The following is a 72,089-nucleotide window of genomic DNA, read 5'->3' as shown; positions in this document are numbered from 1 at the left end:
CATTTATGAATTTTTAATAATTTTAGATTTTTATATGTTTATAAAGACGGTGTAGGAATTCATGGTGTCCAAATACACAATGTAAAGACCGGACACAATTTGTGCAATCAATTAGGATGATTTTTGGGTTTTTTTTTTTATTAAGGATGTTTTTGTTTTTTGACACCAAGAGTTTTCCTTACTTGCAATTTTGTTTCCTTTTTGACACTTTCTTTGGGATGTCCAAAAAATCATTTGAAGATCGGACGCAATAAGCACTTTTCTAATGCAAAATTAAATCTTAGATGTGAAATGAATTAGGGGAAAAAGTCAAAGCATTGTAAATATCTTAGATTACACAGCACCACAAAAAAGTCGTCTGACCCAGAAGCGAGACAAATGTACCCTTATGTTTTTGGGGTCGCTGAAACCGAATATGACCTCAGAATTGCTTCATCAGGTCAGGTTTTATTTCTAACCTTAAAATAAGGGCTCAAATTTACTGAATTCAAGGTGATCCACTAAAAAATTGTTTTTTCCCCAGAAACGAGAACAATGTACCCTTATGTTTTCGGGGTCGCTGAAATCCAATATGACCTCAGAATTTCTTTATCAGGTCAGAATTTTTTTCTTACCTTAAAATAAAAAACTACCCCTTCGAAGGTCATAAAAAAATTGAAAATAGTCATATCCGATCTGAATTGTCTGTACTTGCGACTAATGTGATTAGAATTTTGAAAACATTCATTTTTAACAAGTTATGGTTGTTCATTAAACAAAAAACTTAGTTTAAAAAATAAAATTTTTTTTCTTGCAATACTTTCGGATCGAAAGCTTCGATGGATTTCTGTGATTTAGTGATTCTGTGCATCCATGGACCCTAACCTTTAAAATATACTGGTAGGTTTTTCAAAAATTTTATTTATTATTATTTTATTGAAAAAATTCAAGATAGCGCATCCAATATGGCGGCCAATTTTTGTTAAATTGTTAAATTTTCACGAAAATTGTTACTAGAGGGTTTTTGTTCGCTAATTAAGAACATGTGATCAGAATTTTTAAATTCCAGATAACAGATCCAATATGGCTGCCAAACTTTTCAAATATTTTTGGACGCCATATAGGATCCGCTATCTTGAATTTTGATATTTTTATAACATATTCGTAATCAGCGACCCAAAAAATCCGCTGTTAAAATTTTCATGAAAAATAAACAATTAAAAAAATTTTGGCCGCCATATTGGATCCGCAATCTTGAATTTTGAAAATCTAATGCCATGTTCGAAATCAGCACCCTAAAAAACTCTTTGGTATAAATTTTCATTGAAATAGAAATCAACTAGTTGTCGCTCAAAAAAATACAATTTTTATTAAAAAAAAATTTCATTTCAAGCCGCTATATTTGGTGCTGCCATGTTTTTTTTTTAACCTACCAGTATATTTTAAAGGTTAAGGTCCATGAACGCAAATATTTCACAAATTTTAGAAGTTTACCGATGCTTCTGATTCGAAAATATAATTTTGTGACAAAATATTTTATTTTCAAAATCACGTTTTTTGTTAAATAAATTAACATAACTTTTTCAAAATGCATTTTTTTCTAAATTATGACCAAATAAATCGAAATTTCAGACAATTTTACATCGGACATGACTATTCTAAATTTTGTTTAGGACCGTTTTGATAGTGTATGGAGCGATTGAAAAAAAATGTTGAAAATGTGTCCAGCTGGGACATAATAATTTTGGCTTTTTTGCAAATTTTCTTCGTTAAGGGAGGTTTTGCTTTTTTCCCAAAAAATGTTTATCTGCAATTTTTTATTTTTCAAATATTTTTCGTGGTGTACAATTTCGAGTTTTAAGACCAGTCTCAATGATCACACTTTATTAGGATAATTAGGACTTACTATTGTGCTTAAGGCTTCGGATGTGGTTCATATCAATATTATTGTAATAACATTTTTAATAATTCGATAATTTGATTTTTTTAAATAATTTTATTCAATCCAATTTTTTCTTAAGGAAATAAGTTTATATAAATAAATGTTATTAAGTGATACCCAATAATTCAAAGCTTTCGCATATAAAATTATTTTGTTATTAAAACTAAATTTTTAAATCCGAATTCATGAAAGCTTAATGGTGTCAAGGCGCATTCACGTCAATAAGAATCTTAATTGTCATACGAGGAAATAAATTTTTCGAACCTTTAGAACTGCTTAATTAATCTCTTTCTGATGTCTGAAAATTAAAATTTTATTTTTTTAGCTCTTTTTCCTATTTCGCAAAGCTTGACACTTTTTTATTCTTAATAATCTTTTTGAGGATTAACGTGATCATTTCAGGTAATACAAAAAATGTGTTTGAGAAGAACATTTAAAAAAAATTTATCGTATTTCGGAAAGTTTCGCTGAAAACTTAAATTATTAATTTAAAAAAAATTCTTTTCATAAACAACCTATTTTATTTTTACTTATATTATCTTAAAAAGATGCTGGAAAGTTGTAGTTTTTTTCAAAAATTTCCTTTTTAGTTTAACTTTTCATTTACTTGTAGGTAATAAATTGTTTAAATTGAAAAAACATAACAACACCTAATTTCTTTAAGAAATAATTATTGTTTATAACTATCTTATTTTATAGTAATGCTAAATAGATCCAGGTTTGTCTGCAATATTAAACTTTGCTTTTATTAAGCACTTATGAAAAGATATTAAATTAATTATAAAAAGAGTTTTTTTCTAACAAACTCGTTCTTTTTTGTAAACATATTTTTCTAAAATAAACAGATACTTCCAACACTCTTCAACTTTTCTAAATAGATTAAGTTAAATATAAATTTTCCCTATAAAGATGATACTCAAAGCTTTTCCTTTAAATTAATATTAATATTCATACATGTTAGTTGTTGCTACTCCGAAAAACAAAGATAATATGTAATTTTCAGAAAAAAACTGAAACTTTCCAGCATTATTTCACTATTAAAAAATTATCTAAAATTTAACAAATTCAGTTGAATTTTCAAGATATTCAACAAGATTCAAAGAATTTCAAAGAAATTCAAAGAGCTGAAAGTATTTTATGGAATTTTGAAAAAATTAAAGAATTTCCCATTAGATTTCAATCATTTAAAGGAATCCCAAAGGAATTTAAATATTTTTTGAATTTTCAAAAATTCCAAAGATTTATCGAATTATTCATTAACTTTCAAGAGATTTCAAAAAATTTAAAAGATTCTAGGATACTAAAAGAAAATCCAAGAGATTTTTAATATATTCTTATCATTTGAAGGAATTTAAAGCATTGTCAAAGGTTTGAGGGAATTCTTAATAATTCCCAGGAATTGTCAAGAAACTTTAAAAGTTTTCAAGAATTTAAAAAAAATTCTAAGGATTAAAAGTATTTTAGGACATTTTTCAAAATTTTTAGAAATTTTGTTTTTGATAATTGAAAGAAATTCCAAACGAACTTAAATATTTTAGGGTATTCTGAAAAAATGCCAAGGAATTTTCGAATAATTTAAAAACTTTCAAAGAATATAAAATGATTTTAAAGAATTTGAATGATCGTAGGATACTTTAGAAAAATCCACGAAAATTTAAATAGATTTCATTAATTCAATGGATTTCCAACAAATTTAAAGGATTTAAGGGAATTCTTTAAAAATCGGAGTAATTTTAAATAAAATGTAAAGAGAAGCAAAGGATTTTAAAAAGATCATAGGATTACACAAAAATTTAGGGGATTTAAAAAAATTCCCGCTAATTTTGAAAAGTTTTTAATAATTTGAAGAAATTTCAATGGATTTGAAAGATTTCAGGCAATGTTTTAAAATTCTACAAAATTGTTAAGGTATTTAAAACGTTTTAAACGATTAAAAAAATATCATTAAAGATAATGCAGTGCATCTTTGAGAATTTTAAAAGCATTTGAATAGATTTTAATAATTTTAAGGAATTTCCAAGAAATTTTAACATTTTAGGTCATTATTAAGTATTTCAACAATTTATCGAATTACTTACAAAACCTTCAAAGGATTTCAAAAGATTTCAAAGCATTTAAAACATTCAAGGATATTTTTAAATATTCTGAAAAATTGTTTATATCAGGAATCTTAAATACATTTCAAATTTTGTTACTGAATTCCAGTAGATTTGCAAGATATTAAGGAATTAAAAAAAATTCATAAGGAATTCTCAAGAAATTCAAAAAGTTTCAAAGGATTTTAAAAAGCTTTAAAGGACTAAAAATATTTTTAAGTATCTTTTAAATTTCAACAAAAATTGAATAGATTTTAATAATTTGGAGGAATTCTATAGGATTTTAAAGATTTAAGGGAATTTTTTCAAATTCTAAGGACTTTTCAAGGAATTTCATTATTTTAAAAGAATTCAAAATACATCATAAAATTGAAAATAATGCAGGGTAGTTTTAAAAACTCCAAGAAATTTCAAATATATTTCGAAAAATTTAAGTTGATTTCAATAATTTTAAAGGAGTTCCAACAATTTTTTATTACTTTAGGAAAATTTTGAAAATTCCATTAAATTTTTAAGATATTCAAAAAGTTTCAAAGTATATTAAGAAGCTTTAAAGGACTGCAAATATTTTACGATATTTTTAGAAATTATTTCATGTAATTTGAATGATTTGAGAATATTGAGGAAAAATTTCAAGAAAAATTGAATACATTTCAATAATTTATAGGAATTTCAAAAGATTTTAAAGACTTTATGGAACTCTTAAAAATTCTGAGGACTTTTGCAGCTAGTCAAAAAGTTTCAAAGTATTTAAAATAATTTAATAGGATTAGAAGTATTTTAAGGAACTTTCAACGAATCCAAGAAATTTGGAGCATATTTTGATAATTTGAACAAAATCCAAAGGATTTTAAAGATTTTAGAGTATTCTCAAAAATTCCAAGGAATTCGCTAAACATTTCAAAAATTTCAAAGAATTTCAAAAAGTTTGAATTGAATAAATGTATTTTAGATTATTTCTAACGAAAAAAACTCCTGAAAATCTCAAATAAATTTTAATAATTTCAAAGGAATTCCAACACCTATTTAAAATTTTAGGGAATTAAAAAAAAATTCTAAGGAATTTTCGAGATATTTCAAAAGTTTCAAAGGATTTCAAAAAATATCAAAGCACTGAAAATATTTTAAGGTATTTTAGACAAATCTGACAAAATTTCAAAATAGTTCGATAACTTGAAGGAATTCCAACAGAATACAAAATTTTAGGGAATTTTAAAGAAATTTAAAAATTTCAAAGAATTAAAACAAATTTTATAGAATTACAAATATTTTAGGGAATTTTTTAAGCATCCATAAATTTTAAAAATATTTAGAAAACATGAATTAATTCTTAAGGATTTCAAAGATTTTAGGGCATTCTTGAAAATTCTAAGGAGATTTCAACATATTCAAAAAGTTGTAAAGGCTTTCAAAAAATTTCGAACATCTGAAAATTTTTTATGCTATGTTCTCAAAAATCACACGGAAATTATAATGGATTTCATTAGTTTGAAGGGATTGCAAAGCATTTTAAAGATTCTAAGGAATTTTTAAAAATTCCAAGGAATTTTCGAATATTTTAAGACCAGTCTCAATGCAAACACAATTAATATAATTGCATTCAATTGAATTTTTTTAACTAAATAAGCTTATATCGATAAATATTAAGAGCGGTGGCAATTATTTTGATGTTTCGTATATGATTTTTTTTCTTATTCAAATTGAATTTCTGGTGTCCTAATTCTTGAAAGTTTAATGTTTTCAAGGCTGATTCACGTAAATAAAAATCTGAATTGTCATACGAGGTAATAAATTTTTTCAACTCTTAGAACTGCTTACTCAAAGTAAGCTGTTCTAAGTAAATTTGTAATTGTTCTGGAAAATGTAAATTTTTGATCTTTAATAACATTAACATTTTTTATAAAAATTGTGTCCAATACATAAATAAATCCTATTTTCTGCACAATAGATGTTCATATGTTCACATTAATTAAAAAAATTTTCTTTGTGTTGCAATCTTCACTTAGAATAGAGATAAAAACGTCCGGTTGTTGCGAATTTTTAAATTTAATATTAGCAATGTAGTTAGAGTTCGAAAATTATTAACTTTAGCAAAAATATTGTGAAAACAGCATATTTTATTTTTAATAACATTATCTTGGAATAATGCTAGAAAGTTGTAGTTTTTTCCGAAAATTTCCACTTTTGTTTTAATTTTCACTTATTTGAAGGTAACATTAAATTCAATTGAAAAAACATTATTCTTTAAACATTTTATTATTATTTTAAATAATATTATCAGTGGAAAATGTTACAAATTTCAGGTTGGTTCCAAAATATTTAACTTTTTATCCACTTTTCACTCACAGGGAGTTAAATATTATTTTAATTTAACAAAAATTATTGCTTAAACAAATAATTATAGTTTATCATTACCTTATGCTATAGTAATATTAGATAGTTGCCATTTTTCTTTTTTTGAAATATTAAACTTTTCTTTTATTTATTACTTATGAAAAGATAGTCATAACCCATAATAAATTGTTTAAACAATTAGGCTTGACGCGCTTTGCTAAAAAAATAAAATTAATAGGGGTGACCACTCCTAAAACTTTTTATTTTGTGTCTATGATTTTAGACTTATTTTACAATTCTATACATAATTAGCGTGCGGAATTGTAAAAAATTTAACGAAAATTTAAATAGACTTCAATAATTCAAATTATTTTCTAGATGTAAGAAAATTCTCGAAAATTTGAAAGGAATTTTTAAGAAATTTAAATATTTTAAGGAATTCTAAAATGTTTCGAAGAATGATCGAATTATTTAAACACTTTCAAAGGATTTCAAAATATTTTAAAGAATTTTAAACATTCAAAGATATTATTCAAAATTCCAATAAATTGTTAATATATTTTAATAAGCTGAAGGAAATCTGAAGGATTTTAAAGATTTCAGGGTATTCCTAAAGATTTCTAGGAATTTCTAAGAGTTCAAAAAAAGTTGAAAAGGATTTTAAAATATTTGAAAGGATTTAAAAAATTCTAGTTTGTTTTGAAAATCATTACCAATTTTTTAAATATTTAAAACTTTTAAAGGATTTCAAATAATTTATCAGGATTAAAAATATTTTATGGCATTTTTAAACATTCCTGGAAGTTTTGAAAAAATGTAAATAATTTGAAGAAATTTTAAATGATTTCAAAGAATTTAGGGAATTTTAAAAAATCCTTAGAAATTTTCAAGATATCTTAAGCCTTACCAAGATTTTTAGATATTTCTAAAATTCAAAGAAATTCCAAAGAATTTTAATAAATTAGGGATTTTTAAAAATTCCAAGGCGTTTGAAAGATACAAAAAAAATTTGATGAAGTTTAAATATTTTAGGATGTTTTAAGAAGTTCCACAAAAGTTTAAATATATTTTGATGATTTGAAATATTTAAGGGATTACTTTAAAAAAATCAAGGAATTGTTAAGATATTTTGAAAATTTCAAAGGATTTCCAAAAATTGTATAGGATAGTAAATATTTTAGGTTAATTTCAAAATTTCTAAAAAGTTTTGAATAGATTGCAATAAATTAAGGAAATTCCTGGGGATTTTCATAGTTTAAAAGCGTTATTATTGATTTGAAAGTATTGGAAATATTAAAGGTTGTTTAAAGATATTCCAAGTATTTAAAAATATAAAACATAATTCAATTTAATTATTGAAAATTAAATAAATATTATTAATTAATTCCTATTAATTTAAAGCTTTCGCATCTAAAATTCTTTTGTTTTTCAAATTTAATTTTTTTAAACCTGATTTATGAAAGCGTAATGTTGTCAAAGCTCAGTCAGGCAAATAAAAATCTCAATTGTCATGCAAGGAAATAAATGTTTCAAATCTGACTGATGCCCTTCTCTCTTCTGGCTGTAGAATTTTTAATATGTCGTAATTTTTTTGGCCTAAAAATGCTTGAGGGTCTTAAAAATTATGTACCAAGAAATAAAAAGCGGAAAAAATGTATTAATGACCAAATTTTTAATTATGCTTTGAAGACTTTCAGGTATGCCCCGGTGAATTTAGTGTACTTAATACCTGAAACGTCTTTTTTCAGAACCACTTTTTTTAAATTGGCTGGAAACATAACTCGAACAATTCCTCGACGATCGATCTGAAATTTTTAAAATATTTTCATGATTATATTTTTCAGCGACGTGCGCAGGATTTTTTTATCGCATAGTTTTTTTATATAAACAATATAAAATAAAGAATAGAAAAAACTTTTTTTTATTTCATGTCAAAAAATGCGGGAGTTACATTTTAGGCTTTGGACACCTTAAAAAAAGGCGCCAACGGAGGGATGCTGTGCAGTCGTTATTTTTCAATAAAAAAAACTTTTCAAACAAATATTTTTGGTAATTTATTACTAGTATTATAAATATCATTTTGCTTCATTTCTATGGAACTTATTATCTACCAAAAAAAAAAATTCCCGCAATATGCCTATTTTTCGTGCATTGCAGTGGTTAAACCCCTTAAGGCTTTGTTTGCACCTGATGAGAATGCTGATTATTGAATTTTATTGTTTGCTTTTAGAGAACTAGTTATATAAAAATAATTCTAACTGATATATTATAGATTTTTTTTTAATCAACATTTGTTTTGAACTCTTTTTCCTATATCACAAAGATAGACCTAAAAATTTAATTTATGATTTTATTAAAAAGCTCTATCAAGATTAAAAAATACTATATACATCTTATCAAAAAAACCGTCTGAAGTAAATTTTTTCACTTATTCTTAAGAATGGATTTTTTTTGTCTTTATTGAAATCTTGTATAACCAAGTGAACACTTTACGTCTTACCAAAAAAAAGTTTGGAGAAGAACCATTTTTTAAATATATTTCTCGTATTTTGTCTTCGCGTATAGTCTTTTTCATTATTAATTAAAAATTTAATACCATCATGTCTTGTGTATATAAATTTTTTCCTCTTATGTGGTTTGGAACATAATCTGAAGTTTTCTGAAGATAAGTTCATACACCCGTGAAGTTGGCCACTGAAGTTCAAACTGTTTTTCTTTTTTAACTTTTGTGTGCTCGTTGATTTCTACTATTTTGAAGTATAATATTATCGTTTTTTCCTCTTTTGTGGAACAGCTAGGAAAAAATAAAAATTTGGATATCACCCCCCCCCCCTCGAAACTTGCATTTTTAAATGTATCCTGTTGCTAACTTTTGTACGTCGTTTATACCGTTTTAAGAATTAATAAATTTGTTTGTACCTTCTTTGTTGTCCAGCTAAGGAAAAATTAATATTTAGTGTCAGCCTTCCGAAATTTAAATTTAAAAATCTTTCTTTTTGCTGACATTTGTACGTCGTTTTGTGGTTTTGTATTCAGTATTTTTGTTCTTACCCCTTTTGTCGCTCAACTAGGAGCGAATCAAAATCTTAACCCCCCCCCCCCCCCCCCCCCCCCCCCCCCCCCCCCTCCCTGAAATCTTCTTCTTTCGTCTTTCCTTCTTGCTAACGTTTGCAATTCATTTTTACTGGTTTTACATTTGATACTTTTATTTGTACTATTCTGGTAAGTTTAAAAAATCGTTTTTGTTTATTCCAATCACTTTTACCTTGCTCTAAGTAAAATGTGGACAAGGAATTGATTATTTCAGAAAAAGACACGACTTTCTAGCATTATTCTCAGGGAATATTGTGATAAATAATAATCAATTATTTTAACGATTTCGTTTCCTACTGAGAATTATTAATCTCTCACTCTAAGGTAGAAGTTGAAAAAAAATATTTTATTATAAATGCGAGAAATTTCATTAAAAAAATATAGTTGTACAATATATAATAATTTATTGAAACAATTATTAATATTAAATTATATTTATCAATGTTTTGGTCAAACTCAGAATTTGGTGATAAGTGGTAGAATAAAAAAATGTATTCAGAAATTTGCACAACTAAGAGATGTTTGAATTCTCCAGCTGTGTCCTCTACCTGAGGCCCATCGTGCAAGTAGGCTAACCCCCACCCTTAAAAAAATGGATGGGCAGACGGAGAAGAAGGCTTTCATAATGATTATAGGCGAGGTCAGAAGTCAAAGGCGGCGAAAGAGGAGCTATGGAGCAGATGGGGAGCATGAAAGAGGACCTGATTGTAAGAGATGAGAGATGAAAAAAGGAGGTAAAAGAGCTGAGGAAGAAAGTAGAAGAATTGCAGATGGAGGTGGTGTCGGTAAGGAAGGAAAAAGATGATGAAATGAAGCAGATGAAAGAAGACGTATAAATTGTATGTAGAAATGAGAAAGGAGTTCAGGGATATGTGTAAGAAGAAAGAGGAGCTGAATGACATGGAGATAAAGAAGCAGATAAGGAAGTTAAAAGGTCGAAGCCAGTACTACAGTATAAAAATGGGGTTAGGGAGGGAAGGACAATTATAGAGGAATTACGCTAATGAATATGGCGTTCAAAATATACGCGATGGTGTTGGCAGATAGGCTGCAGAAGGATGTTGAGGGGAAAGGAATATTGCCAGAAATGCAGGTGGTCCTTAGAGAACGAAGGAGTACTATTGACAATACTTACGTCTTGCAGCAGGTCGTCGATAGAGAAATACTCAAAAAGCGTGCCAAAATGTACGCGTTATTTGTAGCTCTAAAAGGCGTGCTCCCTTCGGTGAATAGGGGGAGTTTGTGGTAGACAATGAAAGAGAAGGGAGTGGAGAGAGGCCTCATCGAAAGTGTAAGGGAGGTATACGAGGAGAAGAAAGATAGGGTAAGAGGAGGGGAGGAAATATCTGAGGGTTTCTGGATAGATAGGGGGTTGAAGCAATAGTGTTTGCTTAGCCCAACGCTTTTTGCAATTTTAATCGCGGGTATGGAAAATGAGCTAGAGGCCGGAGTGCTAGGATGCGTTAGTGAAGGAGGAGTCAATATATGGTCACTCGCGTTTGCAGATGACATAGTGCTACTAGACAAAAAGCAAAGAGGCTTTGAAGGAGATTATGAAAAGGTTGAAAAGATACTTGGACAAAAATAAGTTAGAGGTAAATGCGAACTAGTCGAAGGTTATGATTTTCAGTAAAGAAGGTGGAAGAGAAAAGAAAGTGGAGTGAAAGTGGAAAGAAAAAGCGTTTGTATAGCTAGGCTTCCTGTTTCGGAGGAATAGAAAGAGTGGCTGGTAATGTAAAAAAGAGTGTGAGAAGAGCAAATGTGTTGATGAGGCTGGCGTGGGGGCTGGGGAAGAGGTTGTTTACAGATGATTTTGTAAGGAAAATGAAATTGTTTTATGTGCTAGTCAAAGAAAGAGGACAGACGTAGGGGTGCGAAGGTGAAAGAGTCAAGGTTTAACGGGAACTATGCGTGGATTATGCCAAGGGAGAGAGCATAACATTTGTGTGAGAAAGTAGAGCAAGTTAGTGAAATGAGTGAGATAATTATGAAGGAATTGTTGCATGAAAGGGGGGAAAAACGGTAGTAGCCTGAGTGAAGGGCGTGTTGCGTAAGATGAAAAAGAAGCGAAGTGAGGATGGAGAGGAATGGAGAACGAAAGATTGTAAATAGAAGGGCAAGTAGATCAAAGAAAGCTGTAAATATATTAAATAGTACATAAGTATTAGGTTTCAGCCGCAGAGGGAAAGGCCGGCAATGCGAGGCAAGCCAGAAAATAGCGACATTCATACGATGTGAGACGAGGCGAGGAAGGCTAGGCTATAAAAGTAAGCATCTTAGATATAAGCTGTGGATGAATGTTACTTTTTAAGAGGTAGTTCTAAGAAAATTCTGTAAGAAACGAAAGTGTCGGCAAATATATTTCCTTAAGCCAGCACGCCCACTTTCATTTGTAGAAGAGGGGCAAGAAGGAAAAAGATTAGGAAAAACAAGGCCCGTTCGTGGTCACAGCAGCCACTCATAATAAATAAACAATCATATAATAACCTTCGTAGATTCAAAGACCATTCCAATTAGTAAATCAATCAATACCTTTCGTGCAACAATTTATTCTTTTAACTCGGTTAAGACGATGATTAATATATCATATTCATATAATTATCATAAATTTCCATCATTTATCTGCACATGGCCCTTCACATTAAAGTAGTGATAGATGCCAATAAGAAAAGTTATTTGATAATGGTAGAATAAATTTCCATCCAATCGCTTGGTCACAAAGGAAGTGGGAGACCCTTTCATTGTGCATCTCAGATGGTAAAATGCGTTTAATATAGCTTAGCTTATTATATACACCTATAAAATTAGAGCCATTGTCGGTATATATGACATTAGGCTTTCCACGTGGAACTGTAAATCTGCGGAGAGCAGCTAGAAAACCTTCGATGGTGATGTCACTAACCACTTCAAGATATACTGCCTTAAAGGCGAGACAGATGACAACTACATCGTAAAGCTTGACTCGTGATCGAATGCGGAATTTTTTATCTTTAATGTAAAATGGACCACAATCATCGTCGACATAAAGCATACAACGTTGTCTGTATCCTCGCTTGTTTGTTTTCTTAATGCTTATTGATAATTATTAGCTCAGTGATATGACTTGATCGTAGTAAGTTCATGTCACGCTCTTGAGATTGAGGCATGTATGTATTTTTTAATCCCTTCCCTATCCTGATGATGCTATCTCGATCAATAAATGGATCGAGTGTTGTTAATTTGTTTTTTTTTGCGAAACCTTCTGCCCATTTTTAAATCGTTCATTTCTTGAACAAAATGAGAAGTTCTTAGTTCGATTAATTACAGCATTTTCTGCATTGTTTATTTCTGATGTTTCAAAAGCCCGGGTAATTTACTTGACAATGGAATTTTTCTTGTAGGCCAAGCTGATTCTCCAAGATTTAGACAATCTGGACGGAACTTCCAAAAAACGGCTTCCTTATGATAAAATTAATTGCTTTGGGTACTGTGAAGTAAAATTTCGCTAGCAGTAGTGCGCCGCAGAGCTCCAAATGTGTGATGTTGATAGGTTTTAAAGGGGCTACTGTAGCTTTGGCACAAAGCAATTTAGTTTCAGAGTTACATTCACAATTACCTTCCTACCAAAGCGCGAGCCACCAAGCATAATTATTTTTGTGCAAAAAAGGATTCTTCCTAGTAAGCCTAGAGGATCAAAAAGTTTAGCAGTTTCAGAAAGTAACGTTCTTTTAGTAGTTTTAGATTTCAGTAAAGAAGATTGCACAGCGTAAATTATGCTGTCCTCATCAGATTTCCATGAAACACCAAGGCTATTCAATGTTTTTTCATCATTAAATTGAATTTCTTGATTGATGCTAGTATCTAGGATTCCTCGTAAGAGCTCTATGTCATTGAGGGCCCACTAATGAATAATTAAACAACTAACATTAGGCAGGTTTATTATACGATTGCGTATTTAAACTCCTTCTTCAATAGTTTTCGCTTATGCGATGAGATTATCAACGTATAGATCCGTGTTGAAAAGAACTGCTGCCTTTTGATGTTGATGACCTATATCATTTGTTCCATCGCCACGCCACAGAATTATTTGAAACCTTCTGTCTTCGTCTCAAATCTCCAATTTTCGTTACATTTTTTATTATCGCCTGTTAGTACATATAGTATAACACATCGTTCAATAAGTCCCGAAATTAACCCAGAGATGGTGCTAGTAGTACCAAACTAGCCACGTTTTCCTAGAGTACGAACCTTCACATGAAACGTGTAAAAATTTCACGTCGATTGGACTACAAACAGCAGAGTTATCGAGGTTAGAGTAAAGTCACTTTGTAATTTCTTTGAAAAATGGAACAAAGCGAATTTCGCGTGTTGATTAAACATTGTTTTTTAATGGGTAAAAACACCGTAGAAGCCCAGCAGTGGCTAGAAAAACGTTACCCGGAATCCTCTCCATCCAGATCAACGATTTGTCGTTGGTATACTGAGTTTAAACGTGGTCGTACGGACACAAACGATGCAGAACGTTCGGGTAAGCCATTGGAAGCCGTTAGACCGGAAAATGTGAGTGAAGTTTTAAAAATCGTAATGAAAAATCGCAAAGTAAAGGTCCGTGAGATTGTAGAAATGACACAGATATCATCTGGAAGCGTATTTACAATCCTTCATGAAAAATTGAGCATGAAGAAGGTTTTTTCCAAGTGGGTGCCGCGATTGCTTTCAATGGAGCAAAAGAAGCAACGTATCGACGATTAAGAGAGCTGTTTGAAAGCTGTTGGAAAGGCGTTGGAAAGATTGTATCATTCTAAAAGGAGATTATGTGGATGAATAAAAATGATTTTTGAAAAAAAAGTTGTTTTCGTTGTTAGTCTTGGGACTTATTGAACGATGTGTTAAGTATCTGGAATTTGAATCGAAGTATGTGCGATAGTAAGTCACCTAGATTGTGGGCTCTACTATCAATGAACTGTTTAATAAAAGATCGGATTCGGGTTCCGCTGAAACATCGGAGACTACTCTGACCCTTGTTGTTGAGATATTTTCCTCAAACACAGTATGATGTGGTGAAGAAAAAGTAAATTCTCCTTCACCTTGAATTGGTGACATGCGGCTGAATGTTAAATATTCTTTAATGATATTCGAAAATTGAATTCGCACTTCGGGTTGATGTTTAAGTGTTTGTCCGATATTATTAAGGCGTTTTAAGGCTACTGATTGTAATTCCCATAACTTCTCATGATTTTCTCAAAAAGGTAAAGCTTAATGCTATTGTGCGTCAAACTAAATTATTACGAGTTGCGTGAATACGAAAATGTTCTTCTCATACAATCTCTTGAGGAGAAACGTGAATCCCTCTTCTAATTTATAAAATTTAGAAATGTCAGATTTCAGCTTCGTAAATTGAATTTTACGGTGCTTGATGTCGATATAGATGTGGGATCAATATTTACGAAGACAATTCATCCTAGTTTATTACATTCTCATCAGAGAAGGTATTAGATTTATGTAAAATTTGACTCCGCCCCCAGTTTTTGTCAAATGTCCACGTTTTGAGACCCCCTGAATCCGAAAAACAGGTTTTTACGAATGTTTCTGTCTGTATGTCTGTATGTCGATCTGTAAACACGATAACTTTTGAAAAAATTTATCTATTATGTAGATTGGCCTTTGGTACAGATGTTTAGTGTCCTAAACTAAAGGTCAAGTTCGTAAGCCAGCCATTTTGGATGAAAATTCAAAAAGTGGGCACATTTTGAATATTTTTGAGACCATTGTTTTCAAAATTCAAAAATTCTGTATACGGTTATTCATAGTATTTAAAAAAAAACAATTCATCCCAATGACTTTTTTCGAAAAATCAAAATATATTGGAGTAGTAGCATTTTCAAAATAAAAAAATAAAAAAAAATAAAATGAATGAGAGAAAGAATAGGGAATTTCTGACAAATTCGACACAATTTGATGTAGCCATAATGATGGAGACGTAGCTAGATAAAAAGTGATGGAAAAGAGTAAGGGGAATGTTAGTAAGAGGTTACGAATGGCAAGTGCAAAATGCAAAGAGGAGGAATAAAAAGTGCAGATAAGTGGAAGGATGTCTCTATTATTATTATCATAACACATTGAGTATAATTTCTCATAAACTCCCTATTCTTTCTCCCAAATCCTGCAATAATCCAGTAAAATATCTTAAATTCTTACCTACTTCCGCTTCTCGTCTTTTTTTACTTCTTCCTAGTTCTTACTTTTCTATTTCCCGTTCCTTTCTCTCCTAGTTTCGCTGCACATCATTTCCTACTATCTGTTTCCTTTCATCATCCCCATCCCACCATACTCCGTCTACCTGTATTCTCCCATACTTAACCCATGTACCCTGCTTTCCTTCATGAATCCCCATAAATTTTATCATCACTTCTTGAATTTTCTTTAGTTTTTCTTCTTACATCGGAACTTTCATTTTATCTCCGCTTCCCTCAGCCCCCTTACTATTATCACTCTTATCCACAAAATTTTGCTTTTTCGGCGGCGATCTCATAATTTCTTTCATATTTCAATTTGGCACCGATATCATCCTTCTCTTCACTACTTCCCCTTTCTCCTCCATTCCTTTTGATGAAAGTCTCAATCGATACCACGCCTTTTGCTCTCAATCTCTCCTTTTTTATAGTTTTGGTATACTTCCCCCTTCCGTTCCTTTCTTTGATCTCCTCTTTCGGCGTACTGAACACTTCCTGCTCTAAATCTGTTTCTTCCGCGAAGATACTCGCTTCGCTAGCCATAAATCCAATTCAAATGCTTCCGCCTTCTACGCTTCCATGCCTCTATCTATCGTCGCGGTCTAGTACTTGTCTCGCCTTTCTCCGACGCTCCCCAACCTTGCTACTACGAACCGGACCCACCCAATCCTCCCACCTTTTCGCAAATCTCCAAACAACCTAACCTCAAACTCCACACAAATCTGTCTCAATCCTCAAAAATATCTACCTTCCCTTTTCAATCTCACAATCCCTCAATTAATCTCTCACATCCACATCCTTCTACACACTTCCACAATCCACTCACCTTAAATTTAATCACAATATCAGAAAAACTCAGCATCAACAATTTCATGAGGTTAGGTAATTCTTAAAAATTCTAAAGAATTTTTAAGATATTCAAAAATTTTTAAAGTAAATTATAAAACTTCAAAGGATTGGAAATATTTTCAGGTATTTTAAAAATTTTCACGAAAATTTAAATAGCTGTCAATAATTTGAAGAAAATATTAAATATATTTACGTAATTTACGGGTATTTCAGAAGATTTCAAAGACTTCATGGAGCTCTAAAAATTTCTGAGGATTTTTCAAGCCAATCAACAAGTTTCAAAGGATTTTAAAAAATATCAAAGGGTTAAAAACATTTTAGGATAATTTGAACAAATAGCAGAGAATTTTTAAAATTTTAGTGTATTCTCAAGAATTTCAAGAAATTTTCAATATATATTAGAAGTTTTAAAGAGTTTCTGAAACTTTTAATGAGGTTACTGTATTTTCAGTCATTTAAAAAAATTCTTTAAATTTTTAAACAAATTTCAATAATTTTAAAAGCATTCCAACGCATTCTTAAAATTTTTGGCAATTGTTAGAAATCTAATAAATTTACGAGATACTCAAAATAATTTTAGGGAATTCTTTTAAATTCAAAGCAGTTTGCAACGGACTTAAAAAGATTGAATTAATTTTAAAAAATTAAAAAGATTTGAATATTAAAGAATTTTTTTTTTAATTTTAAGGAATTTTCAAGGGATTTCCATAATCTGAAGATGCTATAAATGATTAAAAAGCAGTGGAATTATTTTAGGATATTTAAATATATTCCAAGGATTAAAAATATATGACTAATATTTAAAGGAATTCCTCAATGCGCACACTCAATTTCAGCGATTTTTGCAAATTTTAAATAACAACTTAAAAAACAAAATCTTTATCTTTCGCTCCGCTGGGAATCAAATCACAGAACTCCTGATTTCCGATCAGGTGCTTTTCTATTCAGCTATTAGAGAGATTAGAGTAAGGACCTTAATTCAAGAAAATAACTCTAATTTCTAGCTAGGTGTTAATGGTAAAAGTAATTATGAGAAATGAATCTGTTCTATCATCAGCGAATGATACTTTACCGACTATGGATAACCCTCCAAACGATTCCCAGTAAAGCGAAAAAGAGAGAGATATCTTTTTTCAAGAAAAAAGTTTTATTTTAAATTTTAAAACATTATTTTTCATCTAGTCTGATTCAGATGTTAAGCATTTTCTGTTATTGAAGATTCTTCACCTGATTGATATTGTGAATTTTCTGCCTTCATGGTTTGAAGGGTTATCTACTGTCGGTAAAGTATCATTCCCTGCTGATATAATAGATTCATTTAAAATTTTTTCAAATTTTTTTCAAGTGCGTTTTTGATTTTTTTGTTCCAAAAGTCCTAATGATCACAATTTATTGGGATAAATGGGATCTTTAATTATTCTTAAGGGTGGGTAGAAGATTTTAGGGTGGTTTGGATTAGAAATGCTATGATAAAATTGAAATAATTTCATAATCTGTGTCTTTAAATAATTTAATTCAATTTAATTTTTTTATTAAATAAGTTTATACTAATATAAATTATTTAGTGATGCCTTTTAATTAAAACCTTTCGAATATGAAATTTTGTTCTCATTCAAATTAAACTTTTTATATCCTGATTCATAAAAGTGTAATGGTAATCTCTAACTAATGCCCATGTTTCTTCAGGCACACTTAAAAAAGTCAAACAATTTAACAACGTACTTCCTATAGCTGGTGAAGAAATGTTGTCTCACCAAACAACGGTTTTGAGAGCAACCATTTTTTAAAATATATTTCTCGTATTTCGCAAAGTTTGGCCAAAAAATAAAATTTGTAATTTTTGAAAAATTATTTTAATAAATAAATGCAATTTTTACCCGCGTGAAGTTAGTCATCGAAGTGTAAACTATATTTGTTTTTTTAAATTTGTTTGTACGTTAGTTTGAACAATTTTTTTGTTTCTTCCCTTAATTTTTACCTTGCTTTAAGCGAAATGTGCTCAAAGAATTAAATTTTTCAGAAAAAAAACCGTGACTTTCTAGCACTATTTTCAGGGAATATTGTGATGAATAATAATAAATGTTTTTGAAAATTTAGCTTGTTAATAAAAATCATTACACCCTCACGCTTCGGTGGAAGATAAAGAAAATTTAATCTTTTTTTAATGAACACTAGCATTTCTTAAGAAGAATACAGTTATACAAAATTATAATTAAATGAAGCAATTATTAATATTAATTATAATTTATCATTTGTTTGGCAAAACTGACAATTAGCTAATAAGGTGCAAAATCAAAAAAAATACGTGGACTTATATTTTTCAATAAAAAATAATGTATGCATTAGAAAAAATTCATATTAAAAGAACTGAAAAAACTGATAATTAGTGCAAAAACTTGCAAAACCGCACTTTTTACTTACGGTTTTTTTTCGTACTTTATAAAATAGATTAACGGGAATAATATTTAAATCTTAATTTTTGTTCACTTTTATGTCGTTAGTGGTGCAGAGAAATGGGGTACCTACAAGTTGAACTCTAAGAGCTTGTGGAACCACAGAATATAATTTTTGCAGTCGATAGTTTTGAAGGCAGTATAAAATTTTTCAACGAAAGAAGTTGATTTTTGAACAAAAAATGAAATATTTTCATTTAAAACTAACCAAACAAACTAATTTTTAAGTAAGTACATAAATTTCAACTAATAAAATAAATTTTAAAAAATGGCAAAGTTAAATTTTAAATTCAATTTCTAATTATTAATTTATTTTAAATTTTGGAATGTTTAATCAATCATAAACGAATTATCGAACAGGTGCATTTCTCAACACAAAATTAAAACTAGTTTTTATTATTTGATCGTCTTTTGGATGTTTTCCGTGGTTTTTGTAGCTTAGAAATGTCGATTTCCTTAATGCAATATTTAGAGCAATCTTTATCATTTTTCCGTTAAACTCGCCGTAAATCAAAATTCCATCTTTCATGTCCAGAATGCTTCCTTTGATTTCTCCCTGACATTTCACTGATTTTCCCTGACCAACAAAATTCCCAGACTTTTCTGAAATTTCCAGAATTTTAAACCTGACCTATGATGCTTTCTACCTGCTTTCTGCTGAAATATCTACTTACAAAATATAATAGAATTATTTAATTGAAAATCATTTATATTTATAGTTTTAGGGTATTGAGACTTGGTGGTCAGAATATAAATTCTTCACAAAATTTTTATTTAAAATTTTCTTTTGTTCTTTCACGAACCATTATGCTACTGATTATAATTATTAATATAATTATAACGAGGTCCTTGAATACTAGCAGGTAATCGTCTAATGCTGGGTCCTGGATTATTATCAAGAAGATGGTTATTATAAATCACTAGGTTATGCTGAATCAATTGATTTTCTTGATTCAATTGTTCACGAAGACCCAAATATTTCATTAAAGTAGCACGCTCGATCCTCGCATTTTCTAATTGCTCTGACGGAAATGCTTTACACGTCTTGTCCATGGTACATGGTCCTTCAAGTTTTTTACAATCACATAAATATCGTTCATATACTCCTTGAATGCAGAAACCTATAAATGAAAAGTATTTTCGTCAAATCTAGAGTGAAACAAGCGGTAATTTCAAAAAGTAGTTGACGAAAATTGTCAAATAAGTGTCCAGTGGTGTCTCAGTGGGCACAAAATTTGGCGACGTCTTTACGACATCGTTACGACATCTTTACGACAACTTTACGACATCCTATGTCCATGTCGTTTCGGTGTCTTTGCGATATCGTAAAGACATCGTCAGATCATACGACTCATTTACGATATCGTAAAGATACCTTAACGACATGGACATAGGACGTCGTAAAGTTGTCGTGAAGATGTCGTAACGATGTCGTAAAGACGTCGGAAAATTTTGTGTCTGATGGGGAGGTTCAAGAAAAAAAATAGACAAGGTAGGCAAGTAGATGTAGAGGTACTAGAGGAGAAAGTTACGAAATTTAAATTAGACCAAAATCTAAATTAAAAATCCCATTTAACGTCCACTAATTAAATTGATGTAAAATCCTGTTAAATAAAACAAGAATCCAACGAAAGGAAAGAAAAATGAGAAGGCAGTCAACCACATCCCCTTCCTTCTCTCTTTCTTTCTTTCGGCTTTTTTATTTTTATTTTCATAAAATAAAAATAAAAATAAAGAACATAAATAAATAAATTTTCATTACCGAAAGTTTTATTTTATTTTTTTGTTTTTTTTTCAGATTACAATAGGATTTTTGGTTTTCGTTTATTCATTGTGGTCCAAATTTGGTCGTTGGATTCTTATTTTATTCAACAGGCTTTTGCATCTACTAGAGGAGAAAAATTATAAGAGTGGAATGTTTTAAAGGCATAATTAACCTTTCTTTATAGAGAAACAATTTTAAATATTGTCTGAAAAAGGGTTCCGTATTCTATTAATAACGTAATTTGGCCTTAGTAGGTCCCAAAAAACATTTATTAAAAAAAAAACATTTTCGAAACAATCGTTTTTCCGCTTTATGAAAAACCAATATCTTTTAATTTGAATTTTTTGGGAACCCAAATCGCTTCAGCTAATATTGCCGATTGCGATTAAATGTACTAAGACTTCATTTTTTACAGGAAATACGTGTTAAACTTCATGGGCCTTGTAGAAAATCCGAATATTATTATATTTTTCTAAAAAGAAAAAATTCAGACCACTGTAGTGTCGATCGATGAATAAGATTTTTCCAGTAACAAAATGAAAATCAAACAATTTTTTTTTTAGTATTTACAGAAGTAAATATACTTACTACCAGCAAGTTTTCTGTCAGAGAAATAATGTTCCTGGAGTTCTGGATTTATATTTCTACACTTCCAATAGTAGCGAATATTTTTCTCGCCCATCTTAACAAAGTTATAAATGCAGATTGCTATAATAAATATAATGATCTTTAAAATCCATGATACACACAGAAAAATGTAGGCCCAAATAACTTTTAACCATATATTTAAATATTTAATAAAAAAGATTAATTATAAAAGTAAATATAATAGTTGATATTTCAATACAGCCAAAAAAAATATTTTTTATGAATAAAAAACAGTTGATTATAAAAAAGAAAGTTGGTTTTTCAACGAAAAATGTAATAATCGATATGCCTACTAAGAATATTTTAGTTTTAAATAAGAAACATTCTAATTCATCTAAAATATAAAAATTTTGATCAAAATAGATGAACCCATAACCTCTTCGTTGGCATTGACGGAAAATGCGTCAAAATTTTCCGTGCTTTATGTGTTATTGACGCAAAATGAGTCAATCTACTTTTTTTCTATTTAACTTACTCTGAATTTGCATTAAAGTCTTGCTCGGTTGTTTTTAAGGTCGCTTAATCCGAATCTGAAGTCAAGATTCGAAAATTCAAAATAGCGGATCCAGTACGGTAGAAGAAAATGCAAAAACGGCTCGATTTGGATCAATCTCGGTACTTACGTGGTTTTGTGGTCACTTAATCCGATTTTGAAGTCAAAAATCAAAAATTAAAAACGGTGGATCCAGTATGGCGGACGAAAATACAAAAACTGCTCGTTTTGGATAAATCTCGGTACTTTCGGGGTTTTGGGGTCGCCTGATTCGAATTTGAAGTGAAAATTCGAAAATTCAAAATAACCGATCCAATACGGCGGACGAAAATTATAAAAGGATTCAAGGCTCAATTTGGATAAATCTAGGTACTTATGGGTTTTTGAGGTCGCCTAATCTAAATCTGTAGTAAAAATTTGAAAATTCAAGATAGTGGATCCAGTATAACGAACGAAAATACAAAAAACAACTCGATTTAAATAAATCGTGGTAGTTACGGGGTTTTGGGGTCGCTTAATCCGAATTTTAAGTAAAAATTTCAAAATTCAAAATGCCGGATCCACTATAGCGGACTAAAATGCAAAAATGCTTAAGGGCTCAATTTGGATAAATCTCGGTACTTATAGGTTTTTAAGGTCGCCTAATTCGAATCTGAATTAAAAATTCAAAAATTCAACATAGCGGATCCAGTATGGCGGACGAAAATATAAAAGCAACTTGATTGGGATAAATCTCGGTACTGACAAGGTGTTGGGGTCGCCTAATCCGAATTTTAAGTAAAAATATGAAAATTCAAAATGCCGGATCCACTATGGCGGACGAAAATACGAAAAGGCTTAAAGGCCCAATTTAGATTAATCTCGGTGCTTATTAGTTTTTGGGGTCACTCAATCCGAATATGAAGTGAAAATGTGAAAATTCGAAATGGCGGATAAAAATACAAAAAGACTTAAAGGCTCGATTTGGATAAATATCAGTATTTATGGGTTTTTGGGGTCGCTTAATCCGAATCTGAAGTCAAAATTTGAACATTCTTCGAAGCCAACAGTAGTAAGTGCCAAGATTGATCCAAATTGAGATTTTTGGGTATTTTGTTCCACCATATTGGATCCGCCATTTTCAATTTTTGAATTTTCTTTTCAGTTTCGGGTTCTGCGACCCCAGAAATCCTTAAGAACCAAGATTTATCTAATTCAAGCCCTTTTTTTGTATTTCCGTCCGCCATATTGGATCCCCCATTTTGAATTTCTGAATTTTTATTTCATATTGGGGATTCAGCTACCCCAAGAACCCAAGGATACAAATTTTCAGGATAACACATATTTCTGCCATTTTGGGTACTTTTTTTCGAATTCTCTCTGCCAACGAAGGTGTTAATTACAACATATTATTTTTTGCCTACAAATTCAGTCAGAAATGTTCGGAAAATTCCGACACAATTAAGATACTAAAGTAACTGAAATTTATGAAATTAAGTAACTGAAAATGAAATTCCGTAACTTTTATAGTAAATTTATTAAATGTTTATTTAACTTGAGAAGCGGTTTCTGAAAATTATGAATATTTTCCTAAAATTCCTAAACGGTGACATAAATATAAGTTATCGTGATGCAAAAAAATGCGCAGATGCATGCGCACTCATGGATATTTACTATCAATTGAAGCCTCGAAAAAAATAATGTATCAACAAATATTTTGTATCCATGAAGTTATATTTATTTGAGTTTTTTAAAACTTTTTCTCTATTCCACGGAAGCGCTGCGACAAATAATTCGAAAATTGAATTTGGAATGAAATGTCAAAATAGTCGAAAGTGTGCATATTTAATTCTGTTTTAGAATTTTTGGACGATAAGAATAGAAAATTACATTCACTTTAGAGTGCCGAAAAAAAAACTTTTAAATTGAATTCGGCCAATTTCAATTAATAAAAATAATTAGGTTAAAAAGATTTCGATTTTATACAATTTTGAAAGTATTTTTAAAATTTTCAATTCGTGCACTCTAAATTTATAAATTATTTATTGAAGAAAGGCTTTCGAAGCTTGCAATTCCAATATTCTGCAATACGTTTGTTCAGTTTTGAGCTTACTTTTTGTCTAGTTTTGGCTATTATGCCTCGACGAATTTTTGTTGAGCAGCAGTTTTGATCCAGACATTTTAATTCAATATTTTAAGGTTGCTGTTCATGCAATTGCAATTCAAAGTTTTATTTGAAGTTTATTGTTAAAATAATTTAAATAGTATTTTCAGAACAATTTTTGTTAATTAGTTATCACTCACTCAGGCCTACTCATATTGTACCCAATATTTAGTTAATGTCCCTAAACTACTCTGTTTTATTTCTAACTTGTTTTGAATCATTTTGAACTATTTTAGGGTACTTTTAAAATTTTCAAGGAATTTTCAAAAGCTTTTAAAAGTTTCAAGGGACTCCAAAATATTTTAAAGGATTTTAAATATTTTGGGGAATTTTAAATTATTATGAGGAATTTGTAAATTATTTATAATAATTTAAAAGAATTAAAAAAATTTCATTAAATTTTGCAAGATTTCTAAAGATTTCGATGGTTCTAAGTATTCTTTTAAAGATCTCAAGGTATTTTAATAAATTTACCAAAAGTTCAGATAATATCGCCAGATTTCATAGAACTTCGTGGGATTTAATGATATTTTAGTTGATTTGAAAGAATTCATTCACGATATTTTATAGGGTATCTAAGATTTGAAGAGATTAACCTTTTTTTTTTAGTTTACCCTGAATTATTACTGATTTTTGATGGAATTTTTTAACTCATCGGAATTCTTTTAAATTTTTTTAATTTATTTAAATTCCGCTAAATTTGCTTAATTTCTATTTAATCCAATAAATTCCTTTTTCAAGCTATTACTGAATTTATCATGGGGATCAATTTATAAAATGGCCAAAAGTTTTAAATATATATTTTTTTAATTCCTTGGCATTTTTAAGAGCCTAAAAATGTCACGGGATTTAAAGATATAAGAAAGCATTTAAACTATTTTAGCTTTTTCATTTTAAATATTGCAATGAAATTTTTAAAAGATTTTAGTAGTTTATTAGAATTTTAAAGGATTCAAAATATTTGACGATATCATAAAAAATCATAAACGTATTCAAGGGCTTTAAAAACTTTCGAGGAATTTAAAAAATATCCAAAGTATTGAAAATATTTTAGAAAATTATAAAAGGTTCACAGATTTTTTTAAATATATTTCAATAGGATTTGTAAGTACTTTGAAAATTTTCAGAGATTTTAATAATTTGAATGGGTTTAAAAAAGATTATTCACAAAAAGTGGAAGATTTCGTAACGTTTCAAATCTTTAAAAATATTTTCAAATATTTTGTACAATTTATTTGGATTTTTCAATGGATTTTAAAAAAGTTTTTGTTTGATTCAGTTATAATTTTTTATTCTTTTACAAAATTTTTTAGAACATCACGCAATGAACAAACCTGGTGAATAAAAACGAATCGGGTTAACAACAATTTTTTTAAAGTCAGGGAATTTTATTGGTTATGGAAAATGTCAAGTATATTCAAAATATTCACAATTTTGATTTGAAATTATTTTATTTCTTTTATCGAATATCTTGTATTTATATTTATTTTGTTGCAGTGGTTTTATTCGCAATATTACCTTTTTATTTATAAATTTTATTATTTGTTTCAAAATTCATCAATTTTTTTAAAGACATTCTTTTTGGTTGAAAATTGAATTTTTGTGTTGAAAATTTAACTCTTTGGATAAAAATCCAACTATTTTTGTATGTCTTTTTGATTCAAGAATTCATTTATTTTAGTAGAAATGACATCTTTCTTGAAGAAAAATTTATAACAATTCAAGCATTTTTTTCAAAAAATTGCCCTTTTTCATTAAAATATCAACTATTTCGTTGAAACATCGTACGTTTGGGATAAAACTTAAAGTATAAATTTCGTGGAAGATCACTTTTAAATATATTTTTTTCGTTTAAAAATGCATCCGTTTTTCTACAAATTTCATCTTTCTTGGGTAAAAATACTAGTGTTTGATTGAAAGTTAATATTTTCTCTGTTTGAGAATACAACTTTTTTTTTTAATTTGGTTGAACCACTTTTTTAAGAAATCATTTTTTAGGCAACATTAATATTTTATTTGAAGCTTTATATTTCCTGGTTGAAAATTCAATTTTTCATAAAAAATTACAAACGAATATAATTTATAAAAAATAAAATAGCATTTTGTATAAATTTTGTGAGTAACTTTCTCTAAATATGTAATTTATAGAAACATTATTTATGGTTCATTAATTTTAATATAAATTTGCAGTTTATATTTGTCTTGTAAATAAAAATTAAAGTGAAATATTCGAATCGCAAATCTGCCTTTACACATTTTCTTTTTCCAAGTACAGTACATCATTTCTGCTTATTCAATTCTCTTAATTATGTAGGTTTTTATAATTTTAATAATGTATATATTCTTCTGTTCTTAAAACAGATTCTGAACATTAAGAGTTTTTCATGAAATTACACTACAATGATGCAATTTTATTTTTCATGATATTTCGGATATAATAAAAGTTTTTATGCTTTTTTTTTAAATTTTAAATAGCATTCCTTTGAACTAATTCTTCATTAAAGTTTTTAATGCACAATTTAAAAATCACTGACTGATTTGCCTAAGTTTTACGGTTAGGATTTCGTATTTTCAATTGATTGGTGACATTTTTAATTTTTAAGAAAGATATTTCTGTTATTATACTTATATGGAATTACCCAAAATTCAATTTTAAACATTTTCATAATTCCTGTGAATGTCTTAAATTTTTGAGAATTTATTTACTTATTACGTGTCATTTGTGATAATTTAACATAAATTAACAAAAATTAAATCCAAAACCATATATAACCCTCCGGAAATTTCTGTTTATTTATGTTAAATTAATAGTTTAATATGGTAACTTTCCGCGAATTCCCAAAAATACAATTTTAAGCATTTTGATCAACTTCCGGAAATATATAAATTATTTTATGGTAATATTACAGGTGATTTCTGATAATATACCATAAATTAATCAAAGTTTAATATAAAAACTCTATAAATTTCCTGAAAATAGACGTTTCCGTCCATTTATGGTAATTTTATAGTTCAATATGGTAACTAACCATAAATTACCCAAAATTCAGTTATTAACATTTTTATAAATTTTTGGAAATTAATGAAATTCATGATGATTTATGGTGATCCGAGGATTTCTGAATAGATTTTTATAATTTGAGGGAATTCCAAAGAATTTAAAAGATTAAACAATTTTTTTTATTTTCAAAAAACTTCAAAGGATTTCAACAAATTTAGCAGAATTGAAAATGGTTTAGAATCTTTTGTTAAATTTTAAGATATTTTGATATGTTATGTCTAAATATTGTGAAGATTTCCAATATTATTATTATATTTTGAGGAATTTCAAAGGCTTAAATAAAAAATTTATGGAATTTTGAAAAATCCTAAACAACTTTCCAGGTGTTTTAAAAGTTTGAAATTTTTTCAAATTGATAGGTATTTTTAAGAGATTTAATGAATTCAAAGAAATTAAAAAAATTTTCAATTATTGGAAATATCATATGTTATTTTTAAATATAGCAAGGATTTTCAATATTTTTCAATAATTTAGAGGAATTTCAAAATTTAATGAAAAGATTTCTATAAATTTTCGGACATTTTTTGTAATTTGCGGTAATTCGATCAATTATATATGATAAGTTTCCATAAATTACCTCTAAATACTATTATCTGCAACCAAAATTTCCTTAGCGTTTTTTACTGTGAGTGGGCTGATTATCGTAAAATGCGAGCTCATAGATGTATAATTTTCATTATACACCTCTGACGTCACTTTCTGCTCCCTCGGGTGTAAAATGTAGAGCTTTAGCTCCACTTTATAGCCCATGAAAAGGGCTAAAATCATGCATGTGTCATAAAAAGATGTTTTTAAACTTACCGCGAGCTTTGGCTATATCCATATATTGTTTCGTTAATATTTCATTTTCTTGTCCTAATCGTTTTTGAGTTAGTTGTAGCTTTATTCTTGGCATTATAAATCGTGTTAATTCTTTTAGTCGTTCTTCTTGTTCTTTTCTTTCTTGTGGATACTGTATTTCTTTTTGTCGTTGCATTGCTTGTCGTTCTCGTAGTACTTTTTGTGCTTCGAGTACTTGTTCTTGCAATTGTTCTGGACTCAGTGCTTGTTTTTTTTCTTTTTTTTGTTCTTTTCGTATTTTTTGTTGAAACTGTTGTTCTATTTCTTTTCGTACTGGAACATAAGGTGTGAAATTGTCAGCACTTAATTTTTTACCCTTATCAGCAGCACTAGCGCACTTATAAAAAAGGTAGAACAGAAAGACAAACAGTAAAAATCGCATTTTTGTTAATGCCAGCAAAACTTTCCAATGAATTTATTTCCAATCAGCGTAACACAATTAATAAATATTTCTCTAGTTTGCTCGCTTTATATATAAAAAATGTATCCCTTCTTTTGATGAAAGTTGCTAAATTGGGCCATTACAATACACATTTCTTAGGCATCGAAAATTTTCTTATTGTGATAAAATATTTCTCATCGCATTCGTTCAAACAGTGTTTACAAACAAATACGGATCTGGTTCGTTAATATTTTCAAGCGCACTCAATATGTATATTTACTTTTACGAATTTGTACAGCATACAGAAAATTTCCGTAAAATATTAATTAACATAATTAAATTATTGTTACGATTTTCATTTATTTATATTAATCAATTTATTTGTTTTATGTACATATAGTTCTAAAACTTTGAATAAGTTTACATTTCTATATATTTATAAAGACGGTATTGGAATTAAGGGTGTCCAAATACATAACTTAAAGACCGGACACAATATGTACAATAAATTAGGGTGATTTTTGTTCGTTAAAGGTGTTTTTGTTTTTTTACAACAAAAGATTTCCTTATCTGCAATTGTCTTTCTTTTTTTATATTTTTTTTGGGATCCCACGTGAAAAAATTTCCTATGGCTCAAACATGGCAAGAACGATAGCATGGCGCATACTTTGCTCCTGTCCGTTTCCCATGCTTAGGACACGCTAAACACATGAATATTCTTAAGAATATGTAAGTGTAAGAAAAAATTAGCCTACGCTAACAATGGAAATCTCATGTTTGCTAATAGCCGAAACGTTCCTAAATGATAGGTTCGCTACCCGGGTGCACCGCACCGGTTCGCGCACTAGGTAGTGTAGCACATTTTCTTTATAGAACTTTTTCAGAATTTAAATTGTGCCAATTGCGAAAATAACTATTCTCAAAATTTAAATTGAATAGCCATAAATACTAGAAATTGTGAGTCGACCATCCGGGTACACGAGGTCGAGCACCAGGTAGTTAATTACGTATTCTAGGAGAACTTTTTTGAAATGTATTTTTTTTTTTGAATGATTAAAACAATTCCAAATGGTGATTTGACGACCCGGGTGCACCAGGTCGCGCCTTAGGTAACTTAGTACGTATTCCACGAGAACTTTTTCAAAATTTAGATTATTTCAACAGCTAAAATTACTCAAAATTGTGAGTTGACGATCTGGGTGCACCAGATAGAGCATCAGGTAGTATAACACGCATTCTACGAACACTGTTTTAAAATTTCAATTTTGTGAATAATGAAAACAATTCCAAATGGTGAGTCAGTGACCTGGGTGAACCAGGTCGCACCTCAGATAGTTTAGCACGTATTCTGCGAGAACTTTTTTAAAATTTAGATTATTCCAACAGCCAAAAGTAATGAAATATAGAGTCGACCTGGGGCGCAACCTGGTGCACCCGAGTCATCGATTAACCATTTGAATTTGTTTTCATTAGTCACAAACTTTAAATTTTTTAAGTTCTCCTAGAATACGTACTATACTACATGGTGCGCGATCTAATGTATCCGGATCGTCAACTCACAATTTTTAGTAATTTTGGCTGTTGGAACCATTTGAATTTTGAAAGAGTTCTCGTTAAATACGTGCTAAGAACATGGGGCGCAATCTGGTGCACCCGGGTCGTCGAATGACCATTTGGAACTGTTTTCATTATTCACGAAATATAAATTTTTAAAAAGTTATCGTTAAATGCGTATTAAACGACGTAGTGCTCGACCTAGTGCACTCGGATCGTTGACTTACAATTTTTAGTTATTTTGGCTGTCAAAACAATCTAAATTCTGAAAAATTTCTCGTGGAATACGTGCTAAGGTACCTGGGGTGCGACCTGGTGCACCCAGGTCGTCGACTTACCATTTGGAATTGTTTTAGTCATTCACAAAATATAAATTTAAAAAAAATTTCTCGTAGAATACGTAATTAACTACCTGGTGCTCGACCTGGTGCACCCGGATGGTCGACTCAAAATTTCTAGTAATTTTGGTTTTTGGAACAATCTAAATTTTAGAAAAGTTCTCGTGGAGTACGTACTAAGCTACCTAAGGCGCGACTTGGAAACGGACAGGAGCAACCCAGTGGGCACAAAGTTTGTCAACGTCTTTACGACATCTTTACGACAACTTTACGACATCCTATGTCTATGTCGTTAAGACGTCTTTACGATATCGTAAATAAAACGCATGATCTGATGATGTCTTTATGATACCGCAAAGACACCGAAACGACATTGACATAGGATATCGTAAAGTTGTCGTAAAGATGTAGTAACGAGGTCGTAAAGACGTCGCTTTCTAGAACGTCGTTTCCTAGAACTCTGTTCAAATCCAGAAAAATTAAATCCGCTTTTTTGCTTTGAAAAAGAAAATGACATGTAGAGGTGGCGCAAGCAATATAAAGTTTAACACGTTATTCCCATCAGGAAAAAAAGTCTGTTTGGAAAATTTTATTTAGAATTATCAATATTATCTTAATCGAGTTTAAACTTAACATTTCTCTTAAAATTGAGCCATAGAATACAAATAATTTATTAGTTTTTACAAAAATCCTTATAAGTCTGTTTTTTAGGGTCTCAAAAAAAACTTTATAAGTGAAAAATAGTTTTTTTTTTTAGATTTTGTCAGATGTTTGGAGGGTTATCTACTGTCGATAAAGTATCATTCCCTGATGATATAATATATTCATTTTAGATTTTTGCAAATTTTTTGCAACAACTTTTTTTCTTTTTTTATCTTAAAAGTCTTAATGACCGCACTTTATCGGGATAAATGGAATCTAATATTATGCTTAAGGGTGGGTAGATGACTTTGGGGCAGCTTGCATCAAAAATACTATAACAAAATTTGAATAAGTTTATAATGTGGTTTTTGTTTAATAATTTAAATCAAATAAATTTTTTAAATTAAATAAGTTTATATCAATAAATATTATTTAGTGATGCCTATTAATTAAAACCGTTCGCATTTGAAATTTTTTTCTCATTCAAATTGAATTTTTTATATCCTGATTAATGAAATTGTAATGGTGTCGAGGCTATTTCACGTACAAAAATCTGAATTGTCATACGAGGAAAAAAATTATTCAAACTTTTAGAACTGCTTACTCAATCTCTGTCTAATGCCCATGTTTCTTTTGGCAAGCTTAAAAAGTTAAACAATTTAAGAACTTTCTTCCTATAGCTAGTGAATAAATTTTAAAAAATCATACTTTAAGGCTTTATTTGTACCAGATGAGAATTCTTATTAATATATTTTTTGTAGAGAGTGGGTTATATAAAAATATTTTAAAATTATACATTTTAGATTTTCTTGAAATCAAAATATTATTTTTTGGACTCTATCTCCTATGTCACAAAGTTTAGGGTGATAATTTAATTTGTGATTATTTTTTAAAGGTACGTTTCCAATAACAGTCAATAGCCTAGTTTACGAGTAGAGCTGATACCCCCATTATACTGACTTCGCCGGGCCTTATCTTGGGACCCTTTGAGTTTTTGGCTTTGTGCCTATTGAGACATTTGTTCAGAATGAAATGAATGAATTGTTCAGAATGAATATAAAAAATGCAGACAAATTAACGGAAATCACTTTTTCCTTAGGCGTGTCACGGAGTCCTTTTTAATTATTCTTAAGAATTAATTTTTTCATTTTTAATAACATTCTTTATAAACAACTGAACACTTTACATATCACCAAAAAATGGTTTTGGGTGCTAATGGTTTTCAGCTAGGGGAAAATCAAAATTTGGTGTCATCGCCTAAAAATTGGAAATTTTTAGAGTTTCTTTTTGAATATTTTTTACACCATTTGTATTGTTTTTATATTTGGTATTTTCCTATAACCTCTCTTAATTCTCCAACCAAGGCAAATAAAAATTTCGTATCATATCCACCAAAACTTGATATCTTTCAGATTTTTCTTTTTGTTAAAGTTTTTACTTCGTTTGTACTGGTTGTACATTCAATAGTTTCGTTTGCTCAATCCTGGTTAGTTTAAACAATTGTTTTGTTTGTTCCATTAATTTTCACCTTCCCCTAAGCATAATGTGGACAAAGAATTAAATATTTAAAAAAAAAAACCGTGACTTCTAAGCACCGTTTTCAGGGAATATTGTGATAAATAATGATAAATGATTTTAACAATTTAGTACATAAATTTCAACTAATAAAATTAATTCAAAAAAATAGAATATTTAAATTTTTAATTCAATTTTTAATACCTAATTTTTTTAAATTTTCAGTCCGTTGTGCGGTTTCATTGCCCACTCATCGCTTTACGGTTAAATTCGCCGGATACCCAAATTCCGCCTTCTATATCCAGGATTGCTTCCTCTGATTTTTTCCTGACATTTCACTGATTTTCCCTGACCAACAGAATTCCGACTTTTCCAAGATTTTTAGATTTTTAATTCCTAAACGACAATTATCCTGAGAAAGCCCTTAACAATCTCTTGAAATCTTAAATATTAAAAAAATTTTACATTATCCAGTTTATTTTCTTTCTGCTCATCATTTGAACATCTACTTACAAAATCTTATGGAACTATTTAATTGGAAATCGTTACCATTTATAGTTTTAGGGTATTTAGATTAAGTGGTCAGAAAATAAATTCTTCACAAAGTATTTAATTTAAATATTTAATTTTATTTTATGTTACGAATAATAGTATACATATCAGGATTACAATAGACCATTACGCTACTGGTTATCATTACTATTATAATGATAACGAGGTCCTCTAATACTAGCAGGTAATCGACTATTACTGGGTCCTGGATTATTATCAAGCAGGTGGTTATTATAAATCACTAGGTTCTGCTGATTCCATTGATTCTCCTGATTTAATTGTTCAGAAAGTCCCAAATATTTCATTAAAGTAGCACGCTCGATCCTCGCATTTTCTAATTGCTCTGACGGAAATGCTTTACATGTCTTGTCTATCGTACATGGTCCTTCAAGTTTTCTACAGTCACATAAATGTCGTCCATATACTTCTCGAATGCAGAATTCTGTAAATAAGAAATGTTTTTGTAAAATCTAAAGGGAAACAAGTGTTTCAAATCAAAAAGTAGTTAAAGAAAATGATAAAAAAAGGTATCTACTGGTGTGGTTCAAGAAAAAAATAGACAAGATAGGCAAGTAGGTGCAGAGGTTCTAGAGTAGAAAAATTATAGAAGTGGAATGTTTTAAAGACATAATTAACCTTTTTTTATAGAGAAGCAATTGTAAATATGTCTAAAAAAAGTGTTCCGTCTTCTATTAATAATGTAATTTGGCCTGAATAGATCCTAAAAAACATTTATTAATGAAAAAAATTTCGAAACCATTTTTTTTTAACTTTTTCGTGTAAACAAATTTACATAATTTTTTAAAATTATTTGTGTAAAAAGAAAATGCATCAAGTCTTTCACTTCGCCTAATATTGACGATTGCGAATAAAATGTACTAAAACGTCTTTTGTTCTTATACGGAATACGTGTTAAACTTCATGGGACTTGTGAAAAATCTAAATATCATTATCATTTTTTTTAAGCAAAGTTTTTCGACCACTGTAATGTCCAGCGATCAATAAGGTTTGTCCAGTAACAACATGAAAATTAACCAATTTTATTTTTTAATTATTTGAAATATTCACAGAAATGGATTTACTTACCACCAGCAGTTTTCCTGACAGAGAAATAATGTTCCTGGAGTTCTGGATTTATATTTCTACACTTCCAATAGTAGCGAATATTTCTCTCACCCAGCTTAACAAAGTCATGAATGCAGACCGCTGTAATAAATTTAATGATTTTTAAAAACCAGAATACTGTTTATAGGAATAAATTCATCAAATCTAATTGCTTCTTAATGGTATCTAGACAAGCTTACTTTTTCTTTATTTCAATTACTCCTCGCGTTAAGGGACGCGTTAACGGACACTACGCTCTCTTTCTCTTTTCCTTCTCCGTCACCGAGCGACAAGCGTGTCTCAAAACGGGGATGGAATCATTTAATATTCACGTGATAATAATTTGGTTGAAACGGCCAATCAAAGGGAGAGAAAAACTATATATTCTAGCACTTTATATGTTTGAGATATTGCAATAATGTAATTTTAGGTAATAAAAATTAAAAATTAATTTTAATCTTTTATATACTTTCTTAGATAATTCTCTCTCAATAATTTTTAAATTCAATTCTTAAATATTAAAAATAATATTAGGCTAGAATTCTTAGATTTAATTTTTATGTTTGAAATTGCATTGTAAGATTGCGCGAGGCATTTTGAAGGAAGAAGGTAACACGAAGGCAGTGTCCTCCACCGTGTCACTGCTACTCCCTAGTCGGGATTCCGAGCCAATCAGCGGTCCGCTAGCCACTACTTCTTCGCTAGAGCTCTAACACCCCGGTACATAAATACTGGTGGTAACCGTACAATCGACACTCGAGTCTCAGCGATCGTCCTGACTCCTCTGTCTTGGTGATCGCTCCAGAATTATTCCTTTTTGGCTAAATAAAGCTTTTGAATTTGATACAATTTCGAATGGCCTTCATCTACTTTCTCTCTCTCCCTCTCTTCCCACGCTGGTATGCTGATAGCAGCTCCGCCACTCTCTCTCTCTATCTTTCGAGGCCGGTATGTTCTTAGCAGTTTCGCTACTCTCCCTTTCTCACTAGGCTGGTAAGCTCTCTGCAGCTCCACCACTCTTCCTCTTTCTTTCTGTTCCTCTACAACAGCACGTAACCTATGCCAGACCAGAAAACGGCACGTTCCTGTCCTAGTAAACCCACCCGAGTCCGGCGCTGTGTGACTACTTTTCGGCATCGGGCTGTTTGGATCAAACCAAGCGTTACACAATTCCTGTGGTTCGTGATCCTACACGAACAAGCCTAGGACGAGCCTCGACACAAACGAGGGTTCCACCGGAACCGGCTCGTACCTCCATCGGAGGGCACGGACTTCGCAACTACGCGGGATCGCCACGTACATCAGGGGCAACACTTATTTTCCTTTGGATTAAGTCGAGACACAAGCCACACCCCCTTCCCGTGACTCATATCAGGTTGTATAATGTTATTGTACCGGATTTTATCGTGCTTAACATAAATAAAAATTAGAAAGCATATTTTCAGACAGGGGCTATGTTTCCCCAATTTTGCAAATTTGTTACTAAAAAAGTACCCACAAATTTATACAGTTAAGACTCGCGTATTGCAGGACTCGTCTATTGCCAGATTCGGGACCCGTTTATCGCGTAATACCTCACCCCCACTCTTTACTTTCACATTTCTCGATGAACCAATAGCTGAAAAGGCGGAGCTAGGTTGATTTTAAACTGAAGATTGCAGTACGTAAAATTTCTCTTGATTCTGCGATAAACGGGACCTATTAATTTTAGAAGCCTTGCAATAAACGGGTATTGACTGTAATAAAATATCCTATTCAGTCAATTTCAATAAAATGTTATTAAAATTGCAAAAAACTGTAAAAACGCTTAAAATAACTAGATGCAAACTATTAACTGTTTATCTAACAGCAAAGTGAATCATTTTGTTTATAAGAAGGGTCTCATTATTTTAAAATTAATATTTAAAATCTTGAACATCAATTTATCATATAATTCTATACTGATTTTCCAAATCATGAAAGAATCTTTTTGTCGCAGAGAAAATTTAAAAATCTGATATTTTAAGCTGTGTCTAGTCATCCCAGAGATATAGGGCAAAATATGAAAACTATTTGATTAATCATCACGCATACGTGTATACGATATTTTTTACAAAAAATGGATGATTTCAGACGTTTATCGAAATACAGTCCTATTTTAGCCCATATTAGATTTCGAATAAAGGAAGCTTGACTTACGGTAATTTTAAGGGTAATTTATGATAAAGTACCATAAATTGCATAAAATCCAATTTAAAAACGTCTATAAATTTCCGAAAATTCATGCAAATTTTTGGTCATTTATTTTATTATACATGTAAATGTAGCAGGTTTTTAAAAATTACCTTAAATTAAATTTTGAACTTTCTTATAAATTTCCGGAAATTTTTGGTAATATGGTTATGATGAATTGCCAAAAATTGATTTAAATTCAATTTAAAAACGATCATAAATCAACGACCGTTAATAGGAATTTCCAGTCATAAATTTAATTTTACAGGTAAGTATGGTAACTTAGCATAAATTACTAAACATTCAATATAAAACATTTTTATACATTCCCGACATTTACGAAATTTCTGGTAATTAATAGTAATATTACATGTTATTTATAATAACTTATCAGCAATTAGCCAAAATTCAATTTTAAACATTTTTATAAATCCTGTAATTGCATTAAATTTTTGAGAACTTATGGTAATATTACATGTAATATGTAATAATTTAACATAAATTTAAAAAATTAAGTTTAAAGAGATATATAACTTTCCGGATATTTCTGTTTCTTTATGGTACATTAAAAGTTAGATATGGTACTTACCGCAAATTATCCAAAATTCAATTTTAAAAATTTTGATGAATTTTCGGAAATTTATGAAATTTTGGGTAACTGAAGGTAATATTACAGGTAATTGGTGGTCATTTACCATAAATTAACCAAAATATAATATAGAAACTCTGTATATTTCCTGAAAATGGACATTTATGTTCATTCATGGTAATTTTATAGTTAAATATGTTAACTAACCATAAATTACCCATTATTCAATTTTAAACATTTTTATAAATTTCTTGATATTAATGACATTTTTGGTAATTTATGATAATCTGAGGATTTTTTAATTTAAAAAAATTTTTTTGAGTCACTAGAAATTTTCATAATGTTTGAAGAGTTTCCAAGGATTTCAATAATTTGGAGGAATTCCAAAGGATGACAAATAAAAATCTCATCGAATTTTGAAAAATCCTAAACAACTTTCCACCTATTCAAAAAGTTTCAAAGGATTTCTTAAAACTTTAGAGGTATGGAAATTTCAAAGAATTTCAAAGAATTTAGGAAACTTTTTTTAATTTAAATGAATTTTTAAGAGATTCAATGCATTTAAAGAAATTTAAAAAAATGCTATAGTATTGGAAATATCTGATGTTACCTTTGAATATTCCAAGGATTTTCAATAGATTTCAATAATTTGAAGGAATTCCAAAATTTAATTGAAATATATTTCTAAAAATTTCCAGAAATTTTTGGTCATTTGCAGAAATTTGGTCAATTATACACAGCAACTTTCCATAAATTACATCTAAATTCTATTATCTGTAACCAAAATCCAAGGGATTTGAAAGAGTTTAAACATTTTTTAAATGCAAAGGAATTTTTAAGAGATTTAACGAATTCAAAGAAATTTAATGAAAAATCCCAAGAATTGGAAATATCACAGATTATGTTTTAATATTGTAAGGATTTTTCAATAGATTTTAATAACTTCAAGGAATTTCAAAGGAATGTAAAGATTTTATGGTATTTTGGAAAATTTGAAGAAATTTTACATATATTTTGATAATTTGAAGAAATTTCAAAGGCTTTTAAATATTTTAGGATATCTTTAAGAATTCCATTCATTTTGAATAAATTTAAATAATTTGAAAGAGTTCCAAGAAATAAGAAAGAATTTATAGAATTTTTAAAATGTTTAAGCGATTTTTTAAATATTTAAAAAGATTCTGAAGATTTAAAAACATATGAAAGGATTGTACAGATTTTAGCAAATTCAAAAAAATTTAAAATCGTTTGAAATATATTTTAATAATGTTAAGGAATTCGAAAGGATTTTAAAGATATTTAATAAATTAAAATAAATTAGAGAAATGTAAAAGCACTGGAAATATTTCAGGTTATTTTTCACTAATCCAAGTAATTTTAAATAGATTTTAGTCATTAGAAAGAATTGCATAGAATAGAAAATATTTTTGAGTATCCACCTATTCAAAAAGTTTCAAAGGATTTCTTAAAACTTTAGAGGTATGGAAATTTTAAAGAATTTAGGAAACTTTTTTTAATTTAAAGGAATTTTTAAGAGATTCAATGAATTTAAAGAAATTTAAAAAAAATGCTATAGTATTGAAAATGTCTGATGTTATCTTTGAATATTCCAAGGATTTTCAATAGATTTCAATAATTTGAAGGAATTCCAAAATTTAATTGAAATATATTTCTAAAAATTTCCAGAAATTGTTGGTCATTTGCGGTAATTTGGTCAATTATACACAGCAACTTTCCATAAATTACATCTAAATTCTATTATCTGTAACCAAACTTTCTTTAAAGTTTTTTACTGTGATTGGGCTGATTATCGTAAAATGCGAGCTCACAGATTTATAATTTTTATTATACACCTCTGACGTCACTTTCTACTCCCTCGGGTGTAAAATGTAGAGCTTTAGTCCCACTTTAAAGCCCATGGAAAGGGCTTAATCATGCACGTGTCATAAAAAAAGGTGTTTTAAACTCACCGTTTGCTTTTGCTTTATCCATATATTGTTTCGTTATTATTTCATTTTCATGTGCTAATCGTTTTTGAGTTAGTTCCAGCTTTATTCTTGGTATTATAACGTGTGTTAATTCTTTTAGTCGTTCTTCTCGTTCTTCTCTTTGCTTTGGATATTGTATTTCTTTTTGTCTTTGCATTTCTTGTCGTTCTCGTAGTACTTTTTGTGCTTTTAGTACTTGTTCTTGCATTTGTTCTGTATTTAGTGTTTGTCTTGCTTCTTTTTCTTGTTCTAGTCGTAGTTTTTCTTGAAACAGTTGTTCTATTTGTTTTCGTACTGGAACATAAGGTGTGAAATTGTCAGCACTTAATTTTTTACCCCTATCAGCAGCACTAGCACACTTGTAAAAAAGGTAGAACAGAAAGACAAACAGTAAAAATCGCATTTTTGTTAATGCTAACAAACCGTTCCAATGAATTTATTTTCAATCAGCGTAACACAATAAATAAATATTTCTTTTTTTTCTCGCTTTATATGTAAAAAATGTATCCCTACTTTTGATCAAAGTTGCTAAATTGGGCTATTATAATACGCATTTCCTAGACATCGAAAAGTTCCTTATTGTCATAAAAAATCCTTCATCGCATTCGTTCGAACAGTTGTTTACAAACAAATACGGATCTGGTTCGTGGATATTTTCAAGCGCACTCATTATGCATCAAATTTCCGTAAAATAAAAATTATTTTAATTAAATTATTGTTAAGATTTTCATTCATTTATGTTAATTTATTTATATATTTTATGTAAATATAGTTATAAAAATTTGAACAATTTTACATTGCTATATGTTTATAAAGACGGTATAGGAATTCAGGATGCAAAAAATACACAGTTTAAATACTGGACACAATGTCTACAATCAATTAGAGTGATTTTTGGGATTTTTGTCGTTAAGGGTGTTTTTGTTTTTTGGCAACTAAAGTTTTACTTATCTCCAATTTTCTTTCTATTTTGATATTTTGTTTGGGATGTCCAAAGAAACATCTTAAGACGGTCTCAATGCGCACTAGGGTGGTCAAACAAATTTTTTCTTTTTTAATTTTTATATATATTGCCTGGGAATTTGATCAAATCCACCAAAAATCCACCAATATTATAATAATCTAGTTGAAACTCAACATTTCTTGTCAAATGCAGCCATAGAATATAAATAATATATTACTTTTCCAAAAAATCCTCATAAGTCTGTTTTCTAGGGTCCCAAACAAAATTTTATAAGTGAAATTTTTTTTAAAAGCTTTTGTCAGATGTGAATTTAAATATTTAAACAATTTATAATAATTTTTGCAGTTTTACATGATTTCAAAAAATTTTTATAGGATTTACAATATTTGAGGGTGTTTTCATTTTTTAAAGATATTTTGCATATGTTTTGATGATTCAAAGAAATAAAAAATTATTTGAAAGATTTTATGGAATTTTACAAATTCTAAGGGATTTCCAGGATATATGAAAAGTTCTAAAAGATTTCAAAAATGTTATCAAAATGGAAATATTCCAGGGTATTGTTAAAAAATTTCAAAAAAAATTTGAAGATATTTCCATAATTTGAAGGAATTTCACAGGATTTTAAAGATTTTAAGAAATTTTAAAAAGCACTAGAAATTTTCAGGATATTTAAAAAGTTCTCAAGGATTTAAAAAAATTTCGAAGTATTGAAAATATTTGAGAGTATTATTAAAAATTTAAAAAAAAATCAAATTGTTTTCAATCATTTTAGGGAATTCCAAAAGATTTAAAGGGTTTTAAGGAATTTAAAAGAAAGCCCTTGGCAACTTTTAAGAAATTCAAAAAGTTTCAATGGATTTTTTAAGATTTTAAAGAATTAGAATTACTTTAAGGTATTCAAAAAAATTTCAAGAATTTATAAATAATTTTCAATCATTCGAAGAAATTCCAAAGGATTATAAAGAATTTGTGGAAATTTTTTCAAACTGAAAGGAATTTTCAAAAGTATTCAGGAATATAAAGGAATTTACAAAATTTCAAAGTATTTGAAATTTTTTATGTCCTTTTTCACTATCCCGACGATTTTTGAATAGATTTAAATAATTTAAAGGAATTCCAAAGGACCGCAACATTTTATGGAATTTTTTAAATTTCAAGAAAACTTAATTATATTTCTATAATTTTAAGGTATTCCAAAACATCTAAAAGTTTCCTTCGAAATTTTAAAACTACTATAAATTTTCAAAATATTTTTAAAGTTTCAAAGGATTTCAATAATTTCGATCTATTCCAAAGGATTTAAAAAATTTGAGGAAATTCTTAAAAATTACAAGCGATTTTGAAGATATTTAAAAAAACTTCAAAGGATTTCAAACAATTTCACAGGATTGAAAATACTTCAACGTATTTTTACAAATTTTTGAATAGATTTCAATAATTTGAGAGAATTGCAAACGATTCTAAACATTTATGGTATTTTTTAAAATTCTAAGAAATTTTGATTATATTTCTATAATTTAAAGGAATTACAAAGTTTTCAAATATTTCAGGAAATTCCTACAACATTTGAAAGATTTTGAAAGATATTTAAAACACTTCGAAGTATTTCAAAAAATTTCACAGGATTGAAAATAATTTAGGGTATTTTTAAACATTCCAAAAAATTTTGAATAGATTTCAATAATTTAAAGGGTGGAGATTTAACGAATTCAAAGAAATTTAATTAAAAATTTTAAGCATTGGAAATATTGTCGAGAATTTTTAAATATTGTAAGGATTTTTCAATGGATTTCAATAATTTGAAGGAATTTCAAAGGATTGTAAAGATTTTATGGTATTTGTAAAAATTGTAATAAATTTTGAATATATTTTGATATTTTGAATTATTTTCAAAAGCTTTTAAATATTTTAGAATGTCTGTAAAAATTCCAAAAATAAATTTCAATAGTTTGAAAGAATTAGAATAAATTTAAAGGATTTTTAAGAATTCTCAAAATAGTTAAGGAATTTGTACTATATTAAAAAAAATTCGGAAGATTTCATAAAATATAAAAGCATTGTAAATATTTTAGGGGACTCAAAAGTAGTCCAAGGATTTTCAAATATATTTCAATAATTCAAAGGAATTTTAAAGAACTTTAAAGAATTAAGGAAATTTGTTTGATGAAAAACAAGTCTCAAGAGAGTTAACGAATTTAAAAGAATGACACAAAATTGCAAAGCATTGGAAATATTTTCGGATATTTTTAATTTTTCCGAGTATTTTTTAACAGATTTCAGTAATTTTAAAGAATTCCAAAGGATTGTGAACGTATCGTATTTTTAAAATTCTAAGAAATTTATCATTTATTTCTATAATTTGAAGGAATTGCAAAGCTTTTAAATATTTAAGAAAATTTTAACAATCACTAGAAAATCTAAAAAATTTCAAAGAATTTGAAAGACATTTAAAAAACTGAAAGTATTTCAAAAAATTTCACAGTATTAAAAATACTTCAGTGTATTTTTGCAAATTTCAAGAAATGTTGAGTAGATTTTAATAATTTGAACGAATTCCAAGGGATTTTAAAGAGTTTAGACATTTTTTAAATGCAAAGGAATTTTTAAGAGATTTAACGAATTCAAAGAAATTTAATGAAAAATCCCAAGAATTGGAAACATCATACGTTATTTTTTATTATTGTAAAGATTTTTCAATAGATTTTAATAACTTCAAGGAATTTCAAAGGATTGTAAAGACTTTATGGTATTTTGGAAAATTTAAAGAAATTTTACATATATTTTGATAATTTTAAGAAATTTCAAAGGCTTTTAAATATTTTAGGATATCTTTAAGAATTCCATACATTTTGAATACATTTAAATAATTTGAAAGAGTTCCAAGAAATAAGAAAGAATTTATAGAATTTTTAAAATATTTAAGCGATTTTTTAAATGTTTAAAAAGATTCTGAAGATTTAAGAACATATGAAAGGATTGTACAGATTTTAGCAAATTCAAAAAAATTTAAAAACGTTTGAAATATATTTTAATAATGTTAAGGAATTCGAAAGGATTTTAAAGATATTTAATAAATTAAAAGAAGTTAGAGAAATTTAAAAGCACTGGAAATATTTCAGGTTATTTTTCACTAATCCAAGTATTTTTAAATAGATTTTAGTCATTAGAAAGAATTTGAAAGGAGTATGGCATTTTTTGGTATTTTTAAAAATTCTAATAAAATTTTAATAGAAAATATTTTTGAGTATTTTTAAAGAATAGAAAAATATATTAAGATTTTAATAACTTGAATGAATTCCAAAGGATTTTAAAGATTTTATGAAATTCCTTAAACTTCCATGGAATTTGAAAGATATTTTTAAAAACTTCAAAGAATTTCAAAAATTTTGACAGGACTGAAAATATTGCAGCGTATTTTAAACATCTTAAGAAATTTTGAATAGATTTCAATAATTTCGAGGAATTCTGAAGGATTTAGATAACAATGTTATGGAATTTTGAAAAATTCTAAGCAGTTTTCAAGATATTTAAAAAGTTGCAAAGGATTTCTTAACATTTTAAAGGTTTGTAAATATTTTGGGTTATTCAAAATATTCCAAGGATTGCCAAATATTTTATAATTGTATTTTTAAAATAACTGAATTCAATTTATTTTTTAAACTACACAAGTTCATATTAATAAATATCGTTGAGTGATGCCAATTAATTTAAAACTTTTGTATATTAAATTTTTTTCTTTTTCAGATTAAATTTTTTATATCCTGATTTATGAAAGTGTAATGGTGTCGAGGCTCATTTGCGTAAATAATAATCTTAATTGTCATACGAGGAAATACATTTTGAAACCTTTATTACTTTCATCCAATCTTTGACTTGTGCCCTTCTTTTGGCTGGGTTGCTTGAAAGAAGACAAACAATTAAAAAACTTACTTCCTATAACTATTCAATAAATTTTCACGAAAAAAAAAAAACAATTTTTCATACGTTTACGCTTTAATTGTAGCTGATGGAAACGCTGATTATTATTTTATTTCGTTTGATCAATTAGTAAATTGTATTTAATGATGTTTAAGTTATATATTGTAGGTCTTCTCAAAATCAAAATTTTATTTTTCGACTCTTTTACTATTTCGCAAAGTTCTGCCTGGAAATTTTATTCGTAATTTTTTATGAAGCGTTATTACGATTTAAACATAAGCTATATACATTCTAAATACTGTGTATATATATTATTAAAAATTTGTCATAAGGACAACCGCAGGATTTCGCCGGGAGTGGGTGCTAATCTGGAAAATTGCACCCGCTCCCAGTGAAATCGCGGTAAAATTTCTGCCACAATCACGTCTCACGACCGTGAGATAGGTGGTTGCAGTTTGTAACGGAATCAATACGACGATTCAGCAAAAGCCTCGTGCACCCTAAGAATACGGAGCGACCCAAGGACTACCACCTTCTGCGTTTTTCCCGCAAGTGTTCTAGCATATTGTTGACACGCAGGGATGTTTTTAGGCCATTAGTGAGTAAAAGCTTGGGTACCTCTAAAAGCGACGTTGATAAGGACGATTAGTTTAACAGAATATTCCGGGTACAATCGTTGCTACTCCCCTATAAGGTCTCGATACCTCTCTTTTTTTCTTTCTCCTTGGCTATGATTTTTTTGTAAAGTAATTTGATGAAGCAAATCAATCCTTTCTTCGACCGTTGGTATTTATTGATTTCAAATCGTAGATTTCAAATTATTTATGTCGTACGGTCCAACCGTAAATCAAAAATAAATTATGAGTCAAAAAAACATTTTCTTCGAAACACAGATATTTACTTGCTAGAAAAAACTCCTTTTAATCCTCCTTACGTTTCGATACACAAGCGTACCTCTTTCAAAGGTTCTTAACCTAAATAGTTATATTAAAGATTAGTAATTTTAGTCTAAACAAATATGATGGATAATTACGTAGATTAAAATACATTGTGACCTGAGTTGATGATGGTTCAAAATAGTCAAAGAAATGAAATTTCAGTCAAAAAAACAAAAATTTAAATCATTTGTTTAAAAAAAATTAAGTAAAATTAAGTCATTTAGAAGTCTCAAATATACTGAGACTTCGATCGATTAGACTACATTTTTTTAAAATATATTGAGAGAAAAGCAAATTAGCATAGGTTAGGACGGACGAACAGAAATTGACAGTTTCAGAAATACATGAAGAATACGTAATGAACGATGATATAACAGGCAGGTTTTCATTGAAAACCACTGATGAGGAAGCGCGTAATTGATTTTAAATTTTAAATAAAAAATTTAAAAAATGTAAACACATAGCTACTAGATGGGAAAATAAAATATTAATTAACGATCAATGTACATACCATTCAAAAACTCACAATAGTGTTATAGCAAAAGCTTACGCTCTCCCTAAAGTTCAAAAACCCAATTTAAGTTGGAGACTAATTGTTTCTACTGTTGGCTCCGTAACTTACCGATTATATATATATATAAATTATCAACGTATATTTTTATTATTTTAAAACCAGTTTCTATAAACACTGACTCATTTGTAAAAAATAGTTGGGAACTGGAAGATTGCTAAGAAAATATAAATGTACCAAAAACCCATTCGATAGTTTCTTTAGATGTTGTGTCCATGTTTGACAGCATCCCACTAAATCTTGCTTTAGATTGCATTGAAGAAAAACTTAATTTAAATCATAATTTGACAAAAATAACTAAAAATGAATTTTGAATAGCCACCAGAACAGATTTTAATGGTACTGTTTTCTCCTTTAATAATAAATTTTATAAACAAATTTCGGGTGGCCCTATGGGTCTTCCGTTATCTCCAGTAGTCTCTGATTTAGTTTTACAAGATGTCGAAAAAAGAGCTTTACAATTGTTAGATTTGACACCTATTTTGCAAAAACGATATATCGATGACATTTTAGCCGTTATTACTACAGATGAAATTCAAGTTTTCTTAAATGCGTTTAATAGTATTGAAGATTTTATAAATTTCACTCATGAATGTGAGATTAATGATGTTATTAACTATCTTAATTTAAAAATGATAAAAACTCCAAATAGTGATTTATGAACCAATTGGTATAAAAAACCTTCTTGGCCTGGTAGATACTTAAACTATAATTAACATAATTTATTTAGGCATAAAATTGGTTTAATTAAGGGTTTAGTAGATAGATGTGTAAAATTATCTGCTATTCAATTTAGAAAAGAATAGTTAAATCTATTAAAAATAACTTTAGTACAGAATAACTATCCTATTGAGTTTGTAAATGACATCATTACAGAACGCATTCACGAGATTTACAATAACAGTAATAAAACTAACAAGACAAGTAATTGGAGTGATACTTACAATAGATTTAATTTAAATGTTACTTTGCCTTACATTCAGGGCCTATCAGAAAGGTTGAGAAATTCACTTCGAAAATTTAATATCAATGTTTATTTTAAAAACACTAATACTTTAGATAATTATTTGTTAAAAAGAAAGGACGTCGATTCCATTGAAAATTTATCTGGTGTTATTTATTTAATTAAATGTAAATGTTGTAATAAATCTTATATAGGTGAAACTGGCAGGAGATTAAAAACTAGAATTTCTGAACATAAAAGAAATTGTGTAGTTGAGAATTTCAACACAGGTCTGTCGTAACATTCTTGGAATTTCAATCATTACTTTGATTTTGATTTTAGAAGTATTAAAATATTAGCTACAGAAAAAAATACTTATCAACGACGTATTATTGAGTCTATTTTTATAAACAAATATCGTAAGATTTCAGTTAATTTACAGAATGAAATTCTAAATATTAATAAAAGTTATCAGAGCATTATAAAATAATGTTTTTAATATTAATCATCTCTATATGTATACATGTGTATATGTATGCATTCATGTATGTATGTATGTATATATATATATATATATATGCGTTTGTATATATGTATGCATATTTATGTATGTGTACATAACATATACACATTTTTTAAATTTTTCATTTCAAATTTGAACTCAATTACGCGCTTCCTCATCAGTGGTTTTCAATGAAAACCTGCCTATTATATCATTGTTCATGACGTGTTCTTCATGTATTTCTGAAACTTTTCAGAATTTCTGTTCGTCCGTCCTAATCTAGGCTAATTTGGTTTTCTCTCACTATATTTTTTAAAAATGTAGTCCAGTCGATTGAAGTCTCAGTATGTTGGAGACTTCTAAATGACTTAATTTTAATTAATTTTTTTAAAACAATTGATTAAAATTTTAGTTTTTTTTACTGAAACTTGATCTGTTTGACTATTTCGAACCATCATCAACTCAGGTAACAATGCACTTTAATCTGCGTAATTATCCATCATGTTTGATCAGACTAAAATTACTAATCTTCAATATAATTATTTAGGTTAAGAACCTTTGAAAAAGGTACGCATGTGTATCGAAACATGAGGAGGATTAAGAGGAGTTTTTTCCATTATATAAATATCTGGGTTTCGGAAAAAATGTTTTTTTTGTCTCATAATTTATTTTTGATTTACGATTGGGCCGTAAGACATAAATAATTTGAAATCTACGATTTGAGATCAATATGATGTTTTTGACAGCTGGTGCTGACAATTCGATAACGAACATGGTTCGCTTCTCGAAGTCAAGAAGAAACATGTCAGGCCTCGAGTGAGCAACATAAACAATTGTCGAGAATATAAAGTTTCAGTATATGCGGCACTTCCCATTCTCGAAAATTAACTCGATTTCGCTAGGAGCATTTAGAGGAGTGATATTAAGGCTAATGCCGTAAGAGTGACAGAGATGGTAATAAAGCACTCTTGGTGCCGCATTGTGCCTTAGAATGTAGGTCGTTCCCTCGTGAGTTGGACAACTGGATAGTATGTGAGCTAAATGCTCGTGGTGTGCATGGCACGCCCTGCAGCTTTCATCAGGAATGTCTTGGCTCAAAATGTGGCGACGGTATTTTAAGGTAAAAATGCCACCATCTTGGTATGCAAAAATGAAACCCTCCGTACCAGACTTCAATCCCGGCGGTTTAAGGAAAGGAAACGTTAGCTCACAAGACATTGACTGATCCTTCACATTTCTGTGGAAGATACCGTGCATCCTCTTATCGAGGAGCTGTTCACGAAAGTTTTTCTCTGGTGCTTTGTTAATCCGGGCTTTCTGGAGTGAGTACTCGAGATAGATAAGATTTGATGCATTTTGCTCACCCATAATACTGAATTTAAGTCCGAGTGTTTCAGCAGTCTCCTCCGCTGCTTTGTACAGAAACGCTCCTTTGCCCACTTCTTCGTGATTCCTGACCTTTTAAGAAGAGGGTCTCTTCCATTTGCAACTCTATGTTCTGTACCCAGAATAATTCTATTGCGAAGACATTCAAGTCTCAATATTCCGCGACCACCTTGGTGGCGTGAGATGTACAGTCGCGGAACGGAAGACTTAAGATGCATGCTTTTGCTCATGTGCATAACCTTTCTTGTCCCGATATCAAGGGATCTGAGTTCCTTCTTCGTCCATGGAACTATTCCAAATGAATAGAGTACTACCGGTACGGCAAGCATGTTCGTTGCAGATACTTTGTTCCTCGCCGACAGTTCGCAAGACCAACTTTGCCGGATGAGACGTTTGTATCTCCGTCGGAGAGTATTCTTTATTGATATCACATACTGAATGCGACTCTGTGGCACGCCCAGGTATGTATAAGTCTCTCCAGCGCAAAGGTGTCGTATAGCGCATCTATCAGCGAGCTCAGCATCTTCGGTGATGCCCTTAAGTTATCCTCGCTTCAAATAATCCTTGGCGCATTTGTCTAACCCAAATTCCATTCCAATTTCCATAGTATATCGTTCGACAATCCCTAGAGCTGGATTTAGTTGCTCTTTGCTTTTAGCATAGATCTTAAGATCGTCCATTTAAAATACATGAGTGATCTTGTACTTTCGATCTGCAGATTTGCCGCACAAGTACCCGTTGGAATGGCGAAGTGCTAAAGATAGTGGCAATAATTTAAGGCAAAAGAGAAGTGGGCTCATGGTGTCACGCTGAAAGACATCTCTCTAAAAGGTTACATTGCTAGTTGTCACACGATTTTTTCTAGATAAGATAGTAAATCTGGTTTTCCAAACCGGCATCAATCTCTCTATGCACCTAACTATTTGCGGCTGAACCTTTAAGATTTCCAAAAGACAGATGATAAATCTATAGGAGGTCGAATTGAAAGCTTTCAGATAAACAATCCAGGCCATCGATAGGTCACGCTGGTAGAATGCTGCATCTTTGCAGACACATCTATCGATGAGCACGTTCTCCCGTCATCCCGCTACGTCTTTCTTTGAGCTCGTTGTTCATGCATTTCTTGTCACGCAGGTTCAATTGACCGAACAATCCTATCATTTAGGATAGCTGTGAGTATCTTATAAAGTCTGTTCAGACAAATGATTGGCCTGTAATTCTTCGGGGCAGCTAAGTTGCCTATTTTCGGTAGGATTATTGTGCGCCCTTCCACCAACCACTCTGGAATCGGCTCTTCCGACTTTAATTAAAACCAGAAGGTTTTGATACAATGCGGTCCTGGTGCGGAATAGTTAGATATATATATATACATTTTCGTGGAATTTTCAAAAATACCGTCAATCTTTTTTATAAAATTTCCTATACTCATGAAAATCAATTGGAACTCCTTTAAAATTTTTGAAATGTACTCAAGACGTCTGATATTCTTTAGAAATACCCTAAAATACTTTCAGTCCTATGAAATTTTTTTAAATTATTTAAAACTTTAAAATATATTCAAAGTTCCTTGGAATTTTAAAGAATTCCATAAAATCTATAAAATCCCTTCAATTTTCTTAAAGTTATCGAAATATATTTAAAATTTCTTGTTTTTTTTAAATATTATTCAACATTTCAAATTCTTTGAAATCTTTTAAAATCCTTCGATTGTTTTTAAATCATTCAAAACTCACTAGAAATTTTCCAGAATTCCCTTTGAATATTTCAAGTTCTTTGGGATTTTTTTTTAAATTATTGAAATCTATTTATAATTTTTTGGAGTTTTTAAAAATACCCTAAATTATTTTTAATCCTACGCTATTTTTGAAAATCCTCAATACTATTAAAATTCCTTGAAAATTTCTCAGAATTTGAAAAAAATCTCTGAAATCTTTTAAATTCCTTCAAATCTTTTAAAATCCTTTGTAATTTCATAAATAATTCGATAAATACTTAAAATTTTTAAGAATATACAAGAATATTTAAATTCCTTTGGGATTCCTTCAAATAATTGAAATCTATTAAAAATTTCTTGGATTTTTCAATAATACCGTAAAATACTCTCAGTTCTTTGAAGTTTTTTGAAGTCCTTTGAATCTTTTTGAATATCTTAAAAATTCCTTACAACTTTTTAAAATTCCCTAAAATCTTGAAAATCTGTTAAAATTTCTTAAAATTATTGAAATCCATGCCAGGTTTCTAGGAGCTTTTTAAAATACACTAAAATACTTCAAATCTATACAAAATTGTTAAATCTTGCAAACCTTTTTACATATCTTGAGAATTCCTTGGAATTTTTAGGAATTCTTTAAAATTTTTTGAAATATATAATTTTAAAGTAATTTCAACAGATTTTTAAGATTTTAAGGAAATTTTAAAAATTCTAAATAATTTTCAAAATATGAAACAAAATTCAAGGGATTCTTGAAAATTTTAAGGATTTATCAAAATAATTCAAAACTTTCAAAGGATTTAAAAACATTTTAAAGAATTTAAAAGGTTTTAGGATGTACGAAAAAATTCCGAAAAATTTTTAACATATTTTGATAATTTAAAGGAATTTCAAGCGTTTCGAAAGAATTCGAATCATTTGAAGGAATTCAAAGGGTTCAAAGGGTGTTTTAAAATAATTGAAATATTTTAGATATTTTAAAAAATTCCAACAAACTTTTAATACATATTTATAATTTAAAGCAATTCACAAGAATTTTAAACATTTTGATACTTTGAAGGATTTTCAAAGGAATTTAAATATTTTAGGATATACTGGAAAATTTAGAAGAATTTTCGAGTTATTTAAAAACTTATAAACTTATAAAAACTAAATATATTTAGGAATTTTCAAGATATTCAAGTTTTGTTCATTACAAAAAGATTTAACAAATTTTCAACCACGTCTTGGTGGTCCCTTTTTTGTTTATTAAATATAACATTTATGGACGTTCTTTCCGCATGAAAGATAACTTATTTTACATATTTATTGGACATACGGATACTCTTTCTTCTTATAATATTTGAAAACTTTCCGGAACACTTTTAACATGCATCAATAATTTTTTTAAATTGACAAGGCTTTTATAAAATTTATGGAATTCTTTAAAATGTCAAAACATTTCAATATATTAAAAAGGCTTCGAAGGATTTCCAAATTTTTTATGGGGCTTAAAGTATTTTAGGGGATTTCTAAAACAACTAACAGAAATCTTGAATATATTTCAATGATTTCAAATGAATTCCAAATTATTTTCAATATCTTAAGGAAATTTTATAAATTCCTTGGGATTTAAAAAATATTCAAAAAGTTACGGAACATAAAAAAACTTCAAAGAACTGGAAATATTTTATGGTATTTTAAAAAATTCTGCAAAAATTCGAATAGATTTCAATAGTTTAAAGGAATTCTAAAGGAATAAAAAATTTTAGGGGATTTTCAAGAAATTTAAAAAGTTATTGAGGATTTCAAAAAATTTCACAGAATTGAAAATAATTAAGGGTGTTTTCGAAAACTCCATAAAATTTTAAGTAGATTTCAATTATTTATAGGGCTCTAAATATTTTATAGAATTCTTAATTATTCCCATGATTTATCGAATTATTGAAAAAAATTGAAAGGATTTCAAAAGTTTTCAAAGAATTTAAGGCATTTTCGAATATTTAGAAAAATTTTAATAAATTTGGAATATATTATGAAAATTTAAAGGAAATCCAAATGATTTTCAAGATTCTTAAGAATTCTTAAAAATTCCTACGAATTTTCAAAATCTTCCAAAAGTTTTAAAGGATTTTAGGGAATTTCAAATAACTGAAAATTTTTTACAGCTATTAAAAATATTCCTAAAAAAATATGAATAGATTTTATTATTTGAAGAGATTCTAAAAGATGGTATGATTATGAGAAATTTTCAAAAACTTCTAAAAGTTTTGAAGATATTAAAAAAATTGCATAGGATTTTAAAGAATTACGAAGGATATAAAAAAATTACGAAAGATGGGAAATATTTTAGGATATTTTTTAACATTCTAAGGAATTTTAAATAAGTTTCGATAATTTTAAGGAAATCCAATGAATTTGGAAAATCTTAAGAATTTTTTAATTCCAAGAAATTTTCACCAGATTTAAAAAATTTAAAGGAATTGAAAAATATTTAAAATATTGTAGGATATTTTTAGAAATTCCAAGAAATTTTGAACAGATTTGAATGATTTTAAATAATTTGAAAGGATTTTAAAATGTTTGAGGGATTTCTTAAATAATTCAAGGAATTGTTAAGATATTCGAAAAGTTTCGAAGGATTTCAGAAAATTTCGTAGGGTGGTAAATGTTGTAGGTTATTTTTAAATACGCAAAAAGTTTTTAATGGTCTTCAATAATTTAAAGAAATTCCAAGAAATTTTATGAATGTAAGAGTTTTAAAAAAAGTCTAACCAATTTCAAAGGGATCTCCATAGTCTAAAGGCGTTTTGAACAATATAAAAGCGTTAGAAATATTTGAGGATATTAAAAAAAAAAATTACGCAAATTTGAGTCGATTTTAATAATTTAAGGAAATTCCAAAGATTTTAAGATTGTGACAAATTCTTAAAAATTTATAGAAATTTTGAAGATATTTGAAAAATTACAAAAACTTGGAAATATTTCAGGATATTTTTTAAACGTTCTAAGGAATTTTCAATAAGTTTTAATAATTTGAAAAAATTCGAATGAATTTGAAATATTTCAAAAAAAAATTTTAATTCTAAGAAATTTTTACGAGACTTAAAAATTTTAAAGGAATTTCAAAATATTTTAAACATTATAGGATATTCCTGGAAAGTCCAAGAAATTTTGAATAGATTTGAATGATTCCAAAGAATTTCAAGGGATTTCAAATATTCAAGGAATTTGCAAAATATTTAAACAGTTTCGAAGGATTTCAGAAAATTTCATAGGTTGATCAATATTTAAGTTTTCAATAGATTTCAATAATTTAAAGAAATTACAAGAGATTTTATTGACTAAAAAGATTTTTTTAATTCAAATGAATATTTAAGGGATTTTCATAGTTTAAAGGTATTTCGAACAGATTTTTAATAGAGTTCAATAATTTGAAATTCCAAACACTGTTAAGATTGTAGGGAAGTTTCTTAAATTTCTAAAAATTTTAAAGATATTCACAAAACTTCAAAGGATTTAAAAGAATTACACAGGATTGTAAATATGTTAGGGTATTTTTAAAAATTCCAAAGGTAGAAAAACAGTTTGTTACTTGTGCTTATGGGACAGTCGAGATCGCGTTCGTCATTACAAAAAAAAAAAAGATGGCCAAAAAGAACATCGTTTGAGCAAGAACAAAAAAAATAATTAAAGATCCTCTATTTGACCCAAAAGAAGTTTTGATTCCATCCTTTCATATAAAGCTGGGTCTTATAAAACAGTTTGTCAAAGCGCTTCAAAGAAATTTCAAAAGATTTAAAAGATTTTAGAAAATTTTATCATTTATAAGGGATTTTCAACATATATGAAAAGTTTTGAAGGATTTCAAAAAAATTGTTATGAAATAAAAATATTTCAGGCTATTTTTAAATATTTCAAAAAGTTTTGAACAGGTTTGAATAGATTGAAAGAATTCCAAAGTCTTTCAAAGATTTAAAGAAATTTTGAAAATCATTAGAAATTTTGAGGATATTTAAAAAGTTGTCAAGGATTTCAAAAAATTTCATAGGATTTATAATATTTTAGAGTATGTTTACAAATTTGAAAATTTTCAAAATAAATGTCAATAATTTAAATGCATTACAACGGATCTTAAAGATTTCAGGAAATTCTAAAAATACCATACAATTTGAAAGATATTAGAAAAAACTTCAAAGGATATTAAAAAATTTCACAGGGTTGCAAATACTTTAGCATATTCTTAAAAATTCCAAGAATTCTTAAATAGTTTTCAATAATTTAAAGGCATTCCAAAGAATTTAAGAGCTTTTAGAAAATTAAAAAAAATTCCAAGCAATCTTTAGGATATTCAAAAAATTTAAAAGGATTTAAAAAAATTTTTAAAGATAGGAAATTTTTTAAGATATTCAAAAATATTCTAAGAATTTTCAAATAGATTTCAATAATTCGAAGACATTCCAAAGGGTTTTCGAGAATTTAGGAAATTGTTTATAATACATAAGAATTCTTGAGACATTTGAGGAATTTAAAAAAAATTTTGAGCATTGGAAATATTTTAGGTCATTTTTTACTATTCCGAGGAGTTTTGAATAGATTTCAATAATTTGAAGGAATTCCAAAGGATTTTAAAGAATTTTGGATTTTTTGTTAAAGAGGATTGTTAATATTCTAGGTAATTTAAAAGACTTTAAAAACATTAGAAACATATTTCAATAATTTCAAGGAATTCCAAAGGATTTAAAAGTTTTAAAGGAATTTTTGAAAATTGGATAGAATTCCGAATTATTTTAAAGATGTTAAGAAAAAAACTCATTTGAGGTTATTATTTCGAATTCTTTTCGTTAGACGTGTTTTTGCTTTTATGTCCCAAAAATGTGGGGGTTTGATCAATAATACTGCGATAAAGATTTTAATAATTTAATAATTTAAGTCTTCGAAATAACTTAATTCAATTTAATTTCCTTTAATTGAATAATTTTATTAATAAATATCATTAAGTGATGCCAATAAATTAAAATCTTTTGCATATGAAATTTTTTCTTATTCAGATTTACTTATTTTAGATCCTGATTCATGAAAGTGTAATTATGTCGAGACTAATTCAGGTAAATAATAATCTTGATTTTTGTAAGAGGAAATAAATTTTTTAAGCCTTCGGTGCTTCTACCCAATCTTTGACTGATGTCCTTCTCTCGTCTGGGATGCTTAAAAGAAGGCTAAAAATTTAACAACTAACTTCCTATAGATTGTAAAAAAATTTTCAAGAAAAAATTTTAAAAAAATTTTATACTTTTACACTTTAATTTTAACCGATAAGAATGCTGATTATTATTATTGTTATTATTATTATTATTTTCCAATTCGTAAATGGTATACAGTGATTTTTAAATGATATATTGTACATCTTCTCAAAATCAAAATTTTATTTTTTACCCTCTTTTTACTATTTCGCAAAATTCTTTCTGAAAGTATTATTGGTAATTTTTTTAAAAGCTTAATCACGAATAAAGCAAAAACTATAGACATCTTACGTACTGTATTTAGTATATATTACTGCATATAGAAATCTTTTAACTTTAAAGGAATTTCAAACAGAATTTTGAGATTCTAAAGAATTTAAAAAAAATACAGTGGGATTCCAAGTTTTTTAGGGTGTTTTTAAAAATTCTAAAAAAAATTTACTATTTTTTTCCTAATTTGAAGGAATTTCAAAGGAACAGAAATATTTTAGGGTATTTTTACAGATTTTCAAGAATTTTTAATATGTATTTAGAACGTTTCAAAGAATTGTTTAAAATATCATAGGGTTAAAAATAATTTAGGTTTTCTTAAAAACTGCAAGATACTTTGAATAGATTCCAATAATTTAAAGGTATTGCAAAATAATTTAAATATTGTAGACTTTTTAGGAAATTCCCAGAAACTTTTAATATATTTTGATAATTTAAAGGAATTCACAAGGAATTGAAACATTTTAGGAAATTCTTAGAAAATTCCAAGGAATTTTTAATATACTTAAAAAGTGTTAAAGAATTTCAAAATGTTTCATGGGGCTAAAATTATTTTAGGGCATTTCTAAAAAAACTAACAGGCATCAAGAATAGATTTTAAAACTTCTAAAGGAATTCAAAGGAATTTTCAAGATATTTTTTAATTTTTAAAGAATTAAAAAAAATGTCATAGGATTAAAAGAATTTTTGGTTATTTTTACAAATTTCAAGAAATTGCTTATAGTTTTTGATAATTTGAAGGAATTTTCGAAGATTTTAATGAATTTAAGGTATTAAAGAAAATCCAAGAAATTTTCAATGTCTTTTAATATTTTATGGAATTTCTAAAAATTGGAAGGTATTTTTAAGATATTCAAAAAGTTTCGAAGGATTACAAAGAACATCAAAAGCCTTGAGATATTTTATGGTATTTAAAAAAATCCGAGAAAATTTTAATAAATTTCAATAGTTTAAATGAGTTTAAGATAATAATTATTAGTGAGTGATGTCTATAAATTAAAAGCTTTCTTATATGAAATTTATTTTGTTATTTAAATTTAATTTTATGTATCCTGATTCATAAAAGCGTAATGGTGTCGAGGCTCATATACGTAAATAATAATCTTAATTTGCACAAGAAAAAGTAAATTTACAAATCCTTTAATATTGCTTACTCAATTTATCTTTGATGTCCTTGGGTCTTCTGACAGCTAAAAAAAAGACAAATAATTTACCAACCTACTTCCTGTAGCTAGTGAATAAAATTTTCACGAAATATTTGATTATTTTTTTCTAATTAGCAAATTGCGTCTTTTTACTATGTGGTAAAGTTTGATCTGACAAAGTATTTCATGATTTTTAAAAGGTGTTTTACGAATAAAACAAAATTACAAGCATCTTACTAATGAAATCGTCGGACGTGAATTTGTACTTATTCTGGAAAATGAAAGTTTTTTTATTTTCAATTTAAAAAAAAAAATATTTTGAAGTATGAAACTAGAATATTATTTTTCATTAGAAATAACATTTTAATACCCTCATTCTTTTTTTTTAAATACAAATGGTTTCCAATACATAATTCACTACTCTTTTCTGATAAATAGATTTTTGCATGTTTGCATACATTTTTTAAGCAATTTATTATTTTTTAAACAGTTTTCTCTTAGAATATAGAGATGAACAGTCGATGCTTTTCAGAATTTTTAAATTTATTAATAAATTTTTAGTTAGAGCTAGGCAATTATCAATCAAATTAAAAGAAATATACTGTTTAAAAATATTTTATTTTTAATAATATTATCTTGAAATAATGCTGAAAAGTTGTAGGTTCTTCCAAAAATTTCAACTTTTTTTTTACTTTTCATTTACTTGCAGGTGATACTTAATTCAAATTAAAAACATAATTCCTTAAACAATTTACCATTGTTTAAAATAATATTCTATGCGAATAATGCTACAAACTTGCATTAATAATTATTTCACTGTAAATAAAAATTGGCCTCACAGGCTTTTAAAAATTCAATAAATTTTTTAATATACTTCAATGATTTTAAGAAATTCCAAAGGATATTAAAGATTTTAGGAAATCCTTCAAAATTCCAAGAATCTTTCAAGATATTTCAAAAGTTCAAAAGAATTTCAAAAAATTTCATAGGATTAAAAGTATTGTATTGCATTTTTTTAAAATTCCCAAAAATCTTAAATATATTTGAATAATTTTAAAAGAATTCGAGCAGTTTTTCAAGATTTTTAGGAATATTCACAAATTCTAAGGAAGTTTCCAGAATGTTAAAAACTTTCAAAGGATTTAAAAAACTTCAAAGGACTGGAAATTTTGTACAGCATTTTAAAGAAGTCCAAGAAAATTTAAATAGATTTAAATAATTTGAAGGAAATCTGAAAAAATATTAAATGTTAGAGAATTTAAAAAAATTCTACGGAATTTCCCAAAAATTTAAAAGTTTTTAAGGGATTTCAAAAAATTGCAGAGGATTACAAATGTTTCAGGTTATATTTAAATAATCAAAGAAATTTTTTAAAGACTTCAATAACTTGAATTAATTGAAAAGGATTTTAATGATATTAAACAATCTTTTTAAATTCTAAAATATTTTCAAGAATTTTAAAGTTTTTAAAAGGATTTCAACACATTTTATAGCATTGACAGTATTTTCGGAAATATTAAAAATTTTGTTAATGTTTTGAATATATTTTAATAATTTAAAAGTGTTTAAAATGATTTTAAAACATTGGAAATATTTTAAGATATTTAAACATATTGCAAGAATTCCGAAGGATTTTAAAGATGTTAGAAAATAAAATTTTAATTCTAATATAATATTATTGTTTTTAACCTCTTGATTACCCAGCAACGTTTGTTTAAACAATTTTTTTGTTTATTACACTAATTTTTACCTTGCTTAAGCAACATGCAGACAATGAATTAAATACTTAAGAAAAAACCGTGACTTTCTAGCATTTTTCCCAGGGAATATTGTGATAAATAATAATAAATTATTTTAACAATTTCGTTAGCTAATAAAAATTATTACCTCCTCACTCTTAAGTAAAATTTGAAAAAAATTGAACATTTTAGAATAAATATAATCTATCCACTTCTATTATAGGAAAAGATAGTCATTAATAATAATAATAATTTATTGAAGCAATTATTATTATTGAATCTAATTAACAAAACATGTTAATTTTCAGTTAAACAGGTGCATTTTCTACCACATATATTAAAATAAGTTTCTATTTTAAAGGAATCTGTTATATCATCAGAGATTGTACTTTACCGACCGTAGACAACCCTCCAAACCATGAAGGTATAGATTGATTTATTTTCCAACTTATTTTCACACGAAGCTCCACATCGAGTTGAAAATTTGGGATATTGAACAAGAAGTACTAAGAATGGTGAGTCTGGTTCTAAATTTGTATGATTATAAAAAAAGTTTTTTATTGTAAATAACTTCTTTGGCTTTTTTTATCATTAATAAAATTTAGGACGCTACCCACCTTCTTTAATGCTTCTATTTATTATCCTGAATTTTCAACTCGTGGCGCTTCTTGTGAAAATAAGTTGGGAACTAAAAAAAGTGGCGGTAAGATAGGAATCTGGTCACGTGTCCCATTCGTCACATGGCCTTAAGGTCTAATAAAACAACCCCTGAGCATTCTGCATAGACAAAACCGTGAATCTGCAGTGGTGAATCCATATCCACGATTTCTTCCTCTAAAATTTCCCTGACGTTTCGAAAATTTTCCCTTACCAACAAAATTACTCGACCTATCCCAGATTTTTAATTTTTAACCTTAGATCACCCTAAAAAAGCCCTTTAAAATCTTTTAAAATCTTGTTGTTTTTTTAAACTTGTATTGAGCAGTTTGTCTTACTTTTGCTCATTATTAAAATTAGTTACATAATGTTATGAAAATATTTTATTGAAAATCGTTATTTGTTTTGTTTTGTAGCATTGAAAATTGGTGGTTAGAAAAAAATTCTTCACAAAGCTTTTCTTTTGAATAAGGTTGTTTTATTTTCCTGTTAACAATAATAGTATACATGTCAGGATTATAATGGACCATAAGGATGCTGATTATTATTATCCCCTTGATTATCAAGTCATTGAATATCACCAGGTTCTAGATTCTTATGAATCACATTGTTGTTATTAGTTACTAGGTTATGTTGATTCAACTGATTCTCGTGATTTAATTGCTCATGGCGACCCAATTCTTTCATTAGCTTAGTACGTTCCTGTGACGCAAATTGTAATGATTTTGGCGGAAATACTTTACATGTGTTGTCCATCAAACATTTGTCTTCAAGATCTTTACAATCACATAAATATTTTTTAGGTTCACCTCGAATGCAGTAATCTGTAAAGGAGAAATATTTTTCTAAAATTCATAGTAAAAGCTGCGTTTAAATTTAAAGTTGGTTGACGAAAATGATCAATAAGTGTCCAGTAGTGTGTTATAAGAAAAAAAAATTAAATGAGGTTGGCAAGTAGGTGTAGAGATAGTAGAGCAGGAAAATTACAGGTGGAAATTTTCTACAAAAAATGGTTCCGTAGCCTACGAGGTCTGTTCAAAAAATACGCGGATTGAGGTCATAAAAAAATGTACTTTATTTGGAAGATACACGTCTGGATCTTCTTCAAAATACTCTTCTCCCCAAAGCACGCACTTATCCCAACGGTGTTTCCACTTGTTGAAACAGTCCTGGTACGCTTCTTTTGTGATGACTTTCAGCTCCTTCGTCGCATTTGCCTTAATCTCCGAAATCATCTCAAATCTTCTTCCTTTCAGGGGTTTTTTTAGTTTTGGGAACAAGAAAAGCCACAAGGAGCAAGGTCAGGTGAGTATGGGGGGTGCGGAAGAACGATAATCGAGTGTTTGGCCAAAAACTCACGAGTTCTGAGTGCTGAGTGAGCTGGAGCGTTGTCGTGATGGAAAAACCAGTTGTCACTTCTCCACAGTTCTGACCTTTTGCGTCGGATGGCGTCCCTCAGACGTTTCAGTACTTCAATGTAAGTAATCTGGTTGACTGTGGAGGTCTTGGGGACGTTCGATTCACCCATTGGGATGATTGGAACTTCGTTTAAATGTCATAACCATAAACCCATGATTCATCACCGGATATGATTCGTGACAAAAAGTTCTCATCTTCATCTAAACGATCAAGCAGTTCCTGACAAACCCGGACGCGATTGGCTTTTTGGTCGTCATTCATCAGGCGTGGCACAAATTTCGCAGTGACGCGGTGCATCTTTAATTTTTCGGTCAAAATCTCGTAACAAGATCCAACTGATATCCCACACTCTTCGGGAAGTTCCCTAATGGTCAGACGTCGATTTTCGCGCACCAGGGTGTTGATTTTGTCACCGTGTGGGTCGTCAGTTGCCGTTAAAGGAAGTCCAGGACGCTCATCGTCGTCAATCGACTGTCCGCCACCCTAGAAACGTTCATGTCACTTGAAACATGCAGTACGCTTCATGGCAACATCACCGTAGGCCGTGTTGAGCATAGAAAATGTTTCAGTTGCAGATTTCTCGAGTTCCATACAAAATTTCACAGCAATTCGTTGCTCTTTCAGGCTGTCCATTTTACAATCCGACATCCAAAAAAACACTCTTCACTTAAATCCGTGTAGCTTATCAACAAATGAAGATTTTTGTGAATACCGCGTTTTAAACAGCTGATCTGTACGAACTTAGTGACACCAAGCGGATTCTCCTGAAACTAACTCGAGCCGCGAAATTCAAACAGGCCGCGTATTTTTTGAACAGATCTCCTATTAATAATGCAATTTGGTTTAAATAAATCCTAAAAAAACGTCTAATTTAAAAAAAAAACATTTTCGAACCAATTCTTTTATTTTTAATTTGTCGGTAAACTTACACTCAGTCAGTTCTTTAACAGAAAAAACATGTTCCTGAAGTTCTGGATTCAAGTTTCCACACCTCCAAAAGTAGATGTCATCTTTCCTACCCGAGCTTTTAACGCAGTTCTCTGTAATATTTTAATGATGATCTTTAAAATAATCTTTAAAAACTATCACACACAGCGAATAAATGTAGACCCACTTAAATTTCAACCAAATACTTAAATTTTGATATGTCTACCAAAACATCTTTTAATTTTAAATAAGAAATCGTTACTTTCAAATCAAGGATACGAATTTTCAACAAAATTAATGAATTCCTAACCAAAACAAATTATCTTTTGTCGACCAGTTATATATATTTTTTAAGATAACATTTCTGTCAAACGAGATTCAGCTTCAATTTTTTATTAAGAAGGATTTTTAAGTCAATAGAGGCCACATTACGGTAAAAATCATCTTCATTTTAGTTTTTAATCAAATTTGAAAAAAAACTTCGAAAACGAACTGCAAGAAAACTAAGAAACTTTCCCAGTTTGCCGATCAATCTCTCTAGAAATCACCCCAAGTGAAGATCCTCATATTCCTATTTCGATTTCTCATTTTCACAAATTCTGTACTGTCCTTCCACTATAATTTTATTTCTACTTTCCTTAAATGATCGTTTGAGTATTCTCTTTTTGTGTCTGTAATCATTTATACGTATATTTTTGTTCTCATCATTAAGACCTGCGATGTCCAAAGTTCTCTTGTGCGCTACTTTCTTTGCTTTTTGGGCAGCCTGAATTTCATCATTCCACCACGCATCACCAGACATTCTTCCTACAACTGCGGTACCACACACTTCGGTCGCACATCTAACAATGATATCCCGGTACTTTATCCATACGGCCTTTTTATTTTTTATAAGCTTTATCCATGCTTTCGTTTACATTATTTTGGAAATATATTCGCGCATCCGCTTTCTGTAGGTTCTTAATTTTAATTCGAGTTTGTTTTATTTTAATGGTTTTTTTTTCTTTCTCCGACCTAAGTTAATTTTGGAGATCAGAAGGTAATGATCAGTGTTGCATTCAGAACCATACGTAAAAATATGTAATTTTCATTATTCACCTCTGACGTCACTTTTTTTATCCCTAGGGAGTGACAAGTAGAGCTTCAACCCCAATTCGTAGCCTTGGAAAAGGAATGAAATCATGCATGTGACATAAAAATATGTTTTTAAACTTACTCCTAGCTTGAGCTAAATCCATATAATCTTTCATTCTTATTCGTTCTGCTTGCTTATCTCGCCTTTCACTTATTTCTCTTTGTATTCTTGGTATTATATCTTTTTCTAGTTTTTGTAGTCGTATTTCTTTTCTTCGCGTTTCTTTTTGTTGTATTTCTTGTTGTTGTTGTATTTCTTGTAGTTTTCGCAGTGGAATATAAGGTGTAGAACCTTCAACACTTAATTTTTTACTCTTATTGCTAGCTCTAACACAATTGTAAAAAATGTAGCACAGAAAGACAAACACTAAAAATCGCATTTCTGCTAATGCTAACAAAAATTGAAATAAAATTACATTAAATGAGCGTAACATAATAAGTGAATATTTCTTTTTATCGCTTTATATAAACAAAATTTATCCCTTCTTTTGTTATTCAAAGTTGCCAAATAGGGCCAGCATGATGCGCATTTCTTAAGCATCGGAAATTTCCTTATTGAAATAAAACATTCCTTGACGCATTCAGGCGACCAGTGTTTAGCAACAAATACGTAATTGTTTCAAATAAATATGCTCAAGAGCACTCGCTATCTATCTTTACTCTTACGAAATTGTACAGCATTTATAAAATTTCACGAAAATAGGAATTAACCTAAGTAAATATGCATATGCCTGAAAATTTTTTCATTTCGCCAAAATTAAATCCACTTTTTTGCTTACAAAAATCCCCATAAGTCCGTTTTGTAGGATAACAAAAAAACCTCATAAGTGGAAAAATAGGTTCTTTGAGTTTTTAGCAGATGTTAATATAAACTTTTTAAACAATTTATCAATGTTTTTGCATTTTCAAATTATTTCAAAAAACTTCATGTGATTTACAATAGTTGAGGGTACTTTAAAAAATTTCAAGAAATTTAAAATATTTTTCAATATTTTGAAGAAGTTCCAATGGATTATAAATATTTTAAGAAAATCTTAAAAATTCCAAGGAATTTAGAAGATATTTGAAAAAACCTTCCAAGGATTTCAAACTTTAGCGTATTTTAAAAAATTCCATGAAATTTCAAATAGATTTCAATAATTTGAATTGATTCCAAAGAATTTAAAAGTTTGTAGGGATTTTTTAAAAAATCGAAGAAATTCCAAAGGATTTTAAAGAATTTAGGAAATGTTTTGTAATTCAAAGGTATTTTCAAGAAATTGAACCAATTTAAAAAAAAATATAAGCAGTAGAAATATCTTAGGCTTTATGTAAATATTGCAAGGATTTTTCAATATAATTCCATATTAGAGAGAAATTTCAAAGGATTGTAAAGATTTTATGATATTTTTAAAAGTTCCAAGAAATTTTAAATATATTTCGATAATTAGAAGGAATTTCAAAGCCGTTGAAATATTTCAGTGTATCTTTTAAAATTCCAAAATTTTTGAATAGATTTCAAAGAAAGAATTTAAAGGATCTTAGGATATTAAAAAAAAAATGTTTTGAATGTCACTTTATTTCAAAATTTTAAGGACGCTTTTGAAACGCTTCAAAGGGTTTAAAAAAATATCATAGGATTCAAAATAATTTGGGGTTTTTTAAAAATTCCAAGAAATTATGAATAGATTGCAATAATTCAAAAAAGTTGCAGCCTTAAAAATATTATAAGGAATTCATAAATATTACAAGGAATGATTAAATTATTTTAAAACTTCAAAAGGATTTTAAATAAATTTCTCGGGATTGAGAATATTTTAGGGTATTTTTAAACATTCCAGAAAATTTTGGAAAATGTTCAATAATTTAAAGAAATTCCAAAGGATTTTAAATTGAAAAATTTTAGGGAATTCTTAAAAAAATTCAAGGAATTTCCAAAAGTTTGGAAGGATTTCAAAAATTGTTATAGGATTGTAAATATTTTAGGTTATTTTCAAAATTGAAAAAAAGTTTTGAATAGTTTTCAATAATTTAAAGAAATTGCAAAGGATTTAAAAGATATAAGGAAGCTTTAAAAAATTCTAAAGAATTTTTAAGGGATTTTCATAGTTGAAAAGTGTTATAAATGATTCAAAATCATTGGAAATATTTAAAGCTATTGAAAGATATTACAAGAATTTGAAAATGTTTTTTTTTTATTTTTTAGTCCTGAAAGGGTTCATCAAATTTGTTTAAAATATATTTTTCGTGGTATCCAATGCTGCATTTTATGACCAATCAAAATTATCACATTTTATAAAGATACATCGAACTATAGAGTATATAGAAATTTGTACTTATTCTGGAAAATAATTTTTGTTTAATTTTTAATAAAACTGGTCTGGATGAATGTGATTACTTTACGTCTTATATTAAAATTCTGTTTAGAAGAGCCATTTTTTAGCATTTTTAAATTTATTAATACATTTATCTTGGAATAATGCTGAAAAGTTGTAGTTTTTTCCAAAAATTCCAACTTTTTTCGCTTTTCATTTACTTGCAGGAAATACTTAATTCATATTAAAAACATAATTCCTTGAACAATTTACTATTATTTTAAATACTCTTGTCTAGGAATATTGCTACAAACTAGCACAAATAATTATTTTATTGTAAATAAAATGTGGCCCAATAGGCTTTTAAAAATTTCAACAATTTTCTAATACACTTTAATGAATTCAAGTTATTCTAAAGGATTTTAAAGATTTTCGGAAAAAGTCTTAAAAGTGTTAAGAAATTTTCAAGATATTTAAAACGTTTAAAAGAATTTCAAAAAATTTCAATGGATTGAAAGTATTTTATTGCATTTTGAAAAAATTACCAGAAATCTTGAATACATTTCAATCATTTTACATTAATTAGAACATATTTTCAAGAATTTAAGGAATATTTACAAATTCTAAGGAAGTATCAAGACAGTAAAAAAGTTTCAAAGGATTTCAAAAACTTCCAAGGACTGGAAATGTTTTACAACATTTCAAAAAAGTTTCTGAAAATTGCATTCAATTTCAATAATTAGAAGGAAATCTGCAGAAATAGAAAATTTAAATAAATTCTAAGGAATTTTCTAAAAATTTTAAAGTTTTGAAAGGATTTAAAAAAATTACATAGGGTTACAATTATTTTAGGTTATTTTTAAAGGATATAAGAAATTTTGAGAACATTTCAATAATATTTGAAAGATTTTTAACAATTTTCAAAAACTATAAGAAAGTTTCAAGAATTTTAAACTTTTGAAGGATTTCAAATTTCAACACATTTCATAGAATTGAAAATATTTCAGGTTATTTGCAGAATTTCAAAAATGTTTTGAAAAGATTTTAATAGTTTAAAAGTGTTTCCAAAATTTTAGAGCATTGGAAATATTTAAGGGTATTTAAAAATATTGGAAGAATTTCGTAGGATTTTAAAGATATTAGGGGAATAAATTAAAATTCGAATACCATATTATTGTTTGTAACCTCCTCATTGCCCAGCTGGGGACAAACCAAAAATTCGTGCCAGCCCCCTAAATTTGAATTTTTCTGTTTTTATTTTTGCTAAAGTTTGTACTGTTTGTAATATTTTCTTTTTCAAAGTTTTTACGTCGTATTCACTGTCTGTCCATCCACTTTTGCGCTCGTCTGGTGTATATGTTTTCTTTATACCTTCTATAGATTTTTTTTCATCTAAACTATCGTGGAATTTTCGAAATCTTTCACTTTTATTGAAAACGTATTCATTAAAAAAAGTTCCGCTGGCCAAGTAGTAACACTTTTGTCTCAAACATTTTGACTTCGGAATAATATTTACGTAGCAAATGGTGCGTTTCAATTCCTCTGACATATTCTCTTGATTGTTCATCTTCTGCATTAACAATTAAAGTAATCGAAAACCAGATTACCATGAAAGAAAAATAATAAAAGTCATAAAATTGTAAGCGGGCTACTTGATTAATTAAACAAATTTAAAAGCTCCTAGAGTATATATCGCTATCCGTTAAATTCGCAGGATACAAAAAATCCGCCTTTCATGTCCAGGATGGCTTCCTATAAAGTTTCCCTGTATAACAAAATTCCCGACTTTTCTAAGATTTCCAGGTTTTTAATTTCTGAACTACTATCCCCCTGATAAAGTCCTTTAAAATGTTTTAAAATCTTGTATCTTTTTTGGTTGTTGCATTTATATGGAGCAGTTCGTCTTCCTTCTGCTCATTATTCAAATAGCTACTTACATCATGTAATAAAAATATTTAATTGAAAATCGTTATTATTTATTGTTTTTGAGGAATTATAATTAGTGGTTAGAAAAGAAATTCTTCACAAAGCTTTTATTTTGAATAAGATTGTTTTATTTTCATGTTACGAATAATTGTATACATATCTGGATAACAATAGACCCTAATGATGTTGATTATTACTATTCCATGGATTATTAAGAAGTCATTGGATATGACGAGGTCCTTGAATACTAGAATTTGAATGAATATTACTCGTTCCTGGATTATTATGAATCACTAAGTTGTTATAAGTTACTAGGTTATGCTGATTCAATTGATTCTCTTGATTCAATTGTTCATGACGACCCAATTCCATCATTAGTTTAGCACGCTCAAGTGACGCGACTTGTAATGACTTTGTCGGAAATACTCTACATGTTTTGTCCATCAGACATTGTGGTCCAAGTTCTTTACAATCACATAAATATTGTCCATGTTCTTCTTGAATGCAGTAAACTGTAAAAAAGAAATATTTTTTGTTAAACCTATAGTGAAAAAAGTATTTAAATTCAAAAAGTAGTTGAGGAAAATTAACAATAAGTGTCCATTAGTGTTGTCAAAGGAAAAAAATTTTAAGGTAGAAAAGTAGGTGTAAAGGTAGTAGGGGAAGACAAATTAAAAGTAAAATTAATTCGATACTATGAAAACCCAATTTCTTTTAATTTGGCGTTTGTTAAGACCCTAACTCGATTTACCTAATATTGACGATTGTAAATAAAATGTACTTCTACGTCTTTTTCTTATCGAAAATACGTGTTGACCTTCATGGGGCTTGTGGAAAATTGAAATTTTTTTTTTTTTGTCAAAAAGCAGACAAATTTTCGGACCACTGTAGGGTGCTGTTCTTAGTCCACCTCTGTTTTCGGTTAATACCGACGAATTTCCAAACCCCTGGATAAAATTTCTGTCAATTTTGAAGGCGGTATCTGGTGGCAAAGTGAAAGTCACGATTCAAATGTATGCGAATGACACGCAGGTATATGTTCGTTGCAAGCTGGAGGATCTGGATGCCGGTAGAGAAGTGTTGTCCCTTGATTCGAAATTTATTGCGGGGTGGGCTGAAGAACAAGCTCTTGTTATTAACCCTACTAAGTTGGCCATTCTTCTTAAAGGTAACCTTAAAGATTCTTGCCTACCCAATTTCGCGATACGTGAAACCTTGTTGTGCACCGTAGCTCAAGCGCAAAACCTAGGTCTCAAAAAGCAATCCAGTTAGATTTTTAAGGATTGAGAAAATCGTATTCTTTCTATCGCTTTCTTCCAGTTAGGGTAAAAAGGTTGCTTTGTTAGTCTTTAGCGCTGTCCCTTTTTGAATGTGCGTACATAACATATGCCCCTTGCCTGAATCTCATTCTGAGAAAAAGGATCCTCCTCTTTAATGGTCCTCTCGCAGGGCGTACCGGAATATTTATTTGATAGATTTTGATTTGTAATAGATAAGTGATCTAGAAAATCTCTCGCAATGAGATCCGATGGCAAGCTATATGTCCCGCGATCGAACACATCGAAAGAAATATCCAACTTTTCCTAAGCTGGTCCGCGCCTTTTAAACAGCTTAAAAATCCCGCTGGCTTCTTACTCCATTCCCCCTATAAGAAAGGAAATGACAATACGCCTTCGCACGACAGCATGATTTTGCTATTTATACAAAGTAATCTGATTCTTTTCTTCGTTTATTTTTAAGCTCCGCATTTAAATATAAACTCTAGAGTAGTTCACCTTATTATACCACAATCTGTCCCTTTATAGTTCTGCGATGATCTCGAAAACTTAACCAGGGGTGTTAGTTCAAATTCGCCGTTTTTTCAATAAAGAAATCACTTAGTATTGACCATTGGATTCTACACATTTTGCCTATCTTTCAGGCAAATCATGGATACCATTCCAAAAAGAACTTTTTCTCTTTCGCGGCAAACCATTCGACGAGCCATTTTTCAACTTCGTCGAAATTGGCGAAGCACTGCTCTGCAAGTGAGTGTCCCATCGATGCGAGAAGGTGATAGTCGGACGGGGCGATGTCTGAAGAGTACGTGGGTGCGATAATATTTACCAATTCAATGCTTTTAATGTGTTCTTCACCACTTTAGCGGTATGAGACGGTGTGTTGTCATGTTGTAGGATAACTTTGCCATGTCTTCGGGCCCATTCCGGCCGTTTTTCGATCAACGCATAATTCAAATTGATAGCTTGTTTCCGGTAGCAATCCGTATTCACCATCTCACCAGGTTTTAATAACTCGAAGTACACCACACCACACTGGTCTCGTCAAACACAGAGGATTGTCTTGCGGCCAAAGCGATTCAGCCTTGGAGTCCATTGGCCAACCTCACCAGGTGAAAGCCATGAATTTTTCCGCTTCGGGTTCTCGTGATAAATCCATTTTTCGTCCATCCGGACAATTCGATGCAGAAAACATTTTCTTTCGAAAAGTTCAAGCAGCATTTCACAAACGGTTTTTCGATTTTGCATTTGTCTATCGTTCAGTTGGTGTGGTACCCATTTTCCATACTTTTGGATTTTCCCCATGGATTTTAAATTTTGGCAAATTGCTCCTTGGGTCACATCTAGTGTTTGTGCCAATTGTTGTTGCGATTGGGTTGGGTCTTCATCCAATAACGACTGCAATTCCTCGTCTTCGAACTTTTTCGCTGCACTAGGATGTTCATTGTCTGTTAAATCGAAATCTCCACTTTTAAATTGACGAAACCATGTCTCACATGTTCTAATCACTGCAGCATATTCACACTAAGTTTCTACCAGCAATCGATGAGCTTCAACTGCTTTTTTTCATTTGATGAAATAAGAAAAGCAAACAATACCGGAAATGCGATTTGCTTGGAACGAAACTCGACATATTCACTGAGGTAAACAACTATGATGCTATTATTTTGGCAGAATGGAATTGTATATTTTTGAAGGTTATTGTCCATAAATAAATATGACATAGATGCCAAATCATAGAAATGTATACATATCTCTAGCGACATCGATGAGTAAAACCAGAAAACTTCAACTAATACCCCTGGTATATGCAAACCCTAGCTTTTATAAGTTTCTTTTATTTATAGCTTGAAATAAGTTAAAAGGGTTAGGCTTGAAAGCCGCTTTAAGCTGCACCCCGTTATTTGGGTTCTTATGTTATATCTTATCGTCATGTACATTTCCTTTTTTTATGAACTCAATCAAGATTTATTATTATTTTTTTCAGTAACAAAATGAAAATTAATACAATTTTTTTTATTTCAATCAATATTTACAGAAATAATAATGTACTTACAATAAGCCAGGCTTTTAACTTTGAAATTATTTTCCCGGAGTTCTGGATTCAGGTGTCTACACTTCCAAAAGTAGAGGTCATTTCTCCTCTTTGAGCTTTTGACGCAATATTCTGTAATACATTTAATTATATGTAAAAGCTATTATACACAGCGAAAAATTGTAGGCCCACATAACTTTCAACTAAGTACTTAAATTTTTTATCAAAAATTATTATCAAAATAAATACAATAGTCGATATTTCAACACAACAACAAAATATTTATTTTCTTAAATAAAAAAAGGTTGAATATAAATGAGATAAATAAACTGTCTAAGAAAAGGTGAATAATTGATATTTCTAACATAAAATCTTTTAATTTTGAGTAAAAAACAGTTTAATTCAAATAAAAGATACGAATTTTCAACAAAATAGAGGAATCCTTAACCAAAACAAATTATCTTTTGCCGACCAGTGCCATTTTTTTTAAGGTTAAATTTCTACCAAGCGAGATTAAGTTTAAATTTTTATTTTAGAAGGATTTTTGATTCAATAGAGGCCATATCTTCGTAAAAATCGTCGCCATTTTAATTTTTAATCAAATTAAAAAAGGCTTTGATAAGGAACTGTTTACAGGAATAAAATCAAGACATCTTGTTGTTTTTTAATTTAAAAAAAATACGTTCCCTTACTAAAAGAAAAATAAGGAACTTGGCTCTCAAAATTCATTATTGTGGTTTTCGAATTTGATTATTCCGGATTTTGTCGTGCTCATAATAAATCAAAATTAGAAAACATGATTTGCGGTAATGGCTATTTTTCCACAATTTCTCAACATTTTTTAATGCACAAGTACTAACAAATATATAGTTACAGATCCTATTTAGTAAATTCTATTCAAATATACTTAACACTGCAAAAAAGTCTAAAATCATTTGAAATAACTAGATACAAACTCTTAAATTTTTATTTAACAGGAAAGTTGATATTTTTGTTTTATGAGTAGGCTCTTACTTTTTAAAAACTTATATCTATAACCTTGAACCTAATTTGTTATATTGTTGAATGTTGTTGTTACAAAACAAATTTAAATATTTTATATTTCAAGTTGTGTTAAGTCATCCCGAAGAAATGGGGAAAAATACGAAAAATATTTGATTACTCATCACGCGTATGTGCATACGATATTTGTAATGAGAAATGGATGATATAAGACATTTCTCGAAATACATTCATGACTTCAGCGCATAAACATGCATATAAATTTCAGGAAATTTGTGGACATTTTTGGTCTTTTACGGTATTTTACAGGTAAATATGGTAACGTATCTGAAATTACCCAAATATTTATTTCTAAACACGTTTATAAATTTCCAGAAATGTATGGAAACCGCGTAATTATGGTAAATTTACAGTTAAATATAGTAACTTACCATAAATTATCCGAAATTCTATTTTAAACATTTTTGTCAATTTCCGGAATTGATGAAATTTTAGGTAATTTATGATAATGTTATAGGTTGTTTTTATAATTTACCACAAATGAATTAAAACTCTACTTAAAAACATTTATAAATTCCTGGAAATTTATTGAAATTTCCGGCCAAGTGTGGTAATTTTTCAGTTCAAAATGGTAACGTACCATAAATTACCTAAAATTAAATTTTAAACATTTTTATAAATTCTCAGAAATGAATAAATGTTTGGTAAGCTCATATATATATTTTTTTTTATCGTTCACCTCTGGTGTCACTTTTTACTCCCTAGGGAGTAAAAAGTAGAGCTTTAACCTCGCTTCATAGCCATTGAAAAGGGATGAAATTATGAATGTGTCATCAAAAAAGCATTTTAAACTTACTGCGAGCTTGATCTAAATCCATATATTCTTTATTTAGTATTTGGTTTACTTGTTGTTCGCGTCTTTCATTTGTTTTTCTTAGTATTCTTGGTATTATATCTTGTTCTAGTAATTGTAGTCGTAGTTCTTTTAGTCGGATTTCTTCTTGTTGTCGTATTTTTTGTTGTTGTCGCATTTCTTGTCGTGTTTGTAGTATTTGTTGTGCTTGTACCACTTGTTGTTGCGGTTTTTCAGGTGGTATTTCTCGTTGCTGTTCTTTTCCAGGTTGTTTTCGAAGTGGAATATAAGGTCTAGAACCTTCAACACTTAATTTTTTACCCTTGTCACTAGCAACAGCACATTTGAAATAAAAGTAGCACAGACAGACAAACACTAAAAATCGCATTTTTGCTACTGCTAACAAAGCTTTTTAATGAATTTAGCTTCAATAAGCGGAACTAAAAAATTCTAAATTATTATGCGCACTT

This window comes from Belonocnema kinseyi, chromosome 10, assembly GCF_010883055.1.
Source record: "Belonocnema kinseyi isolate 2016_QV_RU_SX_M_011 chromosome 10, B_treatae_v1, whole genome shotgun sequence".
Taxonomy (NCBI): domain Eukaryota; kingdom Metazoa; phylum Arthropoda; class Insecta; order Hymenoptera; family Cynipidae; genus Belonocnema; species Belonocnema kinseyi.
The sequence above is the reverse complement of the archived record's forward strand: the minus strand, read 5'-3'. Positions refer to the sequence as shown.